The following is a 72,089-nucleotide window of genomic DNA, read 5'->3' on the forward strand; positions in this document are numbered from 1 at the left end:
ATTGCATGGAGAAATAAATTAATGCAAAAGCTCCCCTACTCCTCCCAGGTGCCTTCAACCTCTTTTCTGTTCTGTTATAATTAATAAATTCTTTAATTAAAGAATTTGCAAGCTTGTATGATGATTATCAGAGCACCTGACAGTTACTGACCAATAAATATTTGAGGAGTGAACTATTGATGGTGGAAACAGACTGGATTCTCAAATCTGTGCCCCCATTCTGTTTTTAGCATACGTAACTGAGAACTGGATCCATAAGGAGAGATTAAATAATTCAGTTTGCTTGGGTTGGACATCTCAGAACCATGCTTTCTTTTCCAGCATAATCTCACCTTGAGGATGGGCAGAGACTACTTGGGTCTGACCAAGCACACACAAACTTTTTTAAATTTCTTTCCACTGCTTTGGGTCCCTCTTTCTTATCACATAAATAGCCTTCATTGCTATTTATTTTTACCTTTTCTGGTCTTTTACCCTTATTTTCAAGTTCATCTTAAATCATTCTCCTCCCTATAAGATGTTAAACTCCACTTCCCAGTTTAATGTCACTAACTTCATAAGCATGCTTTGTAATCCCCTGGAAAATCGTTACTGCAATGTTAGCACTGGTTTCTAAGACAACAGTCTCCCTGGAAAACCACACTGTAAGGCTCCCAGGCTGTCAGTAAGCCACTGATGGTCAATCTTTGTTGAAAACAGTTCTGAAATCAGTGATCCAGGTATAACCCCATATTTTTTTATCCTTTTTTTTGTGAAGCAATTATTTGTTGATAAATTTATTTTTCCTTTATCCAACATTTCTTAAAGCTATTTGGCCCAAATTCAAAGGAAACGTTTGGAAATGACAGCATTGTCGGACTTCAGAGACAAAAAAAAAAAAAAAAAAAAATGTTTCCAATTGGTCATTCTTGCCCCCCAATCTCCTTCCAAAAAACTCCCCATCAACTTCCTAGTTTTTGAAATTCCACCATTAGCTATTCTGTTGTAGGTTTCATTTCTTTTGAAGAGATAAATATCTAGAGGCTAACGTAACAAACAAAGAACTTTTAATCATTTACATCTAAGCATTAATTTGCTTTTTTGGAAGAAATGTTAGTACTATAAAGATAGAGAACCATCAGGGGAGCTTACTTTTGAGAGTTTGGGAAACCTAAGAAGAGTGAACAAAAGAGAGGAGGGGGTTCAGGAAACAAATTGACTTAACTTGTAGAAAAAAAGAAGTCAGTTAAAACTCAAGAGTTTTGCATGCGGTCTAAAGAACTACTGATAACCCACTGAAATTTGGCAAAAAAAAAAAAAAAATTAACAAGCACTTCACAAAAGAGTATATACAAATGGCCAATCATCCTATGAAAATATGTTCAACATTTTAAGTACTACTTGTACACACAACAGCATGAATGATCTCCGAGAGAGAAGGTTGAGGAGAAAAGCCAGAAATGAAAGATTACAAACTGCCTGATTTTATTTATATGAAGTTCAGGAACATACAAAATTAACCTATGATAATAGAAATTAGGGTAGTGGTTATGTTTGTGCAGTGAGGTGATTTGACTGGATGCAAGCACAAGGAAGCTTCCCAGGTACTGGAAATTTTCCGTATCATGACATGGTAGCGTTTTCATAACTCACCATTTGTTTAAACTCCTCAAGCCATACATTCAACATTTGTGCGGTTTTCTACAGGCATATCATATCCCAATATTTTTTTCATGTTTTAAAAACAATCTGTGCATCCTTGGGTCACATGTTGAGAGTTACAGAATCCAGACTTCGGATTCTTTCCCTCAAGAGAAGCTGGTGAGGTGATTATTGAGATGCTTCCTAAGCTCAAGTGAATGCCTCTGCTATCTTTGTTTTTTGTTTGTTTGTTTTTTTACTTTTGTTAGGTCAACTTCTGATTTTCCCATAGAGTTCTTTAGTCCTCTCTTGCTTGTCAATCCAAGGTCTTAGAAACAAGATTTAGGATCCCACATGGTAACACCCAATTGTGAAAATGTTGTTCTTGGATTTTTTGTTTGTTTGTTTACATTTTTCACCTGCTGAGGCTGAACCTCTTGAAATGAATTGCTTACCTAGTACTCTGTGGGGTAGTTAAATAAGAACATCAATCAACCAACTGGCTGGATTAAGTGTTTTCTCAATTTTCCCTGTAATAGCCCTGGCATTTAGGTCCTTGGCCATCCCTGAGACAAAAAAGATGGAACATCCATTGTCCTCACTTAGTCGCCTTTTCCATTTGACTGTGACTTCCTTGAAGACAAGAAATTACCTCATTCATCTTTGGATCCCTGGCACGGAGCCCAGTGCCTGGTACACAGTAGGTGCTCATTAATTTCTCTCGAATTAAAATGAATGAATAAGGCCTTCACAAACCTTTTGCCAGAGGCAATTTTAACTTGCATTCAACATCCAAGGAGAGTGGGCGTGCTATTTTGGCAATAACTCTGACATTGAATAATCTGGATGTTCCAAATTTCTTGTTGCTCATTTATCCTCAAGAAAAAAAGAAGAAGAAGAAGAAGAAGAAGAAGAAGAAGCAGGGGAGGATCGTGTTTGTGGGCCTGGCAGACACATCTCAGACTCATCGCCCTGCAGGACGGATCAGATGAGGCAGCAGCAAGACCAAGGCCACCTGCCCTGCTACTGTCTTCTGACTGCTGATGCTGCTTTCATCACTGAGCCGATGCAATTTCCTGCCACTAACCCCGCTATGGTCCACTAGGAGGTCTCGTTTGTCACTGTCATTACCTTTCGTATCAGCAAAACATCCGTCTTTAGTTGGGCCCTCCTTCAGAATTTTGTTCAGGTGTATAGGAAACTCCTGGTCAGCATGGCCCTCCAAAACAGTGGTTCCGGGGGCCAAAATATGAAGATGAATCCATGCACTCTGGTATACTACCTCTTTTAATACTAACTTCAACGAAAGGGTGAACCTCAACCTCATTTCAGAGGAAAAACATTTTATTTGTATGTATCCTTTATAAAACACACTTTTTTGGTATTGTTTGAAATAACTCTGATATTTCACAGGAAGGCCTGGATTAAATGCATAGCTCCAATCCAACCAGCACTATCACCTCTGATATTACACTGAGCCTAAACCCATCCTGATTTCACCTCCCCTTCCACTCATAAGCCCATCAGCTGAAAAACTAATATGTATCTGACCCGAAAAAAGGAGTCTGAACTATACATAAAATGCATCCTCTCACATTTGACTTTAATAGAGCTGGTTTTCTTACTATGTGCCAGACACAGTTCTAAGAGTTTTCCAAAGATAAATTCATTTACAACATCAAAATCCCGTTTTATAGATGAGAAAACCAAGGCACGGACTAAGTGTCTTGCCCAAGGTCGCGTGGCTAGTAAATGAAATTCTAACCCAGGACATCCAGTTCCTGAGTGCACGCACTTAATTACTACAGTCAGACCAGAACGTTCTTTGGACCTAAATGTCAGGCCCAAAGCTCCCAATAGTGCTCCACAATTAACTAATTAATTCTTCAGCCCTGGCCTAGAACAAAGGAAAAAAGTATGTAGGTGTGTGTATGTTCCTGTGCACGTAAGTGTGCAATGAACAAGTGGTCCACGAAATTCTGTCCTCTATCAATTTCTCTCACAGTTTATGTCTCATGGTCACCAGTTGGGTCTCTAGAACCAGATGTTCAGAGAGAGTCTGAGGTGCAAGATGTTTATTAGGAATCAACCCCTGTGAAGGGAAGGAAAAGGAGGCAGAACTGGGCAGGGAAGAGCTGAACCATGATGAAGGCCCAGCAAAGCCTCAGTCACCTGCGGAAAGTTCTGGAGTGAGGATAGCTAATCAGGGAGGCCATGAAGGACTCCCCACCTTGCTCGGTTACCAGATCTGGGCTGCCCTGAGAAAGGTATAAGCTCAAAAGAGGCAGTTCTTGCAGCTCAGGCAGAGCCTGAGGGAGCTGAACTTAGTTCCCTTAGTGGGGCATCTAGTGTTTTCCTTGATGAGGATGGTGCACTTCTATGTCTGCCAAACTCAGAGTAAAAACTAACGCTTCACAATAGGCTAAAAGTCCTACACGATCTGTGACTCCATTACCTCTCTGACCTCACCCCTACTTCCTGCAGTCCCAATGGCCTCCTCAGCAAGCAAGATCCTACCTTAGGGATTTTGTTCTCGTACTCCCTCTGCTTCTCAGATATTCATAACTTGTTCTTTTGCCTTCTTTATATCTTAACTCAAATACTGCATCTCAGTGAGGTCTTTTCTGATGTCTATTTTAAATCCTTCTCACCCCTACCACCCAATTGTAATACTCACAACCTTCCATCCTGCCCCATTTTTCTCCATAGCATTTATCACCTTCTGATATGCTGTATAACTAATAGCTTGTCAGATTTTCACTCCTTCTCCTCATAAGCTCCATAAACACAGAGGGGTTTTCTCTCCCCGTCGGGCTCACTGACTCATCCTCAGTACCTCAGCCAGGAACACAGAAATCCGAAACAAATTAGTGACTCCACAGAGAGTGTGTGAGACTTCTGCCTCATCCGCTCCTTCTACAAGCTCAGGACAAGGCAGGTTTCCACGCATTTTCCTACCTCAAGAAAGGAATATGTACATCTCTCATACCATCTCTGTTAGATGCAACATAACTCTTATAATTCAATCAACCATAAGTATGCTTTAATACTAGTTTCTAGAGCAATGAAGCCCTCCTACTAAATTTTTCCATCAAATTCACATGGAGTAAACACTAGGCTGATCGGAACACCCAAGTACAGTCCCGATTATCAGTAAAGCCCTTGCATTCACCTGCAGTTTTACAAGAGGCCCACTCTTGCACCCCCCGCTGCGATATCAGTGGATTCTTGTCCCACTTCTCATTCCCTTTTCCACTTGGGGTGCTAGCCTTGAGAAACTAGGCTAGCACCATTCTTTTCCGCATTATACCAGGTTTCACTAGCCAAGCTTTTTAGAAAACTGTCCTGCTCCATTGGTTAAGAGTGGGTTCATGGCTCCCCCACCTAACAGATAGGTGTCCTTTAGGACTTGGGGTGATTAGGCCCCAAGGTATATAACGCTTAAGGCACTGTAGACACATAAAGCTCTGTGCTTGGTACATTGGTGGGACCTAGGAAACAGTAGTTATCATGACTCCGTAATTCCCAACATTTCTCTCTCCTGCCTGTCCCCATTCATCTTAACCATTGGCAGCTGCACTGCTCCCAGTTTTTCTTCTCCCTACATCCTTCCAGGTTTGATAGCATTCTTAAACCTTCAAGTTTATAGTCTTCTTGCCTCATTTTAAACCTTTTTGTAATTGGGTTTACAGTTATAGAATATATTAATTCCCAGGACTCAAAACGGAGCTATTCGGGGCTGGAGTGGGAGATAAAAATCGATGGGGCCCCCACTCAGAAGCAGGATCAAATCCAGATGACAGGAGACATGTTCCTCTTCCATAGTTGTAAGTCTCTCACAGCAGCCCCAGAGAACCACTCAGAGTCCTATGTCCCAACCGGGAAAAAAAAAAAAAACTGTGTAGCTCTCTGAGACATAAAACATAAAACATGGTATTTCGTGAAACCAGTTTCTTAATTATGAAATCAAAGTCACCATTTTATTTACTTTGCAACAGTTTGTTGCCTTTTAAGATGGAATCCTAAAGCAAAAATAATCTGTGAGCACCACCTTGTGGAAAGATCTACAACAACATCAATCTTTATTCATCGAACACCTATTTAATGTGCTGGTGCTGAGGATAGAGCAGGAACCGGACAAAAATCCCTGGCCTCGTGGAACTTACTTTCCAGCGGGAAGACAGAAAATAAACAACATCAGTAAGTGAAACACATGATGTTTTAGAGGGTGCTGAGTGCTATGGAGAAAAATAAAGCACAGAAGAGGGACAGGGTATGCAAGGCCTTACTGAAAAGGTGATTTTGAACAAAGGCTTGAGAGAGAGAGAGGGAGGAGCCAGCCATGCAGTTACCTGCGGTAAAAGCCATGTGGATAGAAAGGCACATGCAAAGCTGTAAGTGGAAATGTGCTTGGTGAATTTGAGGAATTAGCGTTGAAGGCACTGCCCAGAGCAAGTGTGGAGGAGATGGCAGGAAAGTGCGAGGGAAAGCAGGGACCACATCACATGGGCCCTTTCTGGTCATAGTAAGGATTCAGCATCTACTCCAGATGAGACAGGAGCCTTACGAGGCTGTGAGCAGAGAAGATGATACTTTTTTTTTTTTTTAAACAGGATTTCTTTGATTGAAGGAGTCAGGGGAAGAAATGGAGATACTGTTTTTGGACCCAAGCAAGAATGGCCCCTGCCCTGAGCTCCATGCTTTAGAGGGTTCTGCATAAAACAAACACACCGCATGTAAATTTATGATAGTACCCAAGGCATCTTTTCTAGAGATCAAGGCTCCATTCTAGCACAGCACAGCTTGCAGTCTTAAGTATTCCCATTACGATCAGTTTCAGGCCCTGGGGAAACTCGTCTCCACACCTCTTGCCTAATGTTCATCAAATAAAAGGTGATTGTCTCCAAATGCCATCAAGGCTAATGGGCAGTATTGCTGCAAACATAGGAGATGGATACTCCTTTCGGGTGTGAAGAGGGTTTGAGCAATGAATGTGCTTAATTAAGAGAAATACAACTTATCAACTTCCTAAGATTGTATCTCAGGTGTGCTGAGCATCCATTTTCTTGCTCTCTTCATGTTCCTGTTCATCATTCTTGAAGTACTCATGACTTGCCTGATGTTTGCAACAGTTGCATGCTTAGTGGCTGCAAATATTAAATAATTCACATCTCTCTAAATTTGTATGTATGCAGGCCCACACAGAAAATTCAAGATGGATCTAGATTCTAGAATATTGTGTTAAGAGATGGTGGAAATGGCAGTAGAAGCGATCGTTTATATGATGAAATTTAAGTATTTGCAAAATTGTTTACCATCATGATAATGCATTATGCACAACCCTAATTACAATTTTTGAACATGGTATGTACTATTCATGGTTCATTTTTAAAACTTATTGTTAACCCAGCTAAGCAAATATTCTCCAAATTGAAATTAATGTTTAAAAATTAATTTTTTAGGGGCGCCTGGGTGGCTCATTGGTTAAGTGTCTCACTCTTGATTTCAACTCAGGTCATGATCTCACAGTTCGTGAGTTCGAGCCCCATGTCAGGCTCTGAGCTGACAGTGCAAAGCCTGCTTGGGATTCTCTCTGTCTCTCCATCTCTCTCTCTCAAAATAAAATAACTTTTAAAAAGTAATAATTTTTTTATTTTTTTCTATTTTTATATCTATTTTTATGTTAAATATAATTTATTGTCAAATTGGCTTACATACAACACCCAGTGCTCATCCCAACAGGTGCCCTCCTCAATGCCCCTCACCCACTTTCCCCTCTCACCCCCCCCATCAGCCCTCAGTTTGCTCTCAGTATTTAAGCGTCTCTTATGGTTTGCCTCCCTCCCTTTCTGTGGCTTTTTTTCCCCCTTTCCCTCCCCCATGGTTTTCTGTTGAGTTTCTCAGGATCCACATATGAGTGAAAACATGTGGTATCTTTCTCTGCCTGACTTATTTCACTTAGCATAACACCCTCCAGTTCCATCCACATTGCTACAAATGGCCAGATTTCATTCTTTCTCACTGCCGAGTAGTATTCCATTGTATATATAAACCACATCTTCTTTATCCATTCGTCAGTTGATGGACATTTAGGCTCTTTCCATAAGTTGGCTATTGTTGAAAGTGCTGCTATGAACATTGGGGTACAAGTGCCCCTATGCATCAGCACTCCTGTATCCCTTCGTAGATTCCTAGCAGTGCTATTGCTGGGTCATAGGGCTGACAGTGCAAAGCCTGCTTGGGATTCTCTTTGTCTCTCTGCCTCTGTCTCTCTCTCAAAATAAAATATCTTTTAAAAAGTAATAATTTCGGGGGCGCCTAGGTGGCTCAGCTGGTTAGGCGTCCGACTTTAGCTCGGGTCATGATCTCACAGTTCTTGAGTTCAAGCCCCTCATGGGGCTCTGTACTGACAGCTCGGAGCCTGGAACCTGCTTCAGATTCTGTGTCTTCCTCTCTCTCTGCCCCTCCCCCACTCACTCTCTCTCAAAAATGAATAAATGTTAAATAAAATTTTTTAAAAAGTAATTTTTAAAAAATAACATGTGGGGCGCCTGGGTGGCGCAGTCGGTTAAGCGTCCGACTTCAGCCAGGTCACGATCTCGCGGTCCGTGAGTTCGAGCCCCGCGTCAGGCTCTGGGCTGATGGCTCGGAGCCTGGAGCCTGTTTCCGATTCTGTGTCTCCCTCTCTCTCTGCCCCTCCCCCGTTCATGCTCTGTCTCTCTCTGTCCCAAAAATAAATTAAAAAAATAAATAAATAAAATAACATGAATTATGTGGAAAACTTAATTATGAAAACATACACTTCGCTAAATTTAAGTTTTAAAAATAACATCTAGAGGATAAAAGTATAGTAATTCATTAACATCTTTCTCTGCTAGTCATCCAGATACCACCTGCCCATTAATAGAACAGCCAGACACACACAATAGTAATTTAGTCATCTTTGATAGTTTGTTAACTGTCAGGCCTAAAAACCATAGCTTTTTTTTTCACTTTTTCAACATGAAAATATACATTAAAATAAGAGGATAGAATATATTTTCAATAAATATATTTTAAATATACATATAAATCTCAAGAGGGAATCACGTTTTTCAAAGTTTATTTGTCTGGAAGAGCGAGACCAGAGAGCTGCCTATCACCCACTTCCCAGTTTGACTCACTGAGGTTTTCAAATCGATGTGACTACACACCTTCATTGATCCAAATTTAATTTGGATTCAATAAATTAGTTTCTTTTAAAAATGAGGCTGCTAGGTTGTTATATATTCACAATTATTGAATATTCACATTGCAAGTGAATTCCCAAATACCCACCTGTTCAGTGAATAACCAGAATTAATTAGTATAGACATGATGATAATGAAGCCAAACAATTTATCCAAATTAAATGTTCTTCTATGAAGAAAGGAAAGGCTGAAATTTTAGACCAGTAATGATTTAATTTTACTCTTGACTCTTTGGGGGACACTTAGTTTTTCTAAGCACAACAATTTGATGAATGGCTGGATCTTTGCTATGACTCAGCAATAGCTTTATCAACTTTCCTTTGTTTTTAAATGTGTATTTATTTTGAGAGAGAGAGAGAGAGAGCACGTGAACATGCATGTGTGGAAGAGGGGCAGAGAGAAAGGGAGAGAGAGAGTCCCAAGCAGGCTCTGTGCTGTCAGCAAAGAGCCCAATGAGGAGCTCGGTCCCACAAACCGCGAGATCATGACCTGAGCCGAAATCAAGAGTCCAATGCTTAACTGATTGAGCCACCCAGGAGCCCGTTTACAAACTTACTTTTTACCTTTTATCCAACACACATGGCCACCTAATACAGGATTTTTATGGGCAAACTTTTACATTGATTAATTTTGAAGATATTTTAGCTATTTTTTATCATTCTTTCTGTGCATTCTCCTTGAATTAAACTGACAAGGGAATAGCTCCATTTTGTTGCAAGTCAATCCTAACAGTTTCTAAACTCTTGAGACATACCAGCCCATCATGTGTCACTTGTTAGCCTTACACTCACACAGAAAAGAGTTGCACACACCTATATGAGATATACAAGATATTTGGTAAGAATATATTTATTAATTACAGATGTCAATCATATTTTATATGCAGATATTATTTAAATGGCATGGGAAATGGCATTATAATGCTAAATGAAAAAAGCTAAACTACAAAATTAATAGACACATGTTTCCAATACATATAAATATATTTTTTAAAGGTGATGTCTTAAAATAGGCAGAGTAATTGACTTTAGGTTATACAATATTTTTCTTATTTTTTCTGTATCATTTTTATACTCATGAAAAACATAATGAAAGTTGTTCTTTTTAGTAATACTACCTGTGTTGCCTGACTTATTCCACTGAACCCAAACTACAGCATTCAAGACACAGCTTATGGTGAAATTCCAGAATTTTCCTCTGGGTACAAAAGGAACCCAGTAAAAATGCTATCATCCTCAGGGCTGACATAGACCCCATTCCAATCTTTCGAAACTTCCAACCAGACTTGGTCCCCTGCACTTAATTTCAGGATGATAAGAAGAGACGCCTGGTCTATTTCATGGCCATAGAGCGTTTCTCTGGACTTGAACTGCTTCTTATTCTGGGCCACCAGGCTGATGCGAGCGGGTCTGCCCCTCACAGTGACATGGTAGGAAAATACATATGCGCCAGGAACACTACAGTTAAATTTGCCAGTGACAGGGCTGTAATTCCCTTGGTCATTATAGAGAACCTTGTCAAATTTGATTGGGATGTTGGGAGGAGGGAAAGGCTTCGATAAAGTGGCGCTGAAGGCTGACCGCAGCACTCTGGCCACCTCCCCCTTGGAGCCTTTGAAGCCCCGAGAGCCCTTCTTGCCAATAGATCCCCGGACCCCTTTGCTCCCAACCTCGCCTTTTGGCCCCACAGGCCCCGTAAGACCAGGAGGACCTAACTCTCCCTTTTCTCCTTTAACTCCTGGATCCCCTGGGGCCCCAGGCAGGCCATCTGGGCCGCTTTTGCCTTCCGTTCCAGTATCTCCTTTGCTACCTTTTTCCCCTTTCAGACCCTCCTCACCTTTTTCTCCCTTCCCTCCCCTCTGCCCAGACTCCCCACAGCAGCCCTTTTCCCCCATCTCCCCTTTCTCTCCCTTGGCCCCAGGCTCTCCATTCAAGCCAGGTGAGCCCGCAGCCCCCTGGTCTCCTTTATCTCCTTGGGTACCATTTGCACACGTGTCCCCTTTGGAGCCTTTTTGCCCCTTCACTCCTGTCAGTCCGATGTTTCCTCTCTCCCCCTTAGGACCAAGGCCACCTGAAACAGAAAGTTCAAATGACATTCAAGGATCACATTGAACAGAACGCTATTACCACAGAGCTCACGAAACAGAAATGACACCTACTCACTGAGACTGGAACCCCAACTCCTGTCTCAGCCACAGCTGTGCCATTTGGATCCTGCGGCTCTCTCACAGGGGGAGGAGTTAATGCCACCAAGTAGTGACAACCTATATTTAAATCTCATAAATCTAGTTCTATTTTTTTTTTGTACTTTTAAGATAAGAAACAGGATTTAGAACCACAGCGACCCATGGTAGTCCATTACCCTTTGTGTTTTGGCCCAACCCAAGTATTCCCCTACATCTCCACTAAGTCCATCCAAACCCAAAATCTCACAGGCAGAGAAGCTGAAGCTGTCTTTTTCCCAAAGACAGCTAGACTGAGGACACGAGCTCAGAAGCTTTTATTTAGTCTCCAAACTACCTGACCAGCACCTGTTGCACTCTAGCAATCAGGACACTGAAGTATGAGAATAAAAGCAATTCGTATGTCCATCTTACCTCCTGCATAAGTACAAACAGGAAGAAAATTAGGGGCTGTGCTGCACACATGACTGAACGCAATAGATACAGTTTACACTCTACCTGGTTCTCCGGGTTTTCCCGGGTATCCTGGGGCTCCACTTGTTCCTTGGTCCCCACGTTCCCCCTTAAGTCCTAAAATGATACCAAGATTAACTTTCTTCCAACTATATTAGTTATGGTATAACTAACATCCATTTTGCAACCATGTTACAATCCAACACTTCCTCTACCAAAATGGATAAAGGAAAAACGATACGGGAAAAAAATTTATCGAGCATGATTAGGAATATTTTGTTCCAGTTGATGGTGAACCATTTAAACAAGATTTGGGATAGTGCCAATCTCTTTGCACAAAATTCAGCTTTTCCCCCAGCATTCTCCTTGCTCTTCAAATCTCTCATGAAATTCATGATATTTTGTCTTGTTATTTATGTGTTTGTTTTTTCTTCTTATGAATCTTGAATAACAGTTAAAATATCCCCTTCTTTATGTTCCCCACAATGCCTAAAAAAGAGTGTCACCACCTTATAACACAGAGCACACGTTCTGCAATTAGCTAAAACTAATCATATCAAAAACCCTTCCCCGGGCATCTGGGTGGCTCAGTCGGTTAAGCTTCCGACTTTGGCTAAGGTCATGATCTCACGGTTTATGGGTTCGAGCCCCAGGTTGGGCTCTGTGCTGACAGCTCGGAGCCTGGAGCCTGCTTCAGATTCTGTGTCTCCCTCTCTCTCTGCCCCTCCCCCACTCATACTCTGTCTCTCAAAAATAAATAAAATATTAAAAAATTAAACAAAAAAAACCCCATCCAGGATAGTGAATATAAATACAAATATAAATATAAAATGCAAATATATAGTCCTTGACATAGAGCATTAGGGAAAAGCCAATTTTCATTGTGTTTGGAATTTTTTTCATATGCCCTTTGGACAAATCACAGAACTGTAAAAATTCATGTTTGAAAAGAAATCTAAAGATCTAGGTTTTGGGATATTTTCCCAGTGCCACAAAATGCATTTTTATACTGGACCTGCTAAAGGCCCCTCCTGTTACAGTACAACCACACTAAATTCATTTTTATTGAAAATGATAATAGCAGTAATAATAGTAGGAGGAATAATAGTTAACTTTTATTGAGCATTTCCTTTGTGCCAAGTAATGTTCCAAGTTCTTAACAAGATTTTTAAAGAATTTAATCCAGGGGCACCTGGGAGGCTCAGTCAGTTAAGCATCTAACTCTTGATTTGAGCACAGGTCATGATCTCACAGTTTCTGAGTTCAAGCCCTGTATTGGGCTCCACACTGAGAGTGTGGAAGCTGCTTGGGATTCTGTGTCTCCCTCTCTCTCTGCCCTTCCCTTGCTTTCTCTCTCTCTCTCAAAATAAATAAATAAACTGTAAAAAAAAATTAATCTGGTGGCACAGTCCGTTAAGGGGTCGACTCTTGATTTCCCATCAAGTTATGATCTCACTGTCATGAGATCCAGCCCAGAGTCAGGCTCTACATCCAGCATGGAGCCTGCTTGGTATTCTTTCTCTCCCACTCTCTCTGACCCTCCCCTGCTCGTGTGTGTGCATGTGCTCAAGTGCTCTCTCTCTCTTTCAAAAATAAAAAAATAAGTAAATAATTTTTAAAAATTAATCCAACCTTTTCAATTCAAAATTAATTCTCATTTGATATTAACATAGCCCCTTGGATAACAGGGAGACTCATATAACAGAGCACATTTCATCAATGGGAACATTTTTCATTTACAGAAGTTTATAGCATCTCCCCTCAAGAAAGGTAGAGCAGATATTTTTACCACTTTTTATCACAGAAGAAACTGAAGTATGAAAGTTTACAAATTCGCATACAGTCAAACATGACTGTATGTAACATTGGTTGGCATCAGTTTGCCAACCATATTATTTATGATACAACTAATATTTTTTTTACTTTTTTAATTTACTAATTTTTATTTATTTGGTTTTATAGATATAACTCCTTTCTTATGTGCTGAAAATTTTTAAATTTTACTTTCTTTTTTTTTTTTTTAATTTAAACCCAAGTTAGTTAACATATAGAGTAGTAATGATTTCAGGAGTAGAATTTAGTGATCCATCATTTATGTACAACGCCCAGTGCTCATCCCAACAAGTGCCCTCCTTAATGCCCATCACCCATTTAGCCCATCCCCCCCACCCAATATCCTTCCAGTAAGCTTCAGTTTGTTCTCTGTATTTAAGAGTCTCTTATGGTTTGCCTCCCTTCTTATCTTATTTTTACTTCCCTTCCCCTATGTTCATCAGTTTTGTTTCTTAAATTCCACATATGAGTGAAATTATGTGATATTTGTCTTTCTCTGACTTACTTTGTTTTTTTGTTTTATTTTTGTTAGGGAAAAAGAAATCCAATGTCAAATTACAAATTGTGAGAAGAGACTCCCCCCACCACCAAATTTCACAAGACCAGCTAGAGAAATCCCACATAAACTGCTCAGTAGTTTTCTAAGTAGCTGACCCCCTTCCATTACCATTCCACATAAAATTTACAATTTGGAAATTAACCCATAGGTCATCAGGAGAATATCTGTATCCCTTTGGAGAGAACCCAACTCTGAATGGAAGTGAAGGACTATTCTAACCCCCGTCCTTGCCAATACTCATATACCAGCCTTACTGCACAGTTATTCTGGTTCTCAATTTCAATTTAACTGCTTACATTGAGTTTACTTAATCAGGTTGTGATGAACCAGAATGCAGTCATTCAACTCATTTATTATTTTAACTTTCAATCTTAACCAAGAGTCCAAGCTAAGTCTGGAAATAAAAAGAAAGTAGAGTTGCCCCTTTATAGAGACTGGCTGAATGAATTTCTACTTTTGATCTTTCATCAAAGTGTAATCTTAAGAACCTTATCTTATCATACTTCCCTGTTTTTTTCTTCTACTTCCAGAAGTCTGCCTTCCAAAATGTATGAATCACTGGGGAGGTTCATCACTCATCTTTATTTCACAGGGCTTTCCGCTAACATAATTCAGCCACAAAAGGATTAAATGTTTCCGAGAATGAAAATCGCATAACTGACAACTGTGAAGGAGCTCTTTCTTACCTTAGCATCTTTTTGGAGTAATTACTTCACTGAATATTCTACTAGAAATGAGTTAGACAGTTCCTCAGCCATGTGGAGGGTGATGTATAGATGATATTAGGTCTTTTGACATGTGACACTGAGGCTAAAACATTTAACTTGATGGATAGATGGTATTTCTACAGGCTGGTAGTATTCACTGCGGAATTTTTAAATGTCCCGGTGAATCTATAACCTTCCCTCAATGTCTTGAAGCACTTAGAGAACCAGGGATTTCCCCTGGCTGATAGATCTATGGAATTACAGAATTTCTGAGCCGGAAAAGATCTATGAAAGCACACATAACCACAAATCTTCTTTGATAGTAAATAGGATATAAATAAATACCTAGTCTATTCCCCATTGATTTCCAGATGAGGTAAAGTGACTGGTACAAGGTCATTGCTACAAGCTTGATTTCTTCCATTTTAATTCAGTGCTCTTTCCACTCCTGATTGGAGTGAGCCAAAAAGGCATGTCATATTCTCCTTAGTAAGGATGCTATCAATCTAAACAGAATAATTCTATAGGGTTATAGCCTGCTCTAGTTAGTTTTATCTAATACAAAATTAATGTGTATCATGAGGAAGAGCTCACTCAGGAGTATACCGGAAAGGATCCTTCCCCAGAGACTATACCCTGTGGTTCCCAGTCACTAGGTCAGCTGTGTGGCCAACAAGACATAGAAAAGATGTGTGAGGGGTGCCTGGGTAGCTCAGTCAGTTAGGCGTCCAGCTGTTAATTTCTGCTCAGGCTATGATCTCATGTTCATGAGATTGAGCCCCCCATCAGGCTCTGGGTGGGTGTGGAGTCTGCTTAAGATTCTTTCTTTCCCTCTCCCTCTGCCCCTCCCCTGCTCTCACGTGCCTGTGCTCGCTCTCTCTCTCTCTCTCTCTCTCTTAAAAAGAAGAAAAGACAAGATGTGTGAGAGCCTACATGTGTGGAAGGGAAGGAGGGAGGGTGGAGAGAAAGAGAGAAACGTTACCAGAAAACTTTAAAGTCCCTCAATAGACTATTTATAAAGTTAACATTTTTATATCAAATATAACTTGCAATATGCCTTACCAAGTTTTTTACATTTTTAAAAATTGATCCACCTGCAAGAATATGGTATTTACTTAGCAGGTTGCTCTCCTGAAAAATGATACAGAACATGTCTTGAGTTTTGACACGAAATGGATATAAGTACCTACCTTTCTCTCCTTTCTGGCCTTTTGGACCTGGGGGTCCAACAATTCCTGGTGGCCCTGGGATCCCCATTCCACCAGCCTCTCCCTTAAGACCTGGAAATGAGATTTAAAACCATCAGGATAAAAAAAAAATTCTCTTTTGAAATTCATTAGTTCTGGAAAAAAAAATTTTTTTAGGCGTCATTTCATTGAGACCAATAACTGTCAGAGTCTTAATAATAAAATCCGGGTAAGACTAAAACAACTACATAATCCTAAGGACAATATTTTTGTCTGATTTATAATTTTGTGCCACCTGAATAGATAAATTGAGCCCATTAGTCCTTGTCACTGGATTCATGGCAGCAGTGAAACGATTCAGGGAAGCACTGCCATATCAAACAAGGACAAAATGATTATCTGGCTCTTAACCTCATGTGGACCACACTCTCTAATTGGAAGTAAAACCCAATACCTAGCATTTTTGGTTTTCTCATTCATTCACTTATGCATTTTTTCAGGAAGTATTGCTGAGGCCTCCTAGACACCAAGCACCATACGAGGTGTTAAGAATCAGCTATCAACATCCCAGCTGCTCTTTCCCTGGTGGAGCTGAGAGCCTGGGAGAGATAAACACTGAACAATAACCACACCAATAAGTAGAAATTATCACATTGCAGCTAGTGAGGCAAAGGAAAACAGGAAAGTCCCATTATAGATTGTGCTAAAAGAACCTAATTTATGCTATCAGAGGAGACATCCCTGGGAAAATGACAAATGAACGAATTAGGATTTTCTGAAACAAAAAAAAAAAAAAAAAAAAAAGAAGGAAAAAGAAAAAAAAACAACCCCAAAATACATAGATGAGCATTTTGGGAAAAGACCATGGTGTTTTTAAGAAACTGAAAGACGAGCACAGTGGGTGGGGCGCCTGGGTGGCTCAGTTAGTTAAGTGTCCGACTCTTGGTTTCAGCTCAGGTCATGATCTCGAGGTTTGTGAGTTTGAGCCCCGCATTGGGCTCTGCGCTGGGGGTGCAGAGCCTGCTTGGGATTCTCTCTCTCCCTCTCTCTCTGCCTCTCCCACACACTTTCTCTCAAAATAAACAAATAAAGTTTACAAAAATGATAATAAAATAAAATAGTTGGGTTTGAGAGGGTTTATTGTCATTTTCCAGTTTGTTTAATGTCCCTCTTATGCTAGATTTCTAACTTTTTAACCAAACAGCATCTTTGAAACACTGAAACAGTAGAATAAATATCTATGAATCTCAGAAACAAGACCCTATTAGGCTGAGAAGAGGAAAAGACTCCTACTACAGCTAACTGGAAAAACAAACACAATTTATTGAGCACTTATTCTATCAGGTACCACAGTGAGTCTTTACGTGTATTACCTCATTCTGTCTCTTGATGACCCCATGAAGTTGGTACTATTCTTATCCCATTTTACTACTCTCTTTATTGTCTATTTATTTTTGAGAGAGAGAGAAAAAAAAAGAGAGAATCAGTAGGCGAGGGGCAGAGAGAGGGAGACACAGAATCCAAAGCGGGCTCCAGGCTCTGAGCTGTCAGCACAGAGCTGGGTGCAGGGCTCGAACTCAAGAACCATGAGATCATGACCTTAGCCGAAGTCGGATGCTTAACTGACTGAGCCACCCAGGCACCCCTTAATTTTTTTTTTATTTTCATTTATTTTTGAGACAGAGAGAGAGAGAAAGAGAGCACAAGTGTAAGCAGGGGAGGGGCACAGAAAGAGAGGGAGACACAGAATCGAAAACAGGCTCCAGGCTCTGAGCTGTCAGCACAGAGCCCAACACGAGGCTCAAACTTATGAACCACGAGATCATGACCTGAGCCCAAGTCCAATGCTTAACCAACTGAGCCACCCACTCACCCCCCACTTCTACTATTTTGTAAACTGAGACTTAGGTAATGACGCTTCCCAAAGGTAGGACCATGATAGACAAGACATTCTGAGCTCTTGAACACTCTGCTCTGTGCTGACTTGTTCAGACTAAAACATATGAGCACCCCAGGCAGGCAAATAATTTGGCATACGTCCAAAATGTTTGTCCTATGTATTTAGAGGAGAGACTGAGCTCTGAGAACTGTCCAGCTAATCTACCAAAGGGTAAAACAAAAGCTCTCATGTGACAGACCTACAGCCTTAGAAGACAGTTTAGCAACCAGCTGTGTTTACTTGACCATGTCCTTGGAGGTCTTCACCCTCAAGCAGCTCACCAGCCAGATATGATACTAAGAGGAATTCTGGTAAATGTAATTTTCTCGGTATCATTGCATTTCCAATAATGTTTCAGCAATCCAGAAATCTTCATGCCCTGACCACTGCCCAGCAACTCTACCTTTTAATTCCAGCTCTGCATGAATATTGATCACATTTCCCAAAAGGTTCCTACTATAGGATGAAATGAATGAAAAGCTTAATGAGGGTGCACAATTTCTGCTTTTATAACTTTAAGTTCTGCAGGCAAGACATAACAAATATATATATGTCATTTTTTTTAGGGAATAGTGAATTTTAAACTGACACTCCTATCTCAATTTTACCTGAGTTCTCTGCTATATGACATGTAAAAGCTGAAATGTATTACAGTAAAACTCAGTATATGCATAATGTATATATTAAAGATATCTTAAATTTTGAAATATATAACCATGATGTTCAATGGAGAACATTGTTGGGCAAGGATACAGTGTTGCCTTGGAATCTCAGTGAAGAGCAAACTGAATCCTGCCCCTTATTCTCCCCGTCCCAGACATGCCATTTCTAATCCTAACTACAAATAGCACTCCAGAAATCCATCAGTCAAGACACATTCTAACTAGCCAGCAGAATTTTCATTTACCCTTTTTACATCAGCCATTAACGAGAAGACTGTACTGGCAGTAAGTTTGTAATGTGAAGAACTGTGTGCCAGGGCTGGGGTCAGGAGCCTGGTTTCTGCTCTAGCCAGCGCTGTCCAATAGAACTTTCTGCACTGATGAAAATGCTCTGTATCTGTACCGCCCAATACAGTAGTCTTTGGCCACGTGTGGCCATTGAGCATTGGAAATGTGGCTAGTGTCATTGAGGAACTGAATTTTTAATATTAATGTTTATGTTTATTTTTATTAATAGCCACACGTGTGGCTGGTGGGCAACACAGCACCCATTTGCATTTGTCACGGTGTTACACCTAGACCCTGTCACCATTTGCAGGACAATGTAGAAACCTTTGGGACAATTCTACCTCCAATCCACCTCTCAACTCCAAGAACATCCAGGTAGGAAATATGGCTTCATGCACTTTCAAATACCTGGCTTTCCAGTCTCTCCAGGTTCTCCTTTTTGCCCTGGGACAGATGAACAACAATCACAGCAATTCAGAAAAAAATCAGCCGTGTCAAGAGTGAAGTTTTCAAAGGGGAAGAGAGTGGCAGTACCGAAGGCAGAATCTAGGGCTGGGGGGTTGGGGGTCGGTTCCACCATTTCAGCCACTTCTGTGAAAGGAATTTCCTCTTCTTCTGGAGGTGGGCCACTGGACGGCTTTAGACCCTTCGGCATCTCTTTTCCGTCAGATTTCTTCGTAAATTTGGGATGTGGTGTGGTCTTTGCTACTGTGTCCATACCAGCAAAAGCCAAAATAATTAAAATGGCACACAGCCAAGAAAACATCCACATAGTTGAGGCTGGAAGAAAGATATAATGGGAATATATATACACATATGACATGAGATCCAAATGTAATGATTAAGTGATATAAATATATAAGAAGGAAATATATAAACGCATATGAACCATAAGAATAAACAGTATGCATAATATTGAGTGGTATTTTAAATGCATTTTAATGCAAATATGTACTTGAATCACAACAGGATATTTTGTTTACTTAAAATATTTATCATAAGGAAGATTTTGCTTCAATTCTCCTTTCTGGTTGTTTTCCTGGTGCTACATGTTCTAAAATATTGTTTTCAATCATTCAAATTATCTTGCCAACTAGCGAACATGATCTATAATAAATGCAACATGACTTAATAGCTCATATACCCTGTGGAAAACAAATATGTATAATTTCCTGACTGACCTCACTCAGATTTATAGGAATCAAATACATTTGTATTAGAGGGAGATGAAAAATATTGAGCTGAGTAGTTTATTCCAGCAAACTCAATTATTTCAAGAAAAAATACTGGTGAAAGTGTCCTTAAATCTACTAGGGATAATGGTCCTGTTGTGAGAGCAATTTTTTAGAATCTATTGTAATAAATGGAGAGAGAGGGAATAAAAAGATCATAAACTTGAATATATGCTATATCTTCCGATTCTTCACATGTCATTTAACTCTCCAATTCTTCACTTCATCATTTGAGGAGTTTTCCTGAAAACTCACATTTATCCTTGCATGATTTTAATGGGGCAGAGGGTGGTTATTCTTATTAAGGCTTTTATTAATCAGAGTGATATGAGACAAAGTTCCCAATGAAGTGAAATTGTGAAGTGCGGTCCCCAGCAACTCACAGCCGTTCAGATGTTACCAACAGATGGCCAGGGGTAGAAATGCATGTTTTCTGGTTGGAAAAAGGAGCAGTATGAGGGTAAAGAGAATGGGTTAAGGATCGTAATAACACCTACTATTTATAGAGCTCCTACTATGACCAGCTGCCTTACATTCACCCATCTAATCAGTTCTCAAAACTGCTCTGCCAGGTAGAAGACACTATTCATCTTCACGAATGAGGACACAGGAACCAAGGGGTTCTACGCCTCATTCAAGATCATGCAATCAGAAAGTTATGAATTCAGAGCTGAAATCCAAGTCTGTTTAATTTCAAAGCCTCAGAGCACCGGGCTGGCTCGGTCGGTTAAGCGTCCGACTTCGGCTCAGGTCATGATCTCACAGCTCGTGACTTCGAGCCCCACGTTGGGCTCTGTGCTGACAGCTCAGAGCCTGGAGCCTGCTTCAGATTCTGTGTCTCCCTCTCTCTCTGTCCTTCCACTGCTCATGCTCTGTCTCTCTTTCTCTCAAAAGTAAATAAACATTTTTAAAAAATGCTTTTTTAATTTCAAAGCCTCAATCCTTTCCCACAAATCACATGGCATTTGTAAGGATGACACTAAAGAACAAGAAATCCAAGGGCAGGATCAGTGGAAGAATAAATCAGAGGAGATGAGAAAGGGCTCAGATAAGATGCTGCATTTCTAAAATCATATAAAATCCCAAAACGCTAACTTTCCTTCAAGTTGTCTTCATTGCCATATTCACCCTCTCAACCAGTATTTACTGAAAATCAACAATGCCACAAACACGGAGAAAGCAAACGTGAGCCATGGTGTTTGTCCTTAAGGAGTGTACAGTCTGCTCGGAAAGATGAAAAACAGCAAAAGCAAAGAGGAAAGTGTGAAGGGTAAGTGATCGCACTGCATTTTCCCAAATATAGACCTGATGTCCCACTCTCCTCCAACCCCTGCAAAAGTCAGCGCATAAACCAGAGTTACTAAGCATCAATCAGCTAAATTCAGGCCCAGCAAAAACCAGGCAACAGAAGTATTCCAGCTACATATAAAATAGTTCAAGTTTCATCAATTCACACAATTGCTGTCAGTAAAACATTCATTTATTTGTTCAACAAACATTTATTTGAGCATCTCTGAAGTGCCAGGTCCCGTGCTGGGTCACAGAACATAAAGACAAGTAAAACCCAGCCCCATCCCTAAGGATCTTGTCTGCGCTGAACATCCGAACACAGCAAATATCCAAAGTGCAAAGTATCCAAAGTGAAATATTGGTAACTTCTAATTCTCTCGCCACTTTGCCATAAGAACTCAACTTTGCAGAATGCTGAGTATAAATGCTCTAAGACATTGCTTATGCTCTCTTAAACAAATGAAATCATATGGAAAAATAACCCTTTTTTTCCTCACTAAAACATGTCTGTGTTTTACCATGCATACAAAGTATTTCTGACCCTGAAAACATGTTATGATAGCCTCTCGGTAAGCCAGTCCTAAGGTGGCCAATAAGAGAGAAGCTGATATAGTAAGAGATAAGCTGTTGGGATTGGGAGGAGAAGGGATCTAACACCAGGAACATGACAGGCATTGTCCAGGCACTTTATAATTATTATTTCAATTACATCACACATGAACCATGCAAGATAAGATTTACTATGCCCATATAATGGATTATAAAACTCAGGCACAACAAAAATAGACACAAAGATCAATAGGACAAAATAGGAAACCCAGAAATAAACCTACAATTATATGGTCAATTAATCTTCAACAAAGCAGGAAAGAATATCCAATTGGAAAAGACAGTCTCTTCCACAAACGGTAATGGAACAACTTTCCAGGAACATGGAAAAGAATAAAGTGGACCACTTTCTTACACCATACACAAAAATAAATTCAAAATGGATGAAAGACCTAGATGTGAAACCGTAAAAATCCTAGAAGAAAACACAGGCAGTAACTTCTTTGACATCAGCTGTAGCCACTTCTTTCTAGATATGTCTCCTGAGACAAGGGAAGCAAAAGCAAAAATGAACTATTAGGATTACATCAAAATAAAAACCTTCTGCATGGTGAAGGAAACAATCAACAAAACTAAAAGGCAACTGAAGGAATGGGAGAAGATATTTGCAAATGACATATCAGATAAAGGGTTAATAATCAAAATATACTAAGAACATATAAAACTCAACACCAAAAAACAGATAACCCATTCAAAAAATGAGCAGAAGACATGAGTAGACATTTTTCCAAAGAAGACATACAGATGGCCAACAGGCACATGAAAAGATGCTCAACATCACTAATCATCAGGGAAATAAAAATCAAAACTACAATGAAATATCACCTCACACCTGTCAGAATGGCTAAAATTAACATAAGAAATAGCAGGTACTGGTGAGGATGTGGAGAGAGGGGAACCTTCTTGCACTGTTGGTGGTAATGTAAACTGGTACAGCCACTTTGCAAAACAGTATGGAGGTTCCTCAAAAAGTTAAAAATAGAACTACCCTAGTACCCAGCAAATGCACTGCTATTTACTCAAAGGATACAAAATTACTAATTCAAAGGTATATATGCACCCTGATGTTTATAGTAGCATTATCTACAATAGCCAAACTATGGAAACAGCCCAAGTGTATATCGATCGAAAAATAGATAAAGAAGATGTGATATGTATATATACACATACATGGTATGTTACTCAGCCATAAAAAAAAGATTGAAATCTTGCCATTTGCAATGACATGGATGAAGCTACAGAGTATTATGCTAAATGAAATAAATCAGTCAGAGAAAGACAAATGTCATATGATTTCACTCATATGTGGAATTTAAGAGGCAAAACAAATGAGCAAAGGGTGAAAAAAGAGAGAGAGAGAGATAAACCACGAAATAGATTCTTAACTATAGAGAAAAAACTGATGGTTTCCAGAGGGGAGGTGGATGGAAGGATGGGTTAAATAGGTGATGGGGATTAGGGAGTGCACTTGTGATGAGCACCAGGTGATATATGGAGGTATATATTATATACTATATATATAATTCTCTGTATTATATATAGTACTATATTATATACCTGAAACTAATATTACACTATATGTAAATTAACTGGAATTTAATTAAAAATTCCCATCAATGGATGAATGGATAAAGATGTGGTATATATATACAATGGAGTATTACTCAGCAATCAAAAAGAATGAAATCTTGCATTTGCAACTATGCGGATGGAACTGGAGGGTATTATGCTAAGTGAAATAGTCAGAGGAAGACAAGTATCACAAGACTTCACTCATATGAGGACTTTAGACACAAAACAGATGACCATAAGGGAAGGGAAGAAAAATCATATAAAAACAGGGAGGGGAACAAAACATAAGAGACAAGTAAATATGGAGAACAAACAGAGGGTTACTGGAGCGGTTGTAGGAGGGGGAATGGGCTAAATGGGTAAGGGGCATTAAGAAATCTACTCCTGAAATCATTGTTGCACTATATGCTAATTTGGTTGTAATTAAAAAAATAAAATTAAAAAGAAAAAATACTTTAAAATTCAGGCACAGAAAGTTAAGTAGCCTGCCTGAGATCACGGTTTAGTAAGCAGTAGAGCTAGGATTAAAACCTAGCCCCATTTGACTCCAAAGTCAGCTCATGCACTTTCCACTGTCCCATGTTGCCTGGGGATTAATGAGTGACCATTGATGCTGCAGAAGGCATTAAGCTGAACCCTTCATGGAGCTCAGCTCTAGGCCTTTCAGTGGAAGAAAGATATTTCCCACTGAGAAGAAACAGGAACTTAATGGGAGACATGAGGAAGAGAGATGAGAAGTCTGGCTCTGATGGTGGAACATACTAGTGTGGAGCAAAGTTACAGAGGGAAACAAAGCACATCCAGCCAGAAACCAAAGAGCTACAGAAAAGAATGAGCAGAGCAACAAATGTAAGGAAGGTGCTTGGTGACCATATTTGGAAGTGTGAATTGTCCTCATATGTTTTCTTTGCATTGTGGCTTCCTGCTTCCCAATTTAAGTCCAGATGTTAAAGGATAATGTAGTTGGTACATTAAGACTATGATGAGGTTCCCCAAGAATTTGTACATGAGGAAAACATAGGCCCTTTGAAAACCAACAGAGGAAGAGTTGATAGCAAGCTGACAGTACATATATGTAATTTCTTTTCAATTGAAATTTTTTCATGTTGATGAAAAAACATAAAAACCTAACCGAACACAACTTCCACGAGTTAAGCAAGTAAGGGCTTCTAATCAAATTTTAAGTCACTGAAACAATAAAACATGACTCAGATGCTAACGCTGAAGTTTAATGCAGGTGTAAATCTTAACACAGTGATTAGAAGTAAAAATTCTAAATATTGCCTGGAACATAAATGTTTCAAGAGCAAAAAGTTAGGTATCTTTTGTTTCTATGTTCCCAGTGCCTAGCATAATGTTTGCAAATAATATGTATCCTATTGATGTTTGCTGTACTGAAACGAAGTAAATGTAATAGATTGCATTATTTTCTCCAATTTCCCATTCCACCCTGTATTCACACTGTTTGAGATATGAATTTTGCACAAAAGAAATGAGGTCTGTACTCCAAACCCTTGACTTTGAGTTCAGCCATGTGATTTTGGCCAATAGAATGAGATGGCAGTGACAGGGTGCCATATCCAAGCCTAGGTTCCAAGAGCCCTTATGTGCTTCCACTTGCTCTCTTGCAGTTTGGCCATTTCCCTAGAATATGCATGGACAAGTTTGCTTGTCACAGAGAAGGATGAGAGACACATGGAGCAGAGTTCAGGTAAGCTGCCCTAGTCAAGTACAATCTAGAGAGTCCCTAGCTGATCTTCAGACATATGAGTGAGCCCAGATGAGACCGGTTAAGGCCAGTCTAGACCAAACAACCCTCACGAATCCCACAGAACATGCTAGTTATCTACTCTTGTGTAAAAAAGACCTCAAACTCAGAAACTGAAAATAACTTTTATCATAGCTCACAATTTCATGGTCAGGAATTTGGGCCTGGATCAGTTATGCGATTCTTCTGCTCCATGAGACATACTTAGGGTCACTTAGCAGTATTCAGCCATTGCATGGGATAGTCTGGAAAGGCCTCACTGCAAGTCCAATGCCTTGTTAGAAATGGAAGAAAAGTGGGCTCTCCTATCACCTGGCCTCTCTAGCGTGCCAGTTTCAAGATTGTCAGGTTTCTTCAATCATGCCTTGGGGCTCCCAAAGAGAGAATTCCAAGAACATGAAAGCTGCCAATCCATTTAGGCTATACCTAAGAATGGCACAACATCTGTGTTAAGTTTCATTAGTCATGGCAGTCACAGAGGCCAGCCAGACTCAAAGGGAAGGGGCATAGCCTCTACTTCTCAGTGAGAGGAGTGCCAAATAATCTCTGGCCAGCTTGAATCCACCATAGACACTCAAGCTATAATTTGTAAGTCATGGAATTTTGACAGGATCAGCAGCAAAAGCTAACTAATATCAATAGCTCCAACCTCTAGCCTAACACCATATTTGCTATCGTTGAGACAGAACTAAGCGGCCCCCAGGCAGCACCATCTTATCTTCAACCAGCAGCAGACATCCTGTGTGCTCCCCCAACTCGTCAATCTGCCCCCATAGTCCTGGAAGTTGCACCCATTGACAGTTCCTAAACAGAAGTTGAGCCAACCTTTGTTGAAATGCTATCAGAAGGGATCTTGAAGATTCTTCAAACTTGAATGCCCCTTCCAACCTTGAGAGTCTATGATGTGGTCTTATAACAGTAGATACTTTGACAATAAGTGAAAATCTGTTCATAACATAAAATTTCACTCTAAGTGTAGGGGACACTACATTTCCTCTACTGATATACTTTTCTCTCTCATTAAGACAGTGCCCATGCTTGGGAGGACATCCTGTGAAGATTCATTAGTTCTTTTCTCAACTTAGAAGTAAGGTATTTATATTGATTTAATAGTCTACGTTTGTAAAATGACTTGACGAGTTTCACGTGGAGGCTAGGGCCATGGATTACAAAGAAATTTAATAACTGACTAGCAAGTACTCTACTATAAGGACTAAAAGGGATTGGCTTTGTAGCCGGCCAGTCATGAGTAGGGTTGAGCTCTTCCACTTACTAGTTGCTTCATTTGGAACAGGTTAGCGTACCTCTCTAAGTCTTGGTTCCTGGATTCTAAAATGGAGACGGTAATAGTAGCTTCATTTTGTATGGTCGTGAAAGTTAATGAGATAATGCATGAATAGCTCTTAACACAGTGCCCTTAGTAACTGTTGGGCTATTATTTTAGTGAGGATTAGACCTAATGAAATTAACTAGCCAGAAATAGTATTTCAAAGCAGTGACAAGTGTTTCCTATTCTCATATTGTGTCAGACTGGCAGTTGGCCCATTTCTATCCTCTTTTATGTTCTCCTCTATATCTCAAGGGCTCAAAGCCTAAGAACTACTTTTCCCAGAATCTCTTGTCATCAGGTTCCAGTTTAGTTTCTGCCAGTGAGAGACACTTACACAGAAGACAGGAAAATAGCAAAAGCCATTTTTCTTCTGCTGGCAGCAGCTGGAATGCAGGGACTTCTGCAGAATTGAAGTTTGACACACCAACACGATTTCCTGCCTTGGTTCTGTGGGTGGCTGTGACCACTGACAGAAGTCTTCTGCAGGTCCTGCCCTGGGCATCAATAGCAAAATCCCAAACCTCTGAAGGTTAGAGGCAAACCTGACAGCTAGTGACAGCCCTGTACCTCTCCCGCCTTCAATGACTGCATCAGTACCCAATTACTCGTAATAAATTCTAGATTTAATCCTGTACTGCATCCTGAATCCTACATTATTATTCTTCTCCAATTACTTTATCTCCACTTCCTTTATCATAAACTCCCAGGCTGTCTTATATACTGTCTTATATCCAATCTTACATTCTTTTTCTTACCCTAACCACTCTTCATCCATCTATAACATCTTAATCTGTTAGAAACTAGCTGGATCCAATTATGTCCCAAGAAGTTTTGTCAGAAGATCCTCCCACAATGTTCTGAGCCTGCACATATGTAATCCACACCAATGTTGTATTCCAGGTGCATTCTTGAATGCTGATTTAAGTATAAATGTTGACTTTGAAATAATTTGAAGCATGTGGATATGTATGGATCAGTTCTCCATCTGTGAAAGGGTTGACATTTGTTTTACTTTATACAGAGCAACCTTCACCCTGTGACCTTTGTATAGTTATATAAAATTATTAGATGAACTTTTATGTGTTTCATATTCCTTTTCTATCTTAATAGTTACTTTTGGCTTCTCACATTTCATTATGACCGATATTCCATGCTGTGTTCCTTCTCATACCCAAGTTTCATGCTATTCTTTCCTTCTTTCAGTCAACAGGTGTTTATTAAACACCTATGCTGAGTCATACATTGTATTATATGCAGGAGTTAGAGGGAAAAAAAATATCTGCTGTCACAGAGCTTACATTCTAATGGCAGTGACAAATATCAGATGGTAAAAATAATCAATATTTCAGACTGTAATAAATGGTAGGGAGGAAATAAATAGGGGTATTTGATAAAGAGTGACAAGGAAAGATTGTTTCAGACAGGTTGCTAGAGAAAGCCTATCTGAGCAATAACACTTAAGCTGATAGCAAGGCCTGAGGAAAGAGCATTGATGAATCAGAAGGAGCTGGTCACGAGACAGGCAAGAAGAGTTTTCCAAGCAGCAGGAACTGGATGTGCCTTGGTACAGAGAGAGAAGGAAGGCCCAGAGGCCCTGGAGGCATGGAGAGAGAGGGAGCCTGGCATGGTCCCCCCACCCCGCCCCCCCGGGACACACTGTGTAACTGCTGTTGACCTTTGTAAGGATTCGAGGTTTGTTCTACAGGCTGTAAAAAGTCACTCAATGTTCAAGCAGGGGAGAGGCCCTGGCTGTTGTGTGGAGAATGGTTGCAGAGGGGACAAAACAAGAAGCAGTAAAAGCAGGTGGGAGCTGCTGTAGTCCAGGCAGTAAGAGACGAGAGAGGCTTACAAGTTTGTTGCCATTATTTTGCCAATTAAAAGATCACCCTTTCTGGAAAACAATCATCATTTTATTTAATTTCTATCTGAAAATTGCATATTCAACGCATTTAAATTAGAATTTAAGTTTACAGTTTGAGTTTAGAAGGTTTCTTAGGATTGTGGTTTAAATCTATATCACTTTGAGAAAACAAAGAGACCACAGTGAGTCTACATGTGGGAAAATTCTTGAAGAATACGATTAATAATTATTTTCCTTTAGAAACACAAGGTGAGGTTGAGTTGTTGGTCAAGGTTTTATTTTAAAATATACAATGAATCTGGGGTACCTGGGTGGCTCAATAGGCTGGGCATCCAACTCTTGATTTCAGCTCAGGTCATGATCTCATGATTGGTGACATCAAGCCCCACACTGGCCTCTGCACTGACAGTGTGGAGTCTGCTTAGGATTCTCTCTGCCTTTCTCCTGCTTGTGAGTGCTCTCTTTCTCTCAAAATAAATAAATAAACATTTAAAATATACATATACATGGGGCGCCTGGGTGGCTCAATCGGTTGAGCGCCCGACTTCAGCTCAGGTCATGATCTCACAGTCCGTGAGTTCGAGCCCCGCGTTGGGCTCTGTGCTGATGGCTCGGAGCCTGGACCTTGCTTCAGATTCTGTGTCTCCCTCTCTCTCTGTCCCTCTCCTGCTCATGCTCTGTCTCTCTGTGTCTCAAAAATAATTAAAAACATTAAAAAATGTTTTTAATATACATATACATATATACATATAAGACATACACACACACACACACACACACACACACACACTAAATCTGAGATAGTTTTGCACTAGGAAGTACAACCTAGGCACACAGATGTTTGCATAGAAATGATGCTTGGTCAATTTTGTCTCCCCAAGACCAGAATAATAAATCCCTAGTTTCCCTGAGTGGATTTTAGGAGATCTTAAAGTAAGATCTTAGCCCCAACTCCTGATGAAACAGCTTGAGTGGGACAGACTGGGTTGGGCTGAGAGGCTTTCCCTGTGCTGAGGTATGAAAGGAAAAGAGGTAGGGTTGTAAGAGGTCTGAACTCCAGTCAAGTAATGGGATGATTTCAGGGCTTGTTCATCCTGAAGGGATGCTGGCATCCCCGTGACTTCCCTGCCTAAATAAGTAACCTAAAGTGTAATGGAGAGTCGGGGACAGCAGCTACAAGGGCTCACTACCATCACAGCCACTTCCTGTGTGTTTACCCTCAGGAGGGAGGTCCCAAGACAAGGGCATGGTATAGAAGGGTGTGAGGAAAAGGAGATTGGGGAAGGACAGTTGCTACTGCTTCTTCCTTCTCTTGCCTTGAGAGCTACATCCATTGAATAATCCTCCTTTCTTTGTAAGGTGCCTCGTGTTGAGTTCTCAGTGCTAAGCCACCTTGGTGTGGAGGATTCCTGATAAGCTGTTTTCTCCTGCCCCATTTTTCCAACAAACTCACAGGCCTCCTAAAGCTCAGATTTTGAATTCATTTGCAAATGTAATGCCATGAAAAGGAAGAAGGAGAAATTTTGTAACTGCAGATTCCTATTTCCCACTTTATTTTTTAAGGGCAATTCCAGAGTGATTGTAATCAGCTCTGATAAGCTTTGCTCATCCCTTTGTGTTGATAGATGCAGCAAAAGCACCGCCATTTCTATTATCCAGTGGGAGACTATTTCTCCCAGAGTGTCTAAATAAGTGAATCCATTACAATTTTATTAAGCACATTGAATATAATATTACATTCCACCACATTAAATGCTTCTTGTATATAACAAGGGTGCAGTAAAATAGAAACATTCTCAGCATTTTTCTGTTAGATAAAAGGGATTGGCTTTAGTTCAGAATCTAACACTGTAAAAAAAAAAAAAAGTCTAGAAGCAAACATGGATAGTTTGTTTGTTTGTTTGTTTTTCTCTATGCATGCCACCACTTTGTCACCTACTCCTCTTCCCCTGAACCCCGTCTTAAATCAAGGTGGTGGGACAGGAAGCAGAATGTTCCAAATGGCACATGAGGCCCATGGCACTGGATTAGGTGCAGAAAAAGAACTGCACTCAGGAGAGCTGGGAGCAATCAGAATAGGGCAGGACAAAGTAATAATTCAGGTGACCAGTTGGTGGAAAAGCAAACTCACCTACATGGATGAATAGACAGGTTAAAAATACACATTAAATTTAGACATGAAAACAAGCCCTCATTCCACATCTCCAAAACCTAAAAGAAACCTTAAAGGATGGGATCAGGCAAAGACAAGAACAAAATTATTGCCTCTGTTTCATCTTTTTTTTTTTTTTTCCTTCTCAGGGATTTCAAGTTTGTCTGCCAGAGTGGTTTTCTGACTTTAGAGACAGGGAGAAAGGAGGCGGTGAGAGCATAGTATGAACGAGCCAGTGTGCCGCTGGACAGCATTTCAGGCTGACTTAGTCCACCGGTTATAAGAAAGCAGTGAGGCATAGAGTGTAAAGGTGGGCTAGGTGGGGAGATGGGTACTGTCTGTACTTCCTGCTCCGCTCTTCTGTAAACCTAGAACTACTCTAAACAATAAAGTTCATTAATTAAAAAAGGAAAAAAAAAAAAGCAACAGAGCCTGAACATGATTGATTTGTGTACTATTTGTTTATTAGTTGGTCCCAGCAGCAGTTAATCACCTATCAAAGTTGCTGTTGAAAAACTGAACTTAAAATTTACATGTGCTCCTAATACCTGTTTGTTAAGTTTGGGCATGTTAATAAAAATCAATGATGGAGCCAAACTGAGTTCCGTGGTAGAAACCTCCTCCAGGAAGCAGAGATCTCAATGAGATTTTCCTACTTCCTGGGTATAAATTATTTATATGCCCATTTAATAAGTATGCCCAAACCTAAGCAAACCACATTACCTTTTGGAGACCAAGAAGAATGCCTGTTGTAGGATATTCCTCTGTAGGGCTGGGAATCACTACGGAAAAGGACTAGAAGATCCTCACTCCCGCTTCATCCAGTCCATCTACAATTAGCCAGAGGTTCTCTGAAGGGGAGGTTCCGGGGAAGCGTCAGGATATAGAATCTAACAGATTGGAGGGCTTTAAGGAAAAGGAGTTTGTCTTTGAAGGAAAAGGTGGTTTTCTAATGATGTGATAGCTACAGAATCGTCATCACTAGCAGCTTACCTTCTGCTGATTACGCTGCTCCTCCGTGTGGAAAGACGTGTGTTGGTCCTTTCGTCAGCCCACTCACATGCTCAGATGCAGGGAACTCAAATATGAAGTAAAACTACTGCAGTTACAGCATGAAAGAAATGCTCTATCATACAAATATCTCCAATAAACAAATGTCCATTTGTCTTTAATTTCTGCCGTGTTTAAGATCCGTCCCCCTTTTTTCTCAATCTGGGGCTCTGAACCTACTACCCCAATGCTCCTCTTCTAAACAAACATTCAGAAAGTCAGAAGTTTGTCAACAGACACTGGGTACATCCCAAAATATATCAGTCCCTATCCTGCCCTTTGGAATCTGTACTAGTTCCATCAAATAACTTAAATTAACAAACTTAGAGCAGACACCCTAGAAACATTTTAATCAGGAGTTACCAAGAGAAATCGATCTAGGCCTATAGGTATTGGAGTTCATTCCTACCCTGTCTCTAGTTCTCAAAAAATTCTTTAAAAACCCTTAATCACTCCTAACCATTCATAAGGCCATTGTCAATGACCTGTACCATCATTTAGAAAAGGCAGAAACAGGGGCACCTGGGTGGGTCATTTGGTTAAGTATCTGACTCTAGATTTCAGCTCAGGTCATGATCTCATGGTTCATGGGATAAAGCCCTGCATTGAGCTCTGCACTGACAGCACAGAGCCTACTTGGAGTTCTCTCTCTCTCTCTCTCTCTGCCCATCCCCCACTAACATTCTCTGTAGATAAATAAATAAACATTAAAAAAATTCTAAAAATAAAAAATAAAGGCAGAAAAATGGAAGGATATAGGCCACACTGTATTTATCTGGGTTGTGCTGACATGCTGATCCCAGCACCTCCCTGCTTGGTTCTAACTCTGTAATTTGACGTTAGGCTCTAAAACATTTTCGTGGATCTGGGTTCTGTTAACTCCATGAAAGGAAGCCCAGAGCCTGGGTCACTAGCAACTGCATGAGACCTGGGGTAAGTCACTCAGCCACTATGGTTCAATGTCCCTGTATTAAAAGCAGTCAGTTTGGACTAGGTGAGCCATAAATAAAGTCTTTTCTAATTCTAAAGTAGTAAGATTCTTGTCCCAACAAATTCTGACTAATCATAGCACTCAATAATTAAATATTGTTATATCTTCATTTTGTCACCTGCTCCGGGGCCTATTCCAGGATTTCCGCATCAGGTCACAGAAAGCTCTACCTGTGGCAATGGCTCTGGAAGACACTTTAGAGGTCAAGGGCTCTCCCAGAGGGAATTGAGAATCCCAGAATAAGGGTGTCTCTGATAAGCATCAGGTTTGGTATCAGCCAAGAGAAGAACAGAGGGGGTCTGTCCCTGAAAAAAACTACGAAGACATTAAAGCTTCACATGAAAACCAGCAGTCACTTTCTCTTTCAGGACAGCCTTGCTATTTAATACCCCAAAAGACCAAGGACAAAGAATGGCATTGTATAAGCACTGTAACTCAAGCAATTAGCCAGGTAATGGTCTGTGGGGTTCATTATAGCAGAATGTCAATTAAAACACTTGGAAGGAGATTATGCAAAGCCCTGAGATTTCAAATCTTATAAACTACCCAGTAAGACTAAATTATAGTAAATGTCATATTACTACAGTGGGTATCACATAAATGAAAATAAAATTTTTCTAATATAGACTCTTGCTTAATATCTCATAAATCCCAGAAATTGAAAAGGGCGGCCAAGTGTCTAGTCTTGATTCAACAGTAAAGAAAATGAGATCAAGAATGTCATGTTTGAATTGAATATCTTCTTTCCCACCTTTGGCCTAATTACGGAATACTTTGTATATCTCTAGCTAATTGTTTTTTGAAGATTAAAAAATATAGCTATTAGTTTTAATTTGGATTTCTGCCAATGGACTTTAAGCAGGAAGATTAGAAAAGGAATGGATACAATGTGAATTTCAGAAAGAAAATTATTTCTCAGAAAGATCTTTAGATAAGATTTCTCTGTTTAATGACTTGTCTGACTTCATTCTCACGGAAGCATAGCATTTCTTTTTATATGTATGTGCAGATGTGTCATCAGAAAAATTGACTTCTTCAAAATCGACAATAAATGATAGAGTTCTTTATGAAATTTCAAAAATTGAAATAGCATTTGGCATCCAAATAGATGTCTATAATTATTTTTCCTAAACACTGGTAGAAAGAACACGATATATAAAAGTTTGTTTCTGTCCTAAACCCTTCCAGTCAGGTTGAAACCAGTAGTTAATTTTTATTCAGGAATTATAAGTCCTTTAGAGAAGGGAGTGAAAATAAAATAACGAATAGATCTAGAAATGTAATGTTCCACTAATTCTATCATAGAAAGCCAAATGCATGTTAAATTTGTGTCTTTATTTATAATTTTTCTGTAAAATACCACAGGCATATCAAATTTTTAAAGCAAAATGTCTTGTCTCCTTACCAGATAGTTGTTGTGATAGAAAACATATTTTTAATGCAACTGCCTACATCATCTTAACTGAAAATATACCACACTATTATAATCTAAACAAAACCTGATTTTTAAGACTTTCATTGCACATCGTCTCTGCAAGGGGATTAAATATTGCATGGAACCAAAAATACGTAGTTCTATCCCAGTAATCTCAATATATTACAGTCTCCCTTTAGAATTTAGTCATTCTGCTTATCTCACAGATATTCATAAACTTAGTGACTTTAAAATTAAAAATGATTCTATACTCCATACCACAACGTTCCACATTTCAAAAATCAATTCAAAAAATAGATTTAACACCACAGAGGAAAGACTGCTTTCTATCAATTGCATGCTTTTATCATTTCTATTCATATTCTTATTTCCTTGAGGCAAATTATATCAACAGGACTTTTGTAAGCCTGGGATCTTACTGCAAAAGACCTGATGGAAGATAAAATAAATCAATGTTTGTAATCATCGCCTACCTTATGGATGTTTCCTTATCAGGAATCCCTCTCCTGGAAGGCACATTGGAAAGTTCGATTTCATTTATCATGAGATAGGGGTCTGTTTTATTTCTTTCAAGATTTGCCCCTACCCAATGAGAGGTGAGTGCCCTTGATGAGGGGAGTGGTGACTTTTTCTGACTCTGAAGAAAGGCTCTGAAATCTGATGAAAGGCAAATGCCTCAGGAATACTGAAGTCTTAGCTGCTCACTGGCCTGACCTTGTCTGCCAATCCCCTCGGTTTAAGGAATTACCTTCATCCTAATACTTTCAGGTCATGACACCATAATGTCAAACAACTCTCCGGTTTGGGAAATACTATATTATTCTGAAGGATCTCCACTGGAATCTGTTATTCAGGCAGTATTTGGGTATATCTGTTTCCATTGCTGAGTGAGCCCTCCCTGGAGGAGAACAACCACTTGGGTGACATTTGTGAACACACTCCCACCACCCTCTCTTTTACTGCACAGGCCTGCCACCCATTGAGAATTGATCAAGACTTGTAGATTCTTGGCCAGGTTCATTTCTAAGACGATATCCTTGTCATCTTATTTGGGACTACAATGAGATGTTCCCAAGAACTTATAAATTGCAAAAGCAGAGGTGCCTGGGTGGCTCAGTAGGTTGAGCACCCGATTCTTGATTTCTGCTCAGGTCATGATCCCAGAATGGTGGGATCAAGCCCCATACTGGACTCCACAGTCAGCATGGAGCCTGCTTGAGATTCTCTCTCTCTTTCTCTCTGCCCCTCTCCCCCCATTCTCTCTCTCACTGTCTCTCTCTCTCTCACAAATAAAAAAATAATAACAAATAACAAAACCACTGTAGGCCTCTTGACAGATCATTCATTTAGCAAGTAAGCATGCAAACAAACGAGCATTCATGAGAACCTGACATGCGCCTGCTCTAGATGCTGGGCACAGAGCAGGAGAAAGATTGACAAGATTCCTACTTTCAGGAGTTTATATACTAATGGGAGAGACAACCAAAAACTAAAACAAAAAGATGCAAACAGTACATATCAGATACTACTAAGCGAATAAGCATTATGCTCAAACTAAAAATGAAGTCATGGAGAATGACTCAGTGACTTCTTTAAACTGGATGCTCAGGGAAGATCTTTCTAACAAGCTGATATTTAAACTGCTGCGATCTGAATGACAACCATGGAAGTGCAGGAAGTCAGAGGATAGACAAGAGCATCCCAAATAGAGAGACGCTGAGATGGCAACAAGTATTAGACTGGAAGAGCAACATAAAATGTATCAGAGCACAGACCCAAAGAAAACCAAATTAAATCCCAGACAAGCAAAATGGTATATGGATATGATTAAGTATATTTACAGATCTAAGACCGGACCTATGGAAGAGCACTGCTCAATCATCAAAACAGAGAAAAAGGAGTCTGCGAAGCACAGGAAGAATTAGAACCCATCCAGACGGTCCCAAGGAGCCTAAGCCAATGGGACTTACATATTACATTAGTAAGTTGATCCCCATTATGAACTGGATACAGCTGATTAGCTTAACCAGAAGCCATGAAGTATTTGATTAATGTAAATCCTCTCATTCTGATGTCACACTTACCAAGTGCTTCCTGATTCTGCCTCAGAGAGAAAATGCTGTCATAAGACTTCAAATAATTTGACACAGTGATTGCTCATGGTAAGTTACAAAGTGGGCTTCTAATTATCATTTGGCTTCCCTGTAGCTTGCTGGCATGGAGAAAATGCTATGGTCAGGCTGATACAAGTACAGTAGCCCATGTGGCTACATTTCTCATTGTACACCAATGAGCTTTATGAAACCTACCTGCCTTCTCCTCGGTTTAGTGTTTCTGGGGTCTTGATCACTGCTGAAACCTAAAAATGCAAAATTCATCAAGCCTCTACCTAGAGTGTCCCAGCCAAGCTCTAGCTGGTCTTTCCTTAGCAGCCACTCCCTCCTGATGCTGAGGAGATAGGCATATAAGCTATGGCTACCCCATCTTCATCTAAAATGCCTGGTAAGGTCAACTAGGCATGATGAAGAAAGCTAATGCCCTGGAACCAGCAACCAAGCTCACTGAAGTCTATCTTTGAGATTATCTTGCTATCTGAGATCCTTGGCAAACAAATATCAGTTTCCTCATCTGTAAAATGGGGGAGTTGGGCTAGGTCTTTTTTCATAGATGTTTAATGACACAAGTAATATGTAAATACATTTTCTCTGTAAATGCATAAGACATGACAGGGAACAACACCCCAATTACTGCCTCCTGCTTCTACTGTCCCAAGGTGAGCACTGTTATCACACATGAATCCTCCCAAACCTTTTTAAGCATTTATATATGTCTACACATCTATATCTACATATAAAATATAGATAGTAGCGTTCACTTTGTCTTGAATAAATGGTTCCACACTGCACATCCTGCTCTGTAACTTGTTTTCACTAAGCAACAGATCTTGGAGATTCTTCCACATCAGAACATACAGCTCCCCCCTTCATGTCTTTCACTGTTGTGTAGTATAACATAGGTGACTACACCACACATCTGTTCACCATTCTTCAAATGGGGGCTAGTTAGACTTTTTCTCATGTTTATACTCCACGAAACGTTGCTGTAATACCCTTGTACATCCTTTATTGTACACATAAAGAGTAGCTAGAATAGCTCCAGAAAGAAGAACTACCAAATGATGGCAACTGAGTCTAAACTCAACTTATTATAGTCCACAGACCACCTGAATCATAGGAGAGTTTATTCAAAGTAAATAAATACGTAAGAAAGTAGAAGGCAGCTTTCTTGGTTCCACCTCAGACCTTCTGAGCCAGAATTCACAGATGTGGGAACCGGAAGCAATGTTTTAAACACTTCGGGTGGTTTTCACAGTAAAGTGGGGGAACTACTAGACCAGGTGGCTCTGGTACTGTCTGTCTCTAAAAATGTACAAAAATGTTCACCTGCCAATCACCTCCATGTGCAAGGCACTGCATGAAGAGTTTCACACATATTTTCTGTTGAACTGTAACTCCCATAGTGCAGGACCAGAGCTGGGTTGCAATTAAATCTGGATTCCAATCCAGAGCTATGTCTAATAAAATATATGAGAACTCACGGACACAGCGCTTCACTCGCAAGTACACCCCCAGAAGAGTGTACCTTTCACCCCAACATCCCACCCCTGTGACTATCCCTTCCAACCATGTCTGTTTCCCCACCACTCCCTCCCAGGATGTGCTCTGATGAGGTCTGTCTCCCTAATGTGTGCCAGAGTGTTCTTGGCCTGCTGTCCTCACAGTTTGGTTTTCCTCTTTTTTTCCCTCCATTACTACCAGATCTGCCTGAGAAGCCTTTCTCCTTAGACTACAGGAAGAGAAGCTAAATGAACAGAGATCCATATCCACTGTGTTTAGAAGATTACAGAGAAAGCCAGAAGAATATTAACTTATTAATACTTGTATTTAGTTAAGAATTTACCATTAAATGAAACCTTGTAAGGTAGGTACTATCATCTGCATTTATAGATGAGAAAAATGAGCACAGAAAAGTTAAGAAATTTACCCCAGATAACTAACCAGGGAAGGGTAGACCCAGCATTCAAACCCAGGTCTGATTAGTGCCAAAGCACAACTCATAAGTCTGCATGATGCTGTTTTGTCTCTAGTCTAAATGTATCTGTGATTTTTATCCTTCCCCCATCCTGGGCATTTTATAGGACTTCATTGCTGAAGTATAAGAAACAACCTTGAGCGTGAAGTTTAAAGGAGTGTGGCCTACAGAAATCTTCATCACTTCATTTGAAAGTGCTCAGCAGGCATCACACATTATGCTGAGTCACATTAGGAATTCATGCCAGGCTATAATTCTTTACACTCTCTGGCATGCCAGCCCTGGATGGATTTATGTACCACTAAACTTAGATAGCTTAAAACACCTCATTGCCTAAGCCCTCAGTAATGCTTATAAAATATACGTAGCAGCACTTTTAAATCATTATTTTTACTTACATTTTAAAAATTGAAAATAATGTTTTCCAAGAAGTTGTTGGACAGTTGCAACTCACTATAGATGGGCTACAGTTGCTTTTTATGCCCTGTATCTCCATACTAGATCACCTTTTATGTAGTTATTATGGACTGAATTATGTCCCACCCTCCCCCCAAATTCATATGTTGAAGCCCTAACCCCTAATGTGATGATATTTGGAAATTTGGGAGGTAATTAGACTTAGATGAGGTCACCTCATCTTAGATGAGGTGTGGCCTGCATGATGAAACTAGTCCCTGTATAAGAAGAGACACCAGGGAGCTCTCTGTCTATCATGTGAAGACACAGCAAAAAGGCATCCACCTGCAAGCCAGGAAAAGAGCTCTCACCAGAACCCTGCCATGTTCTGGCACCATGATCTCAGCCTTCCAACCTCCAGAACCGTAAAAAAAAATAATTTCTATTGTGTATTCCTCCCCACTCTATAATATTTTGTTATAGCAGCCCAAGTTGACTAAGACAATGGTATTATATCACTGTCTTGGTGATTTCTATGCATTTCTCTTAGGGTAAAATTAACACAATTTTTTATATTTATAACCTAGTTCAAACTTAGTTGAGTGAAAGAATGTACTTATTCTTAGAGCTAAAATTTAAAGTATTTAGCTTTAGTGAAATATCATGATGCCTACAACTTATTCTCAATGGTCCCCAAAAACTCATGTATAGAGAGATAAAAATTCCAAAATGTTAACAATTATTAAATTTAAGTCAAGGGCATACAGGTACTCACTCTATTCTTCTTTCATTTTTCTATAGGTTTCAAAGTTTGAAAAATGAAAAGTTGACAGTGTGTTAAGTCAGATTCTGCTATGATGATGTTGTATAACAAACATCCCTAAAATCTCAGCGGTTTACAACAAAAAGCATTCATTGATTTCTCATTCACAGCTTTACAGATTGGGTAAGCAGCTCAGCTTTAAAATGTAGGTCAGGTTTATTTCTGTTCAGCATGTCCCCGTACTGATACCAGTAGCTATCCAGTGTATGCTCATCTTGTAGCAGATGATGGAGTCCAAGAGGTTAACAGAAACATACATCGTGGGGCACCTGTGTGGCTCAGCCTGTTAAGCGTCCAATTCTTGATCTCAGTCAGGTCTTGACCTCAGGGTCATGAGCTCAAGCCCCACATTGGGTTCTGTGCTGGCTGAAGTCTACCTAAAAAAAGAGAGAGACAGAAAGAGAGAAACATATTGTCTCTTCAGATTAAAATCAGAACAGTCATTTCTTCCTATATTCCACTAGTCATATCGAGACATGATCAAGTCCAACACTGATAGGTCTAGAAAGTATATTATATCCACATGAACATAGCAAGTATGGGGAGAGGGGAAGAATTGTTGACAAGCAATACAATCTATCACAGAAGAAGCATTTCTCAAATGCCAAAAGTCTCAATGGGGACAAACATCAAGAAGGAAGAGGATGAAGAGAGTATTTACAACATAAAGTTGTTATTTTTTTTAAGTCAATTTTAAAATATCAAAGGAAGCTTCACTGAAGAAGTCATGCTACAAAGCAAGGAGATGTCTTCTTGCAACTTTTAAAAAAATGTTTATTTTTGAGAGGGGGAGACGAGCAGAGAGAGGAACAGATGATCCAAAGAGGCTTGGTGCTGACAGCAACGAGCCCAATGCTCAACTCACAAACTGTGAGACCATGACCCAAGCCGAAGTCAGACACTCAACCCACTAAGCCACCCAGGCGCCCCAAAGAGGTGCCTTTTTGAATACCTCCAGATTTCCAGCCATTCAAGATACCAGAGAATTGCCCAAGGCAGCTGCCCTAATTCACTATCCCTGCAGTCACGTATCCATGAGGAACTCTGGGATAAAATTCAATCTTCAGCTGTGCTTTTGACTTCTGACTTATTTCACAGTAAAGTGTGCTTTCCCTGTCACTGAGCAAATTACCCTGAAAATTAGCATTTTTTTGTACTAATGCAGGCTCTAAATACTAACTTTCCTTTAATGATCATTATAATCACTTAAGAGAGTCTTTTCTGTATATTAAATTTTGAAATAGAAATATGTCATGTGTCAAGGTGAAACGCAAATTATGAGCAGTATAAAATCAAATGAAGTATGAATATACACACATACACATGAACACACACACTACCAAATTAATTCATAAAATGTTTTGTGTTCCCTTCAGGGTAGCATTTGTACTCAACTTATTAAGAGGAAAACAATGAAGGCTCAGAATAAAGCTCTTTTTATTAAAAAAAAAAAAAAAAAAAAAACTACATCACCAAGCAGATTACATTCCTGACCCTGAATTGAAGAAGTTTGTCAGCTTTCTTTCCAAGGACATCAGCCCTGTCAGGCTTCAGTCCAGAAAGCTTCTCTTTTAGCTCACTTTATCTCTTACTGACCTTTACTCCCCAGATGTGTATCTCATGTAACAGGTCTGTACACTTGACCCTGACCACTTTGATCAAACACAGAAGAGAAAGGAGTTAAAGGAGAAAGCTTCCCTTTCTAAGCAAACAGCAAAAAATCTTCATGTTTCAGAGCCTTCTGTTTCTAATAATATAATTTTCTCTGAAACATACCTATTTAAAACTCAGTTTCACCAGTAGCATGGAGTTCAGAAAGTTCCAAACAGTTTGAAATTAATTTTATACTTTATACGATTTTAATTGCTATGATGTTTTAGTTCATCCTTCCTCTTATTGAAAATCTAATTGCAAAAATATTCATCTGTTTTCAGCTCTGGTACAATCATAAACCTTACAGTAGATAATTTAAATGGGAGAGAGCTTCCTTCTATTTTGTAATTTAATGTGTAAATAAAGTCAAATTTTAACAGCTAGATGTTGTACTATGCTTGCTCATCTTTCAAATTGACTACCAGAAGAAAAGAAAGATTATCTTTTTGGCTGCTTCAAACCTTTTTCTAAAACCATTTAGCTTTGTTCTCATTGATTCAAGCAATAAGAGACCTAATGTTCCTTGAACAACTTGTATTTGAAAATGCTTTTTGCTTCCTGAAAATATTCAAGTTTTATAACACTGGGATTTTTTTCAATAAAGTGGAGTTCAAGAATATAAGCAAATCTCTCACCAGGGACCTTTGAAATATTGCAATATATCAGCAATTCAATTGAAACACTAAAAATAGTTCCTTTTATATCATACATTTTCTTAAGGTCTGATAGATTTATACTTCCCTCTATGAAACCAATTAATTTTTGCTAATAGGCATCCATCACTAGTATACATTAATATCTAAGTGTTTGTTTTAAATACATGGTAAGGTGCCAATTATAATGAAATCCTTTTCCAATTATTCAAATCCTGTCAGAGCAGTGACTCTATGCATTTGGGAACAGTCCTGGTTAGCCACAAAACAACCCCGACAATATATTGATTAAACCTGAAATATGTGTATGACTTGATTTTTCTCCAAGTTCCGGGTCACCTAAAAAGTAATCACTCAAATTTTACTTACTTTTTCATCTATGTCCTAAGACCCTCCCCTAAGTATTTCTAGGGTTCCCCATGGGTGTGGCCCCACAAGCCCTGCATGGTCCACTGTGCCCCACTTCTCCTCAAGCCTCTGCAGGACTCTACCTCTGCTCCTTCTCCAGCAATAGAGGGTGACAGTACATTATGAAGTTGGGGAGACACCTCTTGTATATGCCTACTTGAATGTTTGCTTTTTCTCTTGATGTCTTAGAGAAATTTAAATGAAAATCATTTCCTGTTTCTCCTGGTCCACATAGATCTCAAATATAAGACCAAAGAGGGCTAGCCTGAGACATAAATATAAATAAAATGGATGGTTTCATTAGAATTCCCCTTTCCAGGTGGCAAACGTATACGGCAAGAATGAAATCCTCTCCCAGGAAGAGTTCTCAGTTCTTATGCTTATCAGCTTTCTCATTCCTTAATGCTAACCCAACATTTCCACATGACTCCAGAAATATCTGGATCCCATTTTAAATACAAGACCCGTGGTCCAGGTAATTACCTGCATTTAAATTAACATGTAGATATAACTAAAACATTTTCAAAACTACTTCTATTTGCACAGTAAAATAAAAACTTTCAACTCCCATAGCTTAACTTTGGAGATACGTGTTGTGATAGACATTTGTGGTTTTTCTGACTGAAAGCCTTCCTTTTTTTGTTTGGCAAATTTTTAAGCTTCAGAGTCCTGCATCTTCAAGGTAGAAGCCAGGAAACTCAGCCTCCCTTGTAGCTAGGACTCGAACATATGACCTAGACTTTACCCATATGGTGTTCACAATGAGTCTTTGATTTGGAAGTGAGCAGCTTGAGAAAAGAGGCTCTGCGTACAACCCAACATGTTGGGAAGGCTTCCAGCAGAACTGCCCAGCTTCCTCAGAGACTTCACCTATGCAGGGATCTATGACAAAGTGAGAGACAGTCTTTTTTTTTCTGTTTGCCTTTGTTAACAGGATTCCAGAAAGGCTGTGAGAAATGTGGGAAGAGCTGTTTTAGTGAAAGCTTCTCACAGACTTTCTGAATTACACAGGACTCAAACATGAGCCCAACAGTGACTACACTCTATTCGTAGTATGTCTTCCTGACTGATGACTAACCTTTTTTCACTGGGTATTTTCAGCAAAATTGGCTTATTCTTCTTCCCCAAGTAAGTTTCCTCAAGCCTCTTACATATATGTGGTGGCCTAATCCGTAATTTCACTCTAGTCACACTCAAACACCACTTAGACTCAAGCTGGAGTCCCTACTTTATTAATCTCTTAAATGATTAAGTTATCAAAGAATGAGCATGTTCCAATAAATTGAAACGTGTTTAAGTAAATAATCAAATAATCAAAATGTTCCATCTCAACATTTTAGAGTAACAAAAATCTACTAGTACAATTCCAAGCCCCCACTCTACAATTGCAAGAGGCCCCATCTTTTCCCAGGGTTCTTCTGAGATTCCCAAGGACCTTTAGTATTGTTTACTTAATTTAAAGTTAATTACAGTGTGCCTGGGTGGCTCAGTCAGTTAAGCATCGGACTCTTGGCTTCACCTTAGACCACGATCTCACAGTTCATGAGTTCGAGTCCTGAACTGGGCTCCACACTGCAGGTGACAAGCCTGCTTGGGATGCTGTCTCAAAATAAATAAATAAACTTAAAAAACAAAATAAAGAGTTAATTCCCATATATAATTATCTGAGCCTCATCAGACAGCCCAAAAGCCCCAGTACTTTTCTTCCAATGGCACTCTGAGCCACCCAGACAAATGCCCCATTTGCTGTTGCTATTGTAGTTCTGTTGGTACTGGGCCACAGACATTCAAGTATGAGCCACACTTTTGTGCCCAGAGAAGTCTCTGTCTTTTTTTTTTTAAGTTTATTTATTTATTATGAGAGAGTAAGAGAGCATGTGATCAGTTGGGGGGGAGGGTGTGCGGTGGTGGCAGGGAACAGGCAGACAGAGGAGAGAGGGAATCCCAAGCAGGCCTGTGCTGTCAGCATCGAGCCCCACTCAGGGCTTGATCTCATGAACCGTGAGATCATGACCTAAGCCAAAATCAAGAGTCAGATGCTTAACCAACTGAGCCACCCAGGCACCCCTAAAACCAGCCTCTCAGGATTGCTGTAAGCCTGGCCAGACTCACTCTCTTGACTTTTCAGAAGCATAAGTAAAAAAGCAAACTCTGTGCTCCTGAAGAGACCATCTCAAATTCTTAGTTATTCAATCCTTAACAAGCCCAAGAGAGGACACTAATAATCCTTATTGAATATCTTTTAGGAAAACTAATTCTGCACCCTCTTTGAGAAGCAAAATATGTACATCTAATTGACATTTACTAAATAGAACACAATATGTGCATTCTTAGATTTGAGGTAACCTCATACCTTTACCTAAGAGCAAGGGGTGGGTGTTTTCTGATCTTACTGACCCAGAATGAAAGAGCCTATTCTGAAGAATTTCCTTAACAAAAGTAGTTCCTTCCAAAGGCAAAGACATTTTTACCTCTATAAAGCCAAATTGCCAGTCACCATGAAAAGAACAGTTTCTTCAGTAAATCTTTTAAAAGGTAAAGTCTTTCTGTGTAGTTTTTTTTAATCTAAAAACAACTCATGCTTTCTTACCTAAAAGAAAAAAAAACCATTTAAGAGCTTTTTAAATCAAATTTGATACACGTGTTTTTTAAATAAGTACTACCTGCAGATGGTACAAAATTCAAATTTTACAAAGTATATTTCTCTCTCATCCCATTTACATTCTCAAAAATAACCATTCTGTGCAATATTTTATACTTCCTTCAAGAGATTGTGAAAGAATCAATGCCAGCATAATGACATAATACTTCTTTGGAAGCTTCCTGAGTCAACTACTTATTTTGCAACTTTCCCCATGTTGACGTTCTATCGTGTTCCAGCTTCTGTATTTTTTTCTGGTCCCTATAATTATTTTGAACTGCTACCTTCACATCAAATAGGCTTCACTTTTCTTCTTTTTCTCCAGTACAAGATAGTGAGGTAGTGGCTATTTTACCCCTTTACTGGTAACTTTGTTCTGAAGAGTGAGGAAGTTATAATTTTGGTTAGATTTTGCTTATTGTTTTTCTTACCCAGTATAGTTGATTACTTATTCTGATATTTTAAGCTTTCCTGATATTATAAATTTAAGTGGAAAAAAAAACATGTATAGCATGTCAAGAACTGAGAAGGTCTGAAATTTTAACCTACTTGCAAATAAAACTTAGCCTCCCACATTCTGATAGATGCTGGCAGAAGACATGAGACTCCTGAGTCAGAGACAAAGGATGGTTTATTACTCATAGCAATAGCCAGAGTCCTATCATTTGTGACATTTCCCCAAACCTCAATTCCCACAGTGTGACATCAAGAAGATGAAAACATACCTATGTATGAAGTACAGTGAATTACAGGAGAAGAAACCTCAGTATAATGATCCCAAACCATTTATAATGGGAAGTAAAGTTGTCTGACTTCTGCCCCCAAAAAGAGACATCTTTATTATACTGGTCAGAAAGCAAACCTGCCCGCTGCTTTCCAGGGAGATACTATCTCTATCTTCCAAGGCTGTTTACTACACAAACATCCTTGAAAAGATAGTTCATAATAAACATAATCAGTTCCACTGCTCACACGATGTACAGATGTGAGAGATTAGAATTACCTCCAAACATTCAGTGCCTACAATCTGCTAGGTACTGGTAAGAATTTCAATTCCTTCATTCTGCAAGTTTTTATTGAGCACTTACTTTGTTCCAGGGGCCATGACCAGTGTCCATTAAAGAAAATAATGTATGTGGAGGAATTTTTTGAACCGTGGGAGGCAAACGTGAGTTATTTTTCCTATTACCATAGTCGAACTATCTTTTTAGTATTTGCCAATAGTAGAGATGACATATATGTCCATTTTTTTTGCAGGTTATCTTCCAACGTCTATATTGGTCTTTAATTCCACAACAGGGGTTTATCTAAGGAGACAGAGTCCTAAAGCCTCAGAGCCCTGGCTTCTTCTGCACAGAACAGGGTTCTCTCTATTCATAGCCAGTTTTCCTGGGGCATTCAGTCCCCTCCATTCATAAAAGGATGAAGACAGAAACTTATTAGCTTGGAACTCAAAACTGCAAAAATTCTCAGTTATGAAATCACACAATATTGAAGCACAGTTAAAAATGTTAAGCCAAAGATTGTTCCACTTGAGTCTTTCTAATTTGAGTTAATCCATTTTGCTTATTCAGAATTTGGCATGGTGTATATTTAATTATGGTGTGTTATGTAATGAATAAGAAAGTATCGGTTACTCTGAATACGTTTTATATTCATGAAACAAAATTTTCAAGATAAATCAACTATTTTGCAAATTAATATATAATATATAGTTTATGTAACACCAAAAAAAAAACCACTTTAGGTAAGAGAATGTAAATTTCTGGGGTCTTTTGTTGTTGTTGTTTATTTATTTATCTCACAACTCTTTGAAATATAATTGGCATGCAGAAAACTGCACACAGTTAAAGTGTACAACTTGAAGAGTTTTAACATATGGATATATCCATAATATCACCACAGTCAAGATAACAAACATTCACCCCAAAAGTTTTCAGGTGCCCCTGTGTAATTCTGCCTCCAGCAGAGTGAAAAGACAACCTATGGAATCAGAGATAATATTTGCAAATCAATATCTGATAAAGGGTTAATAGCCAAAATACATAAGGAACTCCTAAAACCCAATAGCAATAATAAATAAATAAATAAATAAATAAATAAATAAATAAATAAACAAATTTAAAAATAGGCAAAGGACTCAAATAGGTATTTCTCCAAACAAGACATAAAATGGCCAACAAGTGTATGCAATTTCACCGATCATCAAGAAAATGCAAATCAAAAGTACCATGAGATATCACCTCATATCTGTTAGGATGACCATTATCAAAAAAAAAAAAAAAATCCAAATAACAAGTGATGCAGAGGACGTGGAGAAATTTAAATCCTTGGGTACTGTTGATGGGAATATAAAATGGAGCAACTGCTATAGAAGACACTATGCAATTTCCCCCCAAAATTATAAAATAGAATTACCATATGATCCAGAAATCCCACTTCTGGGTATTTATCCTATAGAATTGAAATCAGAATCTCAAAGAGATATTTGCATACTCATATTCCTGACAACATTATTCAATAGCCAATAGGTAGAAGCAACCTAAATGTGCATCAACAAATTAATAAATAAAGAAAATGTGGTGGGGTACCTGGGTGGCTGAGTTGGTTAAGCGTCCAACTCTTGACTTCAGCTGAGCTCATGATTTCACAGTTTGTGCTGACAGCACGGAGCCTGCTTGAGATTCTCTCTCTCCCTCTCTCTTCTCCTCCCTTGCTCGTGCTGTTTCTCTCTCTTAAGATAAATAAACATTAAAAAATGTTTAAAAAAGAAGATATGTGGTATATATGTATACACACACAATGGAAAACTATTCAACCATAAAAAGAGGAAAGAAATCCTGTTATATGCTGCAAGAATGAACCTCAAGGACATAATTTTACTATGCCAAATGAAATAAGCCAGTAACAAAAGGACAAATGCTGTAAGATTCTACTGAGGTTTCTAAAGTAGTCAAACTCACAGAAACAGAGCAGAAGCAGAAGAATGGTTGTCAAGGGCTGAGGGGAGGGGGAAATGGGGAGGTGTTGTTCATTGGGTAGAGTTACAGTCATGCAGGATAAAAAAGTTCTAGAGGTCTGCTGCACAAACACTGTGTTTCTAGTTAATGACATTGTGCTGTATACTTAAAATTTTTGAAAAGGGGAGATTTCATGTGATTTTTTTACTACAATAAAAAAAATTTAGCAGGGAGGGACAATTACCAAATAAATATCTGAAATGTCTAGCAAGGATGAATTCTATGAAGAAAAATAAAACCCAGGGTAAAAGGATAAAGCAAAAAAATCCACTGTATACATATGGATGGGTCTATTTCTGGACTCTCTAGTCTGTTCCCTTGATCCAGATGTGTATCTATCATTATGCCAATATGACACTGTCCTTCTTTTGAAGTATTTTATTGAGGGAGGTATCACTGACATACAAAAATATGTACATATTTTATTTTAATATTTTTTGATTTTTAATGTTTACTTTTGAGAGAGAGGGAAAGAGAGAGCACGAGCAGGGGAGGAACAGAGAGAGGGAGACACAGAATCTGAAGCAGGCACCAGGCTCTGAGCTGTCAGCACAGAGCCCAACACAGGGCTCAAACTGTGAAATCACGACCTGAGCCGAAGTCAGACACTTAACTGACTGAGCCACCCAGGAGCCCCAGTACTTACTATACTTTAAATATCTTACAGCTTTATTTATGTTTTTACGAGTTTTTATGTTTGTTTGTTTGTTTATTTATTTATTTATTTTGTCAATTATACCTCAATAAACCTGGGAGTAAAACCATAATTGGAGAATTCCGTGAAAAATAAAAGAAAGGTTGGTGTTTGGGAAACAAAGTCGGTACATATTTAATGCACACAAATTGAAAATTTTGGATGTAAGTATACATCCATGAAACCATAACCACAATCTAGGCTTTAAACATATCCATCTATAATTTTTTTTAATTTGTCACCTACAAAAGTTTCCTCTTGCCTTCTTTATTTATTGTGTGTGTATGATCTTAACATAAGATCTATCCTCTCAGCAGTTTTAAGTATACAAGACAATATTATTAATGATGAATCTAAAATAGTACAACTCACGGAAGCAGAGAATAGATTAATGGCTGCCAGGGCCTGGGAGGAGGGGGAAACAAGAGGATTAGTCAAGGAATACAAAGTTTCAGCTATTCAAGATGAATAAATCCTGGAGATTTACTGTATAGAATAGTTAACAAGACAGTATTGGGCACTATGGGATTACTGAAGCCATATAAAAACTCTTGAAATCTAGTAGCATTAAAAAAAAAGCTTTATTTGTTTTCACAATTGTTTTGGCTATCTGGGTCCATCGCATTTTAGAATTTTAGAATTGGCTTATCAATTTCTACTAAAAATTTCTTCAAAGATTTTGACTGGGATTAAGTTAAATATCATTTTCTTTGTGTAGAATTGACATTTTAACAATATTGACACTTCTAATCTGTGTACCTGGAATATCCCTCCACTTATTTATCTTTTTTATAATTTTCTCAACAATGTTTTATGGTATTTAGTATATAGGTCTTGATATACTTGTCAAATATATCCCTAAATATTTCATACGCTGGTGCTAATATAAAGAATATTTTTTATTTAATTTAAATTCTTTTATTATGTATATTGATTTAGTATCCTACAATTTGCTAACACTTATCACTTCTAGTTGCTTTTTATAGACTCACTGGGATTTTCTGCATAAACTATTATATTTTCTGTGAATAAAGACAGTTTTACTTTACTTTTCCCAGTCTGTATGACTTTTATTTTTCTTGCCTTATTTTGCTGGCCAGGGCATTTATTCTAATGCTAACCATAAGCAGTGAAAGTAAACATTCTTGATGCCAAAGTTAAAAGGAAATTATCAGTCTTTAATCATTAAATATGATGTTAGCTGTAAGTTTTTCATAGCTACTCTTTATCAGGTTGGGGAAATTCCCTTGTATTCTTATTTTTCTGAGAGTTTCAACCAGGAAGCTATGCTGAATCTCGTCAAATGCTTTTTCTATATGCTTTTCCTTCTTTGTTAATATTTTACATTACATTATTGATTTTTAAGATGTTAAACCAATCTTGCATTCCTGGGATAAATCCTATTTGGTCATAATATATTATCCTCTTACTATATTGCCAGAATCAAATTGGTAATTTTTTAAATGAATTTCTGCATTCATGTTATAAACATGATATGCAGAAAAAAGAGATACTGATCTCCAGTTTTATGGGCATGTCCTTATCTAGTTTTGGTATCAGGGTTATGCCGACATCATAAAATAAGTTGGAGCTTTTTCTCTCCTCTTCTATTTTCTGGGGGAAAAAAGCATAAAACTGGTATTTCTTCCTCAAATATGTGGTAGAATTCACATGAAATCTTCCGCACCAGAATTTTTCTTTGTGAGAAGAGTTTTAGCTACAAATTCTTTTCTTTTCTTTCTTTCTTTCTTTTCTTTCTTTCTTTCTTTATTTCTTTCTTTGTAAAGTTTATTTATTTATTTTGAGAGAGACACAGAGAGTATGATTGGATGAGGGCCAGAAAGAGGGAAAAGAGAGAATCCCAAGCAAGCTCCCCACTACCAGCACAGAGCCTGATGCAGGGCTCAAACTCATGATACCATAAGATCATGAACCGAGTCAAAACCAAGAGTCAGAGCTTAACCAATTAAGCCATCCAGACTCCCCCAAATTCAATTTATTTAATAGATACAGGACTACACAGCTTATCTCTTTCTCTTATTTGATTGAGCTACAGTATTTTGTATCTTTCAAGGAATTGATCTACTCAACAAAGTTGTTGAATTAATTAGCATAAAATTGTTCCTGATATACATCTTTTTAATATCTGTAGGATTCACTAACCCCTGCTCTAGGAGCACAATATGTATGAGCTGTTACAGTCTACCTTCAACTAATATTATACTACTTTACATATACCAATAGAACTCTTTAACAATCTACTTCCATTTCCCCCATCCTGGACCTTGTAGTACTATTGCAGTCTACCTCTGTATATGTTTTAAATTATTAAATACATTGTTACTAGTTTTGCTTTAAACAATTATCCTTTAAAGGGATTTTTAAGTAAGAAAAAAACTCTTACATTTACACAAATATTTTTTTACCTCCGCTTCTCTTTATTTCTTTGAATAAATACAAATTTCCATCTGACATCACTTTTCTTTTTCTGGAAAAACTTTCTATGACACTTCTTATAGTACTGCTCTGCTGGTAATAAATTCTATCAACTTTTATATGTCTGGAAAATACTTTTATGGCATCTCCATTTTTAAATATATTTCAGTTGAGTATAGATGTCTAAAATAATAGGGATTATGGGGGTACCTGGGTGGCTCAGTCGGTTAAGCATCCAACTTTGGCTCAGGTCATGATCTCTCAGTTTATGACACTGAGCCGCCCATCAGGCTCTGTGCTGACAGCTCAGAGCCTGGACCCTGCTTTGGATTCTGTGTCTCCCACTCTCTCTGTTTCTCTCTCTCTCTCTCAAAAATAAATGAACATTAAGTTCTTTTAAATAAAAAATAAAATAAAATAATAGAGATTATGTCATTTGGTACTTTAAATTTGATACCCTACTATTTTCTGATTTGCATTCTTTCTGTGTCATATGGATTTCCGTTTTTCTGTATGTGTCATTTTCCTTTGATTTAATTATTTTTTCTATTCCTGCTTTTAAGCAATTTAGTCATCTGCCTTGTGGTTTTCTTCATGTGTCTTCTGATCAAGGTTTGTGGAGCTTTTTATATCTATGGGGTTTACAGTCTTCTCAAATTTGGCAACATTTCAGCCATTATTTCTTCAGACATTTTTGCTGCCTTCCTCCCATCTTTTTCTCCTTCAGAGACTCCAATGGCAAGTATATGAAGATACTGAAGGTCCCCAACAGTTTGGGCTCCGTTCATTTTTCTGTGTCTTTTTTCTTGCAGTGTTCATTTAGGATAGTTTCCATTACTGTGTCTTCAAATTCACTAATTTTTCCTTCTATAGTGTATAATCAATCACCTGTTTAATTCCATTCAGTGCATTTTAATCTCAAAGACCATATGTTTCATCTCTAGAAATTCAATTTAGGTCTTTTTGTATCTTTTGTTTCTCTCTTCATCATGCTTATGTTTTTCTCTGACTTTTTCAACATACGGAATATATTTATAATAATGGATTTATTGTCCTTTTCTACTAATTCTATCATCTAATTCCACCATTTATGTTTCTATTGACTTTTTTCTATTACTTGATTTTTGTCTTCATTATGGATTATAATTTACTATATCTCTGAATGCCTAGCAATTTTTTAGTAGATGCCAGACATTGTGGTTTTTACATTGTCAGGTACTGGATGTTTTGTATTCCTTTAAATATTTTTGGACATTTTTCAGGGATGCAGAAAATTTCTTGGAAATGGATACTACTTTTTTTTGTTTACATATTTTTAGACTCTGTTCTAAGATGTAGTTAATTTACTTGGAGAAAGATATTTTGACATTTGCTTTTAAGCTTTATTAGGCAGGTTTGGAACAGCCATTAATCTAGGGTAGGGCTCAGCAAACTTGTTTTTGTAAAGGACAACATAGTTAACAGCTAGGCTTTATGGACCACATATAACCTGTTTCATACTCTTCTTTATTTGCCTTTGACAACTTTTTAAAAAAATAAAACCCCAGGGGAGGGGTGCCTGGGTGTCTCAGTCAGTTAAGCATCCAACTTCAGCTCAGGTCATGATCTCATGGTTTGTGAGTTTGAGTCCCACTGACAGCGCAGAGCTTGCTTGGGATTCTCTCTCTCTCTCTCTTTCTCTCTCTCTCTCCATCTCCCTCTGCCCCTCCCCCATTCTCTCTCTTCTCTCAAAATAAATAAATAAGCTTAAAAAAAAAAGTAAAGCCGGGGAAGTGGGGGCAGGTGTTAAATAGGTGATAGGGATTAAGGATGCACTTGCTGTGATGAGCAGCCCATGTTATTAAGTGTTGAATCACTAAACTGTATGCCTGAAACTAATATTATGTTGTATGTTAACTAACAAGAATTTAAATACAAACTTTAAAAAATAAAATAAAAACAACAAAGTAGACAGGGGCACCTGGGTGGCTGAGTTGGTTGAGCCAACTCTTGACTTCAGTTCAGGTCGTGATGGACGAGTCATGGGATCAAGTCCCACTTCAGGCTCCACACTGAGGATGGAGACTTCTTAGGATTCTCTCTCTCTCTCTCTCTCTCTCTCTCTCTCCCCCCAGCCCCTCCCCCTCTTGCATGCTCGCTTGCTCTCTCTCTCTCATTAAAAAAAAAAAGTAAAACCATTCCTAGTTTGTGGGTTGGACAAAAAAGGCCAGATTTCAGCTGCTCGCCATAGTTTTCTACCCTTCATCTGGGGCTAAGTTGACTCTCTACTCAATTCCTTGGGAATAAAGAGGCTTTTCCACTCTGGTAGAAGCACAAACTATTCCTGGCACCATGTGAGCTCCACTGGCTATTCCACCTGATCCTTTCTGAAGAAATATCTGAGAGCCAGGTCTCCAAAACTCTCTCCCTATGCCCTCTCTCCTCTCCAGTACTCTGCCCTTTCCACTGTAAGTGCCTTGGCCTCCATGAATTCTGCCCTTTGTCTCCTCAACTAAAGGAGAGTGCCAGGTCCTGGTTGTGCTCTCCTCCCTGCACTGAAGCCTGGAGACTCCCGTTAGCCTGTAGCTTGGGCAATCGTAAGGCTCACCTGGTTTGTGACCTTCTCTCACAGATCACTTTCCTGAGGCACCTAGGTGGCTCAGCCAATTAAGAGACTTCCACTCAGGTCATGATCTCACAGCTTGTGAGTTCGAGCCCTGTGTCAGGCTCTGTGCTTGACAGCTCAGAGCTGGATCCTGTTTCAGATTCTGCATTTCCCTCTCTCTCTCTGCCCCTCCCCTGCTCACACTCTCTCTCTCTCTCCTTCAAAAATAAATAAACATTAAAAAACAAAGATCATTTTCCTATACTGCCTGTTGCCCAATATCTGAAAACCATTGTTTCATATCTTTTGTCTTGTTATTTAGTTGTTTAAGATAAATCTTGTCCATGGTTAAATTCATCATGAACAAAAATGGCAGTCAAGAATATAATTTTTAAATATTTACATAAAATTGAATATTAATTTAAGCTCAAACAAAAGCATCACAGTTGTTTCCTATAACTTATGTAAATAAAATTATGCTTATATATTACACAAACCACATGAAGAAAATACTTTCTCAGGACAGCATTTTTGGAAAAGACATTTTACATATGAATAAAAATAAGGAAATACTATAAAGATGACAAATTTTTTATTTAATTGTACTATTTCCTGAGAATGAGATAGTTGTTAAAAATTACCATTAGCTAAAAAGAGCAAGCTATAGGATACGCATCACCTAGATGTTGTAACTAAGACATAGTCATAGTTAAAAATTTTGGAAAATGGGCCTGACGTCATATTTGATATGTCTAGCAATAGATATTTTTAGGGTTCTAAGCAACTTGGGTTTTAGAAAAAATAAAAGAGTTTCACTTACTTATTTAAAAACTAGGACAGCAATTATAGTGTTATATATTTAAAGTCTTTAAATGTATAGAGTAAATAAATCCAGTTACATGAGTCTTTTAAGAATCAGCTAATTGCTCTGAATACCTCTAATGACTTCTTTCAGATTTTGTTTAGAATGCCAATTATTCTAAATGACATGTTCACTATAATTTTAAGTCTTCCTCTATTTTAAAAACTATTTCAACTTGTGGTGATATTGCTTTCCAGCAATTAAGCTAAAACTGTGCCTTAAATATTCAGCGTTAGAACCTAAATTACATGGGCAATAACATCTCATCCATGAATTTCCAGGAAAAACATTTTTTAGAATTTAACTGACTAACCATACTTCTTACACTAACTGAAAAAAATAGTAATACTCCCCAGAAGAGCTTACATTAAAATGCCACTTCTAACATAGGATAAACTGACAGAAAACAAGTCTATCTTCATTAGAAGATACTAAGGTCGTTCTAGGTTATAATCAAATAATTCAATTTCATGTTCTTATTTATCAATGAAGCATATCTTTTTTACAGAAATGAACTTAACTCATGCTAGACTTTGTGGAAAGCAAGGAAGTATAATATGCATGTTTCCTGTCCTCAGGTAACTGACCATCTGGTTGCAAGGCAAGGCATATAAACATAGGAAATTAAATAATGCAGGCGATTTAATAAGCACTTTGTGATTTAGTTAAAAATGATGCCATTTATTAAAATTCTAAAATGTCAGCAATTTTACACATAATCTATCTAATCCTCTCAAAAATTATTTAAGATGGGCATATGAAACAGAACTCTTTGGTTGCAAGTAACATCTCTCCCTTCCTTCCCCATTCTCTGTCTCTGTCTCTCTCTCTCCCTCTCTTTCACTCACATTTTTCCTTCTCCTTTTACGTTGGCTTCATTCTCTAAAGATCAATGGCTACCCAAACCTGAAATTCTGACCAGAGTCTCTCCTACACCAGAGAGAAAACATAGCTTTTCTCCCCCAGCTTTACTTTGAAAAAAAAAAATCTGAGGGAAAATTTCTAACTGGTCTTAGATCAAATGTTCACGTCTTGGAGAGATGATTGTTGCCATAGGGACGAAGAATTACAATTGGTCCAGACAGAGGTTCCTTTACCACTAAGAGAAAGGGAAGCACAGTAAAGTCCCTGGAAGATACATTGTAATTCCGGAGTGTTCTTTTCAATACACCCACGCTTCCTGTTTATTACTCATTCAAGAAACATGCAACATGAGATCAAAAAGAAAGAATTTATGGGAAAAGTAGAATTTGAGCCTTCTTTAAGCCATCAGTGTTTTTTTGCAAAAACTTAGTCATTTGTCTCGTTTTCTGGGTTTGGGTGATTTAAGGTGTTTCTATAACCACCAAATTTCCTATAAAATCTTGTGGCATAGTGTGGCTTGTGGGCCAGATATGACCTGCTACTTGCTTCGGGGGAAAAAAAAATTAGTGGGGCAAAGCCATACAATTCATTTACATATTGTCTTCACCTTCTGTGCTACAACAGGAATGTTGAGAAGTTGTGACAGAGATTGTGTGGTCCACAAAGACTAAAATATTTACTGCCTGGCCCTTAATGGAAAAAGTTCAAAGGCTCTTCATCTAGATGCTTGATTACATTCAGATTCAATTGTTTAGACCAGAATGCTTTATAGGTATGTTGTAAAATTATTTTGTGTCACATTATGAGGGGCATAATACTTGATTGTCCTACTCTCACTGATAAGATGTAATCGCCTTAAGAAGTTAAACATAAGTTACCATATGGCCCAGCAATTTCATTCTAGGTATACACAGAGAACTGAAAACCTATGTTCAAAGGCTTGTACACAAATGCTCTTAGCAGCATGATTCACAATGGCCAAAAAAAGGAAACAACCCAATGTCCATCAACTAATGAATGCATAAACAAAATGTGGTATATCCATATAATAGAGTATTATTCAACCATTAAAAGAATGAATGCTAGGGCACCTGAGTGGCTCAGTCAGTTAAGCATCCAACTCTTGATTTCAGCTCAGGTCATTATCTCACAGTTCGTGAGTTCAAGCCCCGCATTAGGCTACATGCTGACAGCACAGAGCCTGCTTGGGATTCTCTCTCTCCCGCTCACCCTCTCTCTCTCTGTCCTCCCTCCACTCATGCTATCTCTCTCTCAAAATAAATACACTTAAAAAAAAAAAAAAGAATGAATGCTGTTATATACTACAATGTAGATGAACATAAAAACATTATGGTAAATGAAAGAAGCCATATTATATTATTCTGTTTAAATGAAATGTCCAGAATAAGCAAATCTATGGAAAGAGAAAGTAGATTAGTGGTTTCCAAAGGCAGGTAGGAAGAAGAAATAGAGAACTATTGCTAATAGCCATGGGGATTCTTTTAGAAGTGAAGAAACTTGTTCTGGAATTAGACAGTGGTGATGGTTGTACCACTCTATACTAAGTGACTATACTAAGAACCACTGAATTGTACACTTTTAGGGTGAACTTTATTATATGTAAATTATTTCTCAATAAAGCTATTTTTTTAATATGAAATCAGAGAGTTCAGGTTGTATCAGCCGGATCCCTCCACTACAAAATTCCCCATCACAATCTACCTCATGCTTTTATCATTTATCCATACTTGTTGCCTAAAAGCATTATTTTGTTAGAAGTTGCAAAACTGTGATTTTCTAGTTCTACCATTCTTTCTGCATCTATTAACTGTACTTCTTCTATAAAGAAGAATTTTCCCTCATCAGCTATGCAGTTACATAAATATACAATTCATAGAGGCAACACAGGATGTGCTTCGTTCTTTCCCTTTTTCAGAGCAATGATTGGTGCTCTGGCAACCTCCAGTGGTGAATGGTGAGACATTTTATTTTGTTTTGTTTTGTTGTCATTACAAACTCACTGGCTTTTGTATATATGCTGTGTTTCAATTCAATGTAGTCAGTCTTCTTGATGTTACCACCCCATGCACGGGGAGATCCTTTGCACCGGCTCCTATGCCCCGTTGACATGATTTCATATTAGACTTTTTTTTAAACATCTTTGTTAAGTATAACCCACATATTATGCAATTCACCCTTTTAAGGTATACAATTCCATTTTTATTATATCCACAGAATTGTACAACTATCACCACAATGAATTTTAGAACATCTTCATTCCTCTAAAAAGAAATCCCACACCCATCAGCAGTAACTCCCCAATTCGCCCACCCCCTGCCCTAGGCAACTACTAGTCTACTTTCTGTCTCTATTGATTTATCTATTAAAGACATTTCATATAAATGGAATCATGCAATAGGCAGTCTTTTCTGTCTGCCTTCTTTCACTTAGCATGTTGCCTTTTTTTTTTATTATTTTGTTTTAAAGTTTATTAATTTTTGAGAGACAGAGCACAAGCAGGGGAGGGGCAGAGAGAGAGGGAGACACAGAATCTAAAGCAGGCTCTAGGCTCTGAGCTGTCAGCACAGAGCCTGACACAGGACTCGAACCCATGAACCACAAGATCATGACCCGAGCCAAGGTCAGATGCTTAAACAACTAAGCCACCCAGGCACCTCATCACTTAGTATGTTTTCAAGGTTCATCCCTATTAAACACATATGAGTACTTCATTCCTTTTAATGGCTGAATAATATTCCATTCTATGGATATACCACACTTGTTGCTCAGATGATGAACATTTGATTCCAGTTTGGGGATATTATGAAATAATGCTGCCATGAACATTTGTGGACAAGTTTTTATGTGAATATATGTTTTCAATTCTCATGGGTAGAGCTCTATTCCTTCTTTCCCTTTTTTGGCCTATAATCAGTATATGTACTACATCTATATATGTTACAAACCCAACAAAACATGTTCTAATCATTACTTTATAAAATGTTGTCGTTTAAAGAAAAGAATAAAGAAGAGCAAGTATATATCTAGAGTTTGTTAAATTAATATCTTTATTTTTCATTTCTGGTTCTCTTCCTTTGTTCCCATAGATTCAAGTTACCATCTGGTGTCATTTCCTTACTCCAACACAGCTTTGTTCCCACCCACTTCCTTTGTGCTGTTTTTGTCAAATATATTATATTCCTATGTGTTATAGGACCAATAATTCAGTTCTATACATAGTTTCATAGAATTGCTTTAAAAAAAATTTTTTTAATGTTTCTTTACTTTGGAGAGAGAGACAGAGTGTGAGCAGGCAAGGGGCAGAGAGAGGGAGACACAGAATCTGAAGCAGCCTCCAGGCCCTGACATGGGGCTTGGAGCTCACAAACAGTGAGGTCATGACCTGAGCCAAAGTCAGACACTCAACAGAGTTAGCCATGCAGGCGCCCCCATATAATTGTTTTTAAATTGTAGTTAAGAGAAGAAATGTGCATTTATATTATCTTTTAATAATTACATACTTACCTTTACCAGTCCTTTTTGTTTTCTAGCATACAAATGAGTTAAGGTCTGGGATCACTTGGCTTCAGCCAGAAGAACTTCCATTGGCATTTCAGGTAAGGTGGATCTCCTGGCAACTAATTCTCTCAGTTTTTGTTGATCTGGGAATGCCTTTACTTCATCTTTTCTGTGGAATGTAAGGTTCTTAGTTGGCAAAATTTTCCTTTAAGCTTTGAATAGGTCAATCCACACTGTATCCCAGCCTACATTGTTTCTGATGAGAACTCATCTATTAATCTTCCTGGAGTTCCCCTGTATGCGAAGAGTCATTTTTCTCTCACTTGTTTCGAGATATTTTTTTGATTTGGCTTTCATCATTTTTACTAAGATGTGTCTGGGTGTGGACCTCTTTGTGTTTATGCTACTTGGATGGGACATAATCTGCCCCACTAGTAAGGAACAGTCATAATACTAAGCTTTAAAGTATCTTTAAATAATTCATTTATGCATGTGATTATGCTACAAACTAATATGCATACAGCTAGATTTATTTATTTCTACTAGTTTTTAATGTTCAAGGGTTCCTTTTTATTATTCAATTTTCTTTTAAATTATGTAAACCAATGTGGCAAACTCAAAAAATAGAACAAGGTACATTCACAAAAGACTCTTATCAGTTCTGTCTCCTCCTCATCCCCTGAGGTCCCCTCTAAATAACCATTTTTGCTTACTGTGGTTAATCACTTCACCATTTTTTAAAATATAAGAATTGGTATATAAGCAAACAGAATCTAGGGCACCTGGGTGGCTCATTCAGTTAAGTGTCTGACTCTTGGTTTCAGTTCAGGTCATGATCTTGTGGTTCATGAGATTTAGCCCCATGTTGGGCTCTGCACTGACAGCACAGGGCCTGCTTGGGATTCTCTGTTTCCCTCTCTCTCTCTCTCTGTCTCTCAAAAATAAATAAACTTTGGGGTGCCTGGGTGGCTCAGTCAGTTAAGCGTCCAACTTCAGCTCAGGTCATGCTCTCACAGTCTGTGAGCTCGAGCCCCACGTCCGGCTCTGCGCTAACAGCTCAGAGCCTGGAGCCTGCTTTAGATTCTGTGTCTCCCTCTCGCTCTGCCCCTCCCCTGCTCATGCTGTCTCTCTCTGCCTCAAAAATAAAGAAAAACATTAAAATAACTAAACTTTTAAAAGTTAATTAATTAATTAAATACCTGAGTGTTTTGCACAGTGAAGGAACCATCAACAAAAGGAAAAGCCAACCTACTGAATAGAAGATATTTGCAAATAATATACCCAATATAGATCCAAAATCTATAAAGAACTCATACAATGTAACACCGATAACAATTATCCAATTAAAAGTGAGAACACCTGAATAGACATTTTTCCAAAGAAGATACACAGATGACCATAAAACACATGAAAAGATGTTCAACATCACTAGTCACCAAAGAAATGCAAATCAAAACCACAATGGGGTATCACCTCACACCAGTCAGAATGGCTAGTAGCACAAAGACAAGAAATTACAAGTGTTGGTGAGGATATGAAGAAAGGGAAACCCCGTGCACTGTTGGTGGGAGTGTAAATGGGTGCAGCCACCATGAAAAACAGTATGGAGTTTCCTCAAAAAATTAAAAATAGAAATACTGTATTTCCCAGTAATTCCATTTCTGGGTATTTACCCAAAGAGAATGAGAACATTAACCCAAAAAGATATATGGTACCCTATATTTATTGCAGCATTATTCAGAATAGCCAAGACGTTAAAGCAACCTAAGTGTCCATTATAGAAGAATGGATAAAGGAGAGGTCGTATATACAGTAGACCCTTGAACAATACAGAGGTTGGAAGATTGACACTCGTACAGTCTAGAATCCACATATAACTTTTGACTCCTCCAAAAACTTAACTACTAACAGCCTACTCTTCACCAGAAGCCTTCCTGATGATATAAACAATGAACACATATTTTGTATGTTAGACATATTATCTACTGTATTTATATAGTACAGTAAGCTGGAGAAAAGAAAATTGTTTTAAGAAAGTCATAAAAAAGAAAATACATTTATAGTACTATACTGTATTCGCTGAAAAAAAATTAACTTATAACTGAACACATGCAGTTCAAATCCACATTGCTCAAGGATCAATGCTATATACAACAGAATATTACTCAGCTATAAAAAAGAATGAGATCTTGCCATGTGAGACAACATGGATGGACCTAGGGGGTATTTTATGCTAAGTGAAATAAGTCAGACAAAGACAAATACCATATGATTTCACTTATATGTGGAATCTAAGAAGCAAAACAAAATGGAAATAGACTCATTAATACAGATTTTTTTTTTAACGTTTATTTATTTTTGAGACAGAGAGAGACAGAGCATGAATGCGGGAGGGTCAGAGAGAGAGAGGGAGACACAGAATCCGAAACAGGCTCCAGGCTCTGCACTGTCAGCACAGAGCCCGACGCGGGGCTCGAGCTCACAGACATGAGATCATGACCCGGGCCGAAGTCGGACGCCCAACCGACTGAGCCACCCAGGCACCCCTAATACAGATTTAAAAAACGATGGTTGCCAGAGGAAAGGGGGTGGAGGGATGGGCAAATGAAGTGAAGGGGCTTAAAAGTTATAAGCTTTTAATTATAAAAGAAGTCACAGGGATGAAAAGCACAGCATAGAGAATATAGTCACTAATACCGTAATAACTTTGCACGGTGACAGATGGTAACTACACTTACCGTGGTGAGCGTTGCGTAACCTACCGAGTTGTCAAATCACTGTGTTGTAAACCTGAAACTAATATAACATTGTATGTCAACTCTATCTCAATAAAACAAAACCCTGAGTTCATTTTTACTTACGATTTATATTACTGCTTTGAATGTTCATTACTTTCACACAGGTAAAATAGAAAAAGACCCCATTTTTATAAAAAAAATCATTTTGACTTCCTGGCATATTATCCCCATATTAGCCCCATTCACTGCTCAAACTTACTTTCCACCATGGGAGCCACAAAACCCAGAAGCCTGTTCCCCATCGCCTCTGACTTAGGACATGGACTACTGGCACAGGTCTGGTTACTTAAGTGCAGCCGCCTGGCATTCTCAACCCAGACAAAGAGGCAGGAGCGAGAGAGAATCCGTTATGATGTCAAGGGCAGTAGCAGTTAGGTGCAACGTTCAGTGCCTTCTGTGGCAGTGATAAAAACTGAGGCATCCCCGGCCCTGTAAAGGCAGCAGTGTACCTCCCTGAGTCTGGTTCTGTAGTACAATATTGACCATGGCTCTGACTCCTAGTCTGCCACTGTTCCTTCTGGTTTCATGAGGCTTGTTTGCCAGCCCTCCTGGTAACTCTGGGAGCAATCCCATAGTCTTTCAGTAAAATCTTTTCCTGCTTTATCAGCCCTGGCTGGTACGCTTTCTTTTGTTTTCTTACTGAAATTAATGGCAACGTCCTGAAAAATGCGAAATGAGTTAAAATTGTTCAAAGGAAATGAAAATGATTTGATGACTGCTCAGAAATGAGAATTCTGAAGTTATTTGGCAAGAAGAAGAAGGCAAAATCACCGTGATCTTTGACATAACACACTTGTCGGCTTTCGTAGTCAACTTATTTCCATTTTGCTTAATCGCAAAGCTGTAAATTATGATAACCCTCAAGGCAGCTGGAGGCCTCACTGGCCCCTTGATCTCTAGGTAAAATGTCCTTTTAGTCAATAATTCTGCAGCTCGTGAAATCCAAAACTCTCTCTCAAGGTTGCTGTTAATCCTGCTCCAACTGGCATCTGCCTGGCCTCACTTCTAAGCTCAGATGTCCTTGTATTCTGCCTTATCTCACCCAACACTGACTCTGTCTGAGGCCCTTCTCACACACAAGCTTTTGTGACATTAATAGATTTGACTGAATCTTATTTTTGAGAGGGGCATGCAGAAAGGTCACATCAAGCAATGTTGTACTATTTTACTGACTCTAAATTTTTCTTTCTATCAGACAAAGCAGTTATGGCCATTCTCTGAAGCTTTGAGACCCACTGATGTCCAGGCCCTAAGGGGGTTTCTCTTTTACCCAGTGATAATCTCTGTACCTTGTTTCTGTTATTTTTATACCACTTCTTTGTACTGACTCTTCCCAGTCTGTAACAGGCAACCAAGTTGCTGTGAAAATAATTAGAATCATAAAGGCAGGCATATAAAAAGCAAAAAATCCAATGGAGGGTTTCAATTTTTGGTGGATTTTTGGGTTCACCTTTTTTGATTCCTGTTTTATATCTGTAATGGGCTGTTAAGTGGGAAACGGGAGAGGTACCCGGGTGGCTCAGTGGGTCAAGCGTCTGACTTCGGCTCAGGTCATGATGTCACGGTTTCTGAGTTGGACCCCCATGTCCGGCTCTGTGCTGACAGCTCAGAGCCTGGAGCCTGCTTCCAGTCCTGGGTCTCCCTCTCTCTCTGCCCCTCCCCCACTGGTGTTCTGTCTTTCTCTGTCTCTCAAAAATGAATAAATGTTAAAAAAAAAAAATGTTAAGTGAGAAGCAGGAAAGCCTTGCGGGGAATCAGGACACGGAATTTATTTATAATCATTTATTAGAAAGAAAACCGAAGGAGACAATTTTTCCCTCAAATCTCCGTGGGAACTAAATGAGGATTGCCTGGGTAAAGAGGCGACAGGGACAAGCCCTGTACTAGCACAGCACCTGACAGGAGGCGGGAGGAAGGGATGAATCACAAAGGGGATGGGGTTGGGGGCGGGGCAAAGCCACCACCAAGGGCAGCCAGATCTCTAAAGCACTGTCTACAGGGGTCCAGTGGAAGCTGTGTGGATGCCCAACCTCCACCTATGGCCATTCCAGTTGACAGTCACAGCCAGCTCAGTAACCACCCCAGGGGCTATGTTAGCTCTCCTCTCATGCTGATGGGGGAGGCTTGCCACCCGAGGATCACCCACCAGCAGGACATCTACCTGAACTCTCCCCACCTCCAAAACATGTCATATAGATACTTTATTTTTCAAAAGCCCAGGATTTGCCAAAGTATGGAGGGGCAAGCCACCAGTTCAGCATCTGGGCAAAACTGAGTAGTGACAAAATCCAATCCCGGTTACACATTTGTCAAAGTATGCTTCCCAACAGAGACAGTTCTAAAAGGAATTGGGAGGCAGCCCTTAATATTACACTATTTTCTCTGCAGTAAAGGAAGTCAAAACTACCATCACTTGGTTTGCCGAATGAAGATAATTGTGTCAAGCAACACCAGGATTCTCTCGGACTGTGAACTGACTAGAAGTCAAATTATCTCTTTTATCCTCACATCAATAAAGTCGTCTATATTAGCCAAGGTTCTCCAGAGAAACAAAACCAAAAGGATATAGACACTGAGAGAGCAATAGAGATAGAGATAATAAGAAATTGGCTCAGGGGCACCTGGGTGGCTCAGTCAGTTAAGCGGCCGACTCTTGATTTCAGCTCAGGTCATGATCTCATAGCTTGTGAGTTCAAGCCCTGCATCAGGCTTACTGCTAACAGTGAAGAGCCTTCTTGGGAGTCTCTCTCTCTCACTCTCCCTCCCCCACTCATTCTCTCTCAAACTCTCTCTCTCTCTCTCTCTCAGAAGTAAATAAATATTAGGAAAGAAAGAAAGAAAGAAAGAAAGAAAGAAAGAAAGAAAGAAAGAAAGAAAGAAAGAAATTGGCTGACATGATCGCAAAGACTGGCATGTCCCAGGAGGCCCAATGGTGTGGTTCCAATTCAAAGGCTAGCAGGTTTGAGACCCAGGAAGTAGCAATGTTTCAATTCAAGTTCAAAGGCAGGCAAAAGCCAATATCCCAGTTCAAAGACAGTCAAACAGGAAGAATTCTGTCTTACTCAAGGGACAGTCAGCATTTTTGCTCTATTCAGTCCTTCAACTGATTGAATAAGGCCCACCCACATCAGGGAGGGCAATCTGTTTTACTTAATCTGCCAATTTAAATGCTACTCTCATCCGAAAACACCCTCACAGAAACACCCAGAATGACGTTTGGCCAAATATTGGGTACACCATCGTCTGGTCAAATTGACACATAAAGTAACCATCATAGTATCTTCAGCAAAGTCTGAATCACTGATGCTATCTTTGTCAGCAAGGAAGGAATTGCAAATCCAAATTCCTATTTTAAGGTTATCAAAACAAAGTAGCTGTCAAACAAACTGTACTGTATTACCAGAAATCTATACAATGCTACCTCCTCAACATCCCCATTGCCAGACATCTTTATCTAGCATCGGAAAATTCACATACATATTTGGCCAACTCCAGCAGCAGCTTAGCCAAAGAGCTTGTAATTTTCCAGTAGCACACACAATTGTCATTGCAGAACCTTGAATCAAAATATTTACTCAAGTATGTGACTAAAAATATCTGCCAGGTAAGTCAGGCCATGAAAGAGCAGCTCCCATGTCAAAACTATTCTAAGAGTAGATTTGCTTTCTTTTTCTCTCAACAAAGAGAAACTTCCATCCAACCCCGTGTTTCAAAATATGCTTTTGGAAAACCAGTAAATTGTGAAATCGGCCCGAACTTTGTATCTGGCTCCCATTTTCTTGACAAACCCTCTTGAAAAGATGCTAGTTGTGAACTTAACACTCTTCACAGCCGTGAGCACGACTTCTTTCAGAATTCTTGACAGGGTATTGATTGCCAACACATGGCCGTGTCAAAAACAGCGAGTGACTCTGACATGTCAGCAGGCAGTAAAGTCACGTGTGGGGCCAAGCATCCACAGACCCCATCTGTACACAGAGTATCCCAATTTTTCTCTCAGGCCAAGTTTTGCTTGGCTGAGAAACACTGCATCATTTTGAAACTGCTGACAACCTTTCCAGTTTCCAAAAAAAGAAATGGGACTTTTTCTTTGATGGCATCAGCATGCACATAGCAGACAAAACACAGGAGCTGGCTGCACTGGAAAACATCATTAGTCTTATTGAAGAAACTAGTGTGTCAGCTCCATGATCAGCTGTGAAATCCCGGGAGAAATGTCAACAGTTACGTAGTGAGTCGCATAATCTAGGAGAGACAGTGCTTCAAGCCACACTCAACTTGACCATTCCCAGGGCACAAACTTTCATCAAGACCTCTCTGGTTGTGTGTATAAATCCAGTAGGATTTAAAGGGTTTTTGTCTGAGGTCAAATCCAAGTGTTCATCAACTCTTAACTTTTTCAAATCAAGATTTCTTCCCGAAAGCTTCCAGTGAGTTTCGGAATGGACAAACACGAAGCGTCCCCAAGTTGTACTAGATTTGGGATCTCATTGGCAGGAATTCAGCCGCATGAGAAGCACACCAGCTTTTGTGCTGGTGATAAAAGGGAAAGCAAATGAAATACGCATCTCATCGTACTCAGGTGAGTGTCTCAGTGGGCTTCTCCTCATTCCTGCTTGGCTGACAGAGTGAGTTCAGTTTTTTTGTTGTGGAGCAAGGACCGCCTCTCCTGACTCCCCAGTTTCTGCCACTGCTCACTGATTAGCAGACGTGTCCAGTTCCCCAAGCACTCTGGGTTCTCCCGTACATTCCCTTCACTTTTTCCTCCTATAAGGAGGGGAAGATAATTAAGAACTGGTCATTGGCCCACATTTTATTAGCAGATAAGGCTTCTTTTTTTCTTTTTTTTTTTCTTTTTCTTTCTTTTTGAGGGACAGAGCGTGAGCAGGGAAGGGGCAGAGAGAGAGAGACACACAGAACCTGAAGCAGCCTCCAGGCTCTGAGCTGTCAGCACAGAGCCTGACGTGGGGCTGGAACTCACGGACAGTGAGATCATGACCTGAGCTGAAGTCGGACACTTAACCAACTGAGCCACCCAGACGCCCCAGGCTGCTTTTTCTTAAAAGGCCTGCAGCCACATTCCAAAGCTCCTCTTCCATTCTGCTTCTCTAATCTAATTGGTACATTTGTGTGGCCCTGGTTCTTTGGAGCAACGCCCCAACATTCTCTGTGTTCCAGCATCTCTTCCTGAGACTGGAAAGTTAAGTCTGGCCAAAACCTTCCCCTCAGATCCACCCATCTTAGTTTCAAAAAAGCTTATTGAACCTCCAGCCCTTGGTATTTCTGCTGTCCTCTACAAGACCTTGCCAGAAGAGCCTTAAATGGGCGGGGGCAGGGTGGGGATGTGCGTGAAGCAGTCAGGGTTCAGGCAGAAAAAGTAGAACGCATTCTTAAAACACAAAAGAAATGGGGCACCTGGGTGGCTCAGTTGGTTAAGCATCAGACTTTGGCTGAGGTCATGATCTCACGGTTCGTGGGTTTGAGCCCCACATTGATCCACTGTCAGCACAGAGCCTACCTGGGACTCTCTCTCTCTCTCTCTCTCTCTGCCCCTCTCCCACTTATGTGCATGCTCTCTCTCAAAATAAATAAGTAAATAAACTTAAAAGAAAAAAAAAAACGGAAATGAACACCGTTGGAAGGCCTAGAGGAGATCAGAGGGGAAGGGGGTATTGAGCACATCAGGATGTCCAGAAGGCCACACAGCTCTGCTCCAAGCCGTGGGAGGACATTTGCACCAGATGCTGCTGCTGCCACTGCCACGACACTTGCAGGCCCTCACACCTGCACATCAGCACTCCTGCTGGAGCCCAAGTCAGAGGGCTTCTGCTTACGTCCCCCTTCTCATCACAGAAGACTCCCTCATATTAGAAGAATCTAACCAGAAACCAGCTGTAAAGGAGTCTGGGAACTGTAGTTCCCAAGCTTTCTCCCCAGGGGGACAGGACAAGTACAGGTTGAGTGCTCCCAGATAATAAGACATACGCCTTGTGGGTCCAAGATAAAGGACTTGATTACTTGCGGTACAGCAGGGAGCGAGATGTGCACGTTCATATCAGTTGTCCTTACCACCCTGCAAGTGCTACAGGTCAAGGTCCAGTGGCCAACACAATGGGTTTGGATCTCAGCTTAGGAGCCCCACACCTCTGCAAATCCCAGAGTTTAAAGGAGACTGCTAGCAAACCTGCCCCTTTGTTCCAGAGGGGAGAGATTATCTTTATTATCCTGAAGAGCAGACAAATCTGCCTTCTCCCCTAAGATAGATGCCATCACTACCTTCCAAGACTATTTGAGAAAATAGTTGGGAACAAAACCTCATGTGAAACATGCAGAAGCACAAGAAACCCACAGGGAACTGTCTTCCACAAAGTCAGCCATTAGATTTTTGAAACAACACCAGGCAAAATATTAGGGAAGCACTTCCTATAACCAAGAAGAGGCTTCCTTCATCTGTGAAAGTTGCCCCTTTACTGAGGGAGCAGCTATCCTCCCATCCGGCCAAATCAAGAGATCAATGCTAATAATCACTGGGGTAACAGATGTTAGAACATATTACCTCCTTTTGTCAGTTGAATTACCCTACAATGCAACATCTCTTTAAAATCATTAGCAAATAGTCAAGAAGGGCAATGAAAAAATGTCTGGACATGAATGAGAGTTTTCTTCATAATCGATTCATGCATTTGGCAAGGAAGTGCACCAGAAGAATGACTACAGAATCTAACAATTTTGTATTAAGAGGTGGGGTGCTTTTTTTTCTGTATAGTTGACACACAATGTTATGTTAGTTTCAGGTGTTCAACATAGTGATTTAACATGTTTATACATTGTGCTCTACTCACCATATTTATGGTAGCTACCATCTATCACCATAGGATGCTATTACAACATCATTGACTATATTCCCTATGCTGTGCCTTTTATTCCTGTGACTTACTCATTCCATAACTGGGAGCCTATATTTCCCACTCCCCTTCACTCATTTTGCCTATCCTCACACACCACTTCCCTCTGGCAACCATCAATTTGTTCTCTGTATTTATAGGTCTGATTCTGTTTTTCATTTGTTTGCTTATTCATTTGTTTTGTTTTTTAGATTCCACATATGAGTAAAACCATATGGCATTCGTCTTTCTCAGTCTGACTTATTTCACTTAATGTAATGCCCCCTAGGTCCATCCATGTTGTCACAAATGGCAAGATCTCATCCTTTTGTTTGGCTGAGTAATATTCCATCATACATCTATATCACATCTTCTTTATCTATCGATAGATACTCAGGTTGCTTCCATATCTTGGCTATTGTAAATAATGCTGCAATAAACATAAGGGAGCACATAGTTTTTTGAATTAGTGTTTTCATTTTCTTTGGGTAAATACCCAGTAGTAAAATTACTGGATAATTAAAAAGTATTTCTATTTTTAATGTTTTAAGAAACCTCCATAGTGTTTTCCACAGTGGCTACACCAATTTATATTCCTACCAATAGTGTACAAGGGTTCCTTTTTCTCCAAATCCTTGTCAACACTTGTTATTTCTTGTCTTTTTGATTTTGCCATCTGCCATTCTGACAGGTATAAGGTAATTTCTCATTGTGGTTTTGATTTGTGTTTCCCTGATGACTAGTGATGTTGAGCATCTTTTTGTGTATCTGTTGGCTCTCTGTAGGTCTTCTTTAGAAAAATGTCTATTCAGGTAGGAAGTGGGTTTCTTGAAACCACTGAGATACTACATTTTGAAGAATTGCCTGCTAACATTTATAACACAAATAAATATATAAGTGTACCAGACTTACATTTGGCTGTCAAGTAACAATGTTTCTTTTTCCGCATGCTAAGCACTGTGCTTAGTAAAGACAAAAGTTAAATAAGACAGACAAGATCCTTACCCTCATGAATATTACATTCCAACGGAATAAGACAGGAAGCAAGAAAAGCAATACATAGATACAAGACTTACAGATTTTGAGAAATGCTGGAAAGGAGATGAACAGGAGGACTACCACAGAGGCAAAGAGTTTAATCAGATAAGGTAGCTAAGGAGATACTCTCTGAAGATATGCCATTTATATCATCATATTAGATGAAAAAGAGCCAGTTGTACAAAGTGGGGGAAAGAGTGTTCCAGTAGGGCAAGTGTTCTGAGCCTCAAAACCTTGGGGCTGGAAGGGTCTAGGAATTGACAAAAGGCTTACATGACTACAGCCTAGTTTGTGAGAAGAGATTAAAGTAAAATTTAAATTAAAAAAGCACATTCACCACCATTTCCTTTATTTAAGAATCCTTTGTTTCCATTCATAAAACAACTAACAGAGTTTGATCATTAGTGGCAGATGAAGTTTTGATCTTTCTAAAGATTCAAGAAAGACTACGGTTGGGCACACTCACGGTCTCTCTTTGACACTGTCCCCCACCTTCCTCCCTTACTAAGGTCACATAGGACTTCTCACTGCCCCCTGCCCCTCTAGATGTCAGCAGGGCTACTAGGAAATTAGTTGTTGGTGACGTCTCCCATAGTCCTCTCCAGTCTCTCTCAGCACCAAGGGACAGTCTGATAGTAACTGCTACGGCTTTAGGGTGGGCTTTCCTTGTTTCTTATAATTCCTCCAGCCACCCCTACACAACTCTGACATAATCCCCTGGAAAGGTTACAGCCCTCTCCTCCCTGGAGGCTCAGAGGGGGTGGATGGACAGGTCTCCCCTCCCCTTTACCACTATTTGGTGGCCCAGGACTAGCTCACCAGTCATTACAAGCCTGTCCAGACACCTCAGGAAGCCATCGGAACAAGGGAGGGGAGATGTTACCATTGAGTTGGTGCAGACGCTTCTTTAAGCCTCTTCATTCCAAATACCTTCCTTCCCACAGGAAGAATTCTCATCTCCTGGGTTCTCCTCCTGCCCCAAATCAGGAGAGTCATGGTCTTGAGTATCTTCTACCTCAAACAAAGAGACGGTTATGTCTCTTACCTTCCAAGATCTTAGATGAGGATGCGTTTCGGTCTTGCAGGTATATGAGCATCCATCCTCTAATTCAAGGTCTCTTTTTAAGTCTCACCAATGAGAGCTGTGGTCCTGCTGGTTCCTTCTACAGTTCACCTATAAAACAGCCTGCCCACTGACCTTTTGGCAAGACTGATACACAAGGTACCTTGAGACTTTGCCCAGTCCATATCTGAATGACTCTTCAGTGCAGCCTCACCGTCACCATGCAGGATACTCACGAGCCCCCCAGTGAAGACTGTGGACAGTAGACTCCCAGGGACAAGTAGGAACTGTGATAAAATACCCTTGTTATAATAATGCTTTAGGAGGCTATAAGTGGAAAAAAGAAAAAGCATGGTTAATAAAACCCTTCTTAAACCTCTTAATGGGTACATACTCCATTTGTAGTCAAAAGAATAGACAGTATGCCTAAACCCCATGTGGCTCAGTTATCTATCTTCTTGGAAAAAAACACTACAAATTCTATAAAACTCCTAACATATTCCTAATTCCTAATATTCCTGTACTCCACATAATACTTTTGTGGACTGAACTTGGTAATAAATATTATTAATGATGTGATAACCTCTACCAATAGAAAACAAAAATGAGATGGTAGATTCTTCTTTCTTAACTCTGTCCAGGAGCAGGAGTTCCTGTCCCCTTCAAGGGTCCCTCTAGGTGGACTAAGAATCAAATGGACATGAGACAGATTAACAGGTATAAATCAAATGTAATGGTGTACATACAGGGAATCCACACAGACATGGAAATTCCAAAGACAGTCAGACAAAATGAGGTATAGATGTCATCCTGAACTAAAGAGACAGGGGCAGGGGTCTGGAATCTCAGAGGAAAGGAAAGCACTTCATAGGGCGGTAAGAGAAGCAGATGTTTGGTAATTAGAATGTTTGTCTTGCCATATAGATGTGTCACTCAGATGAAATTTATCTCTGCTGATTACCTTTATTCTGGGAAAGACCCAAATTTAGATTCTTCTATGTAATGGGTGGCTCAGTCAGTTAAGCATCTGACTCTTGATTTCTGCTCATGTCATTATCTCAGGGTTGTAAGATCAAGCCCCACCTCAGACTTCACACTGGGTGTGGAGCCTACTTGGGATTCTCTCTCCCTCCCCTCTGCCCATCCCCTGCTCATATGTGCTCTCTCCACCTTGGTCTCAAAAAAAAAAAAAAAAAAAAAAAAGGAAAGAAAGAAAGAAACAATATTCTTCTATGTAGAGAAAAAAGGGGCAAAAGTTTCTCTTGAGCCCACAGGATTGTGATTGTCTTCAGCTCAAAATAATCTTTATTCCAGAGTGGCCCATCTTATGGTGGCCTGTCCTCAGCCCCTACAACTCCATGGTGGTTTCTGTCTTGCAGAGACTGAAACTTCTCATTGCAAAGATACTGGACATATATCCACTTTGTCCCTGAACGGTTTTTTGAGTTACTTTACCAAAACCTGTGCTCATGTTCAAGGTTGCTGGGCATAGCTTTTATCAGTAGGAAATTAAGAAATAGTTCATACAGTTAACTTAATCATTTCTATCCCAGTTTCTATTTTTATTGAAGCACACAATTCAATAATAGTAACCTGCTTTAGTAAAGAAAACTGGGAGTTAGGCAATAAATGCCAATCATCTAAAGAGAAAAGGATCTTGACACTGGTCTTCTGGTTTTTTCCTGTTTTCAGACAAAGCATGGTTTAATGGT

At 39.2% G+C, this 72,089-nt stretch overlaps 1 protein-coding gene across 1 annotated transcript; it reads right to left on the reverse strand.

Moving 5' to 3' along the window:
* Positions 1 to 9,746: 9,746 nt before the first annotated feature.
* OTOL1 (otolin 1) lies at positions 9,747 to 39,632 on the reverse strand. The gene is made up of 5 exons (XM_019435141.2): positions 39,518 to 39,632; positions 19,068 to 19,439; positions 15,774 to 15,863; positions 11,530 to 11,601; positions 9,747 to 10,919 (listed from the first exon to the last, which is right to left on the reverse strand). The coding sequence occupies exons 2-5, from the start codon at positions 19,429 to 19,431 to the stop codon at positions 10,021 to 10,023; spliced, it is 1,425 nt and encodes a 474-aa protein (XP_019290686.2). The 5' UTR covers positions 19,432 to 19,439; positions 39,518 to 39,632; the 3' UTR covers positions 9,747 to 10,020.
* Between the last annotated feature and the right edge of the window lie 32,457 nt (positions 39,633 to 72,089).

The sequence above is a fragment of the Panthera pardus genome, unplaced genomic scaffold (genome assembly GCF_024362965.1).
Source record: "Panthera pardus isolate Hobbes unplaced genomic scaffold, ASM2436296v1 HiC_scaffold_16, whole genome shotgun sequence".
Taxonomy (NCBI): Eukaryota; Metazoa; Chordata; class Mammalia; order Carnivora; family Felidae; genus Panthera; species Panthera pardus.

What these genes read in the sequence shown, in the direction of transcription:
- OTOL1 (XM_019435141.2), bottom strand. Translation starts at nt 19,431, where the DNA reads ATGTGGATGTTTTCTTGGCTGTGTGCCATTTTAATTATTTTGGCTTTT. An exon ending in TGGAGAGACTGGAAAGCCAG is followed by an intron (nt 15,864 to 19,067) that starts GTATTTGAAAGT and finishes TCTCATTTCCAG; the next exon opens with GTCTTAAGGGAGAGGCTGGT. An exon ending in GGGAAAACCCGGAGAACCAG is followed by an intron (nt 10,920 to 11,529) that starts GTAGAGTGTAAA and finishes TTTCTGTTTCAG; the next exon opens with GTGGCCTTGGTCCTAAGGGG.